At 29.2% G+C, this 72,089-nt stretch overlaps 1 protein-coding gene across 2 annotated transcripts; it reads left to right on the top strand.

The window, feature by feature from the left end:
• The first annotated feature begins 9,760 nt into the window (after nucleotides 1-9,760).
• LOC107450449 (uncharacterized) lies at nucleotides 9,761-29,391 on the top strand. 2 transcript variants are annotated; one of them, XM_016066232.3, is made up of 2 exons: nucleotides 9,761-10,005; nucleotides 25,286-28,943. In XM_016066232.3, exons 1-2 carry the CDS (start codon nucleotides 9,928-9,930, stop codon nucleotides 26,357-26,359), a joined length of 1,152 nt encoding a protein of 383 aa, XP_015921718.1. In that variant the 5' UTR covers nucleotides 9,761-9,927; the 3' UTR covers nucleotides 26,360-28,943. The 2 variants fall into 2 exon arrangements, with proteins under 2 accessions (XP_015921718.1, XP_015921719.1); XM_016066233.4 differs by lacking the exon at nucleotides 9,761-10,005 and adding an exon at nucleotides 20,178-20,333 and having other exon boundaries at nucleotides 25,286-29,391.
• The last annotated feature ends 42,698 nt before the right edge of the window (nucleotides 29,392-72,089 follow it).

The raw sequence follows: 72,089 nt of genomic DNA on the forward strand, positions 1-72,089 counted from the left end.
TGATATTATTTACAGATTGTAGAATATAGCATTGACAATTTTAATTAGTACTTTTACAGGAGAGAGAGTGAAATTTTAAATTCAAGTTAAATTCTGATTTTCTTAAACTGAAATAAATATATTTAGTTTTATTTAGATTTAAATTTAAGTCATTTACGGTAAACCATTTTGAAATTACGCGTAAATCAGATTCAATTTGAAAAATTAGTTGATTTAAATCAGTGCAAGAATACAAAATTACAGAATCAACAGCATATGTTATTATCTTACCAAAAAGTTGGAGTTGACAAAAGTCATTGATGAATATAATAAACAATAAGGGTCCTAGAATAGATCCTAATTTTTATAGTACTATTTTGGAAAAATATATTGTTTAAAACAAAGCTTTTTAAGAAATGTTTTTGTAAGAATAAGTCATCAAGAAGAAAGAAAAAAAAACAGTTAGAATCATGACTTGCCTATTTTATTAATTCCTATCATCCTGTATAACCATTATGCTCAGAAACTAATGAGTTTCTTACTCAAATAAGAGAGAAAAATAGGTTATTCAAGTTAGCATTAGCATAAAAAAATAATATAATTTTTACAGAATGGATGAAAATAAACGTCTAACTATATTTTTGAATAATTATTGGAAAAAAATGTTTATCTTTTTTTTCGAATTTAAATATTCTTAATTTTATAAATAAAATTAATTTAGAAGTGATATTGTAAGTTTTTCGTAAAATAAAAATTTCTAGCAGAGCGTGGTTTCGATCCACGGACCTCTGGGTTATGGGCCCAGCACGCTTCCACTGCGCCACTCTGCTACGACGGAGAAGTGCTGATATATATATTATAAAAAAAGATAATCAAACTTTCTTTTTACAGAGATTAATTTCAAAAGTATGTAATCTATTCTTCATTTTTTCCATTTGCTTAAGCTTTGAATTATAATTTAAAACGATTAAAACTTGTTAATAAGAATATTTTTTTTCCATTCAATATTATGAATACAAATCGACATTAAAACATAGAAAAACCTTAATTTAAAAATATTTTCAGACATGCTCTATTTAAACTCTTTTTTATATAAGTCGATAAATTCTTATCAGTTTTTACAACAGTGGCATCAAAATTGAATTGCAAATTGCATGTTAAGATTCCTTTTTCATATATATATTTTACTTTTAGTAAATATACTTCAATATACATATCATCTGAAATAGGGAAATATATTTCAACTAAAACTGAAATAAGATTTACGTATTCAAAATTATAAGAAATAAAATTATTTCGGTTTGGAAATAGTAAAAACAATAAATAATCAATTTTTAATCGTTTTTTTTTTTCATAGATAGCAATTATTTAATTCGAATATTATTCGAGATTTTGAAGATAAGAATATTCTTTTCACTTGAATCTTAAATAATGATAAATTTAAATAGCAGATTTTTTTCTATTTAAAATTTAATTTCGCATATTTGTTTCACACATGTCATATGTTTATTCATGTGAGTATTCACATGTGCATGTTCTTGTTCACATATTTGTTTTGAAATCAAAATTTAAAAGGATCTCTTAAAATTTGAAAGACACCTTCTGTTTCATAAGTAAAATTTTTTATAAAGTATTATAATGATGATTAAACTATAATAGTACATATAAAAATAAAAGTAAAAAACTTCTAGTGCACATGAAATTCTTGTTGTTTTCTCTTAATGTTTCTATGATTCCGACTTCACTAGATGGCAGCAGCAGACTAACAATATTAAAATTTCGCTGAAATTATGAATAAATGTCTATAATAAAAAGAAATTCTTTGAGATGTTAGAATAAAATATTTCTTTAAAAAGTTTTAATAAGTTTTCAGCTATTTGTTCTACGTCAGATTGCTGATTGAAGAAATACTCAATACTTTTGTAACCAATTCTTAACGTACCACATAAAAAAATTTAATTATACGTTTTCTTAGATAGGGTCATATACACCAAACAGGAATAATATCTTTGTTTGAAAAAAAAATATGAACTCTTTTTTTGATAAATTTATAGTTTAAAAATATACACGTTAATTATTACTATTAATATAGATTTTACTTTTTATATAACAGTACCTTTAGCTTAATACGTTTTTTTTTTTTCTTTTTCTTTTTTACACCGAGAACACAAGATAGTATACTTCTTTTGGACTTTATTATAATTCATTTTAAAAAATTTAATTTCATCATTATTTCATTCAATTCGTTTTTTAAAAGACCTGAACTCAAACTAGTTTATTAAAATCTTCCTCTATTCTCGTTTAATTTTACTTCATTATATTTTAGCAAATAAACTAAACGATTATTTTTTTCTGATACTGAATTTTCGACAAAAAAATAAAATTTATCAAGCTTTTCTTATATTGAAAATATGAACATTTGATGTTAATGAACATTTTTAAAACATATTTTAAGCATTAAATCTATATTTCTTTATGGGCTAATTAGTTTGTTAGTTAATAAATTTACCTTCAAAATTTTTCTGATATTTCAGACAAAGGAACATCTTTAAAAAAAAATTTTTTTTTACCAAAATAATAATAAGAAATTAATTTGCATGCAGGACAAACCACAGAGTTTGCCTTCAACAGTTAACTACAAATTATTCAGCCAAAGATACATCTTTACAAACTGATTTTTATTGTGCTAAAAGTTTAAATGTGGAACTAACCACAGAATTTATTTTCATTTCTCTAATAATCCAGGTAAAGAAACACATTTACTAGCTGATTATTTTTTTTAGTAAAATAGTAATTAATTTTCATGTAATACAAATCATAGAATTCACCTTCAACATTTTACTTTTCTTCTCATAATTCAGACATAGATACATATTTACAAATAGATTTTTTATAAAATAATAATTAATCTGCATATAAGGCAAATGATATAATTCACCTTCAACATTTTATTTTTCTTCTGATGAGTCAGACACTGATACACATTTCTAAACTAAAGTGATTTTTTTTGGCAAGATAATAATTAATGTTCTTGTAGTACTACAAACCATAGAATTTACCTTCAACATTTTTCTGATGATTCAAACACAGATATTTACAAATGTCTTTTTTTCTATGATTAATAGGAATGCTTGAGAAACCGTAAGATATACCTTCAGCATTTTATTTTTCTTCCGATAAGTCAGACACTGATACACATTCTTAAACTAAACTGATTTTTTTGGCGAGATAATAATTTATGTTCATGTAGTACTACAAACCATAGAATTTAACTTCAACATTTTTCTGATGATTCTAACACAGATATTTACAAATGTCTTTTTTTTGTCATTAATAGGAATGCTTGACAAACCGTAAAATATACCTTCAACATTTTTTTTATGATAATTTAGTCAACTGATTTTCATTTCTCATTTTATTTTACTTTTTTTATTTAATTAATTAAAATAATAATTATTTTTAAATCTTGTAATTCTTTGAACATTTTTCTGCATTTAGAAACCGCAATAAACATTGCGGTTTATGACACTCCAACGTCAAGAATTACCATCAAAACATGAAAAACAGTCCAATCCACTTGATAATATCTCATATTTGCATCTCCTTCTTCACACAAGATAAAGTGTATCCAAGAGACTATAAAAAGGGATTATCAGAGTATTTGCCTCCATATAAACAACTATCAAGATAATAAAACTCAACTCTTGAAATAAAATATTAAAATGTTGAGAAATGTTCGAAGGGGATGTTGATAAGATATGAAGTAAGGACGCTCCCTCATGATAAAATTATTTACCTTTGGTACGGGTGAGGAAAGGTTGAAGTGGAAAATTGAATACAATGTTACAGGAAATGTGGAAACTCATCTTGTTTTGTAAACTAATTTTAGAAGTTTTTGATACTTGTAATTGAGAAATATAGGTCGATGTCGTTAAATTTCGTATATCAGCTGATTGTTTCAATGTCAAATTACTCTAAACAGAAACTGTGAGTCACTCTGAGTGAGTTTTCTTTTGGTAATACCTGGGTAATTGTAATGTTTAATAAGTAGAATTTGTTTAGTATTTTAAATTTAGGGTTCGAAATATGGAAAAGTTTTAACTGCTGTAGCAAACGATCTTTAAAGGAAGTAAAGTTAAGAAAATGTATACATAAGCAAACGATTATATATAAACATTAAGCAAACGATTATATATTATATACATTAAGCAAACGATCTCTAAAGTCTTCAAAAGTAAAGTTTTCTGAAAAATTCCGAATTCCAGTTAAAAGTACTTTAATTATTTTTTAATGGGAAAAGAATGTGAATAAAAAAAAATTAGCAGCAATAATTACATGCTAATAAAAAAATTTTTTACTACAAGAATTTTTAATCAATAGTTCTTACTTAAAAGTTCCTAATTACACTACTGCTTCATTCTTTGTAGCCTATAACACTGATTTATAAAATTGAAAAGAACGACTTACAAGCCAAAGAAAGGGCTGTTTAATTTGAAATGCAAATAGCACAAATTACAAAAATAAATAAATATATAAATAAATTTTTAAAAAAAGCGAGAAAAAAAATTAAAAATTCGAATAACGATCTTTACACCCTTTTCAAATTGGAAAACAGGTAGGACACTTTTTAAGATTTATAGAAAAACATCACAACGAAAAAAATTCTACGACGGATCCAGGAATGGATAGTTTCTAGAGACAAGGCTATTAAATTATTAGATTTTCATGTCCGAAACTACTAAAAAAATCTTGTTTCTTATGAAATTCGTTCATAAGAAAAGTTTCATAACCTAAAAAAAAAAAAAAAAAAAAAAAAAGAGATTTTGCTTAGCTTTTGATTTACTTGAACCTAACTTAATTTCTATCCTTTAGCGATATTGTGATTTGTAGGGATTTACAATGAAGAAAGTAAGAAATTTATAAATTTTTATGTTAAAATTGCAAATTAAGTTGTTCACTATTTTCCTCAAGTAACTTAAAAACTAACAATATTCTTGATTAATAATTAAAATATAATGAGGTAGAAAGAAATCATGAAAACGGGAAGGGAAAATTCTAAATTATGAGGGGTAGAGCTTTTATTCTTTTTCATTTACTTTTCACAAATAAACTGACGATGGATATTTATTCTATTTGGCACTATCTTTCGATATATGCAAAATATAAGGCCAAAATAAGGAATTTGAGATATAAAACATGCAGTATTTTAGATTCTCTATAAAAAAAATTTTTTACACAATTATGCAAACATCATTCTGTAGTGAAATTTTTTTTAAAGATATTTAAATAGTAAACAGTTGTAGGTTTTTAGATTTTTTAATAAATAACTTTGTTTTTATGCAATTAACGTTAAATGAAATGTTTAGCGACATCCAAATTACTTTTAATCAAATTTAAACTGCAATAAGATTAGTTTTTCAGAAAACCTAAAAACTTGGAAACGTGTAATTTTTAATTACTTGCTCAAAACCATAAATCGCATCATTTTATTGCTTTAAAGTTTGTCGGAAAAATTCTTAGAAGTTTTAAAAATTATCAAGCGCTATTTCTCCTAATCTAATATAACGAGCCTTTTATTTCTACCTCTTTTGACACGTGTTGCGCTGTCGAATAATATTACATCATCAAAAGTGCCATTAAGTGAAAAAAAAATTTTTTTTTTCAATTTTTCGAATTTTAATATTTTAAAGAATAACATTCTTAATCTCAGATACATTTTTATATAATTTTTATTTGCTTTTTTCTCCTTTTTTTATTTAAATTTTCAATAATCCCACCAATAATGAAAAATATCCATAGAAAAATTCTATGTAAACACGATAAATTTTGTACTTGTATTTCTATAAACAGAATGAAAAAAAAATGAATCTTCGTATCTCCTCTTTCTTTATATTCTTTTCAATAAAAATCTACACAGCATAGGATTATTTCAAACTCATTATTAATTTTTTTTTCTGAAATTATTTTAATGTTTTAAACGCTTTTTATGTTTTTTATTTTTGTTGTTAATTATTTAAAGGTTAGAATGAAACCAAGATCAACGTAAGTTTACATTTTGTTATAAATCTTGAAAATAAAACATAACAACAGAAAGTCATTCTAGACCTTAGACCAGGGTGGCCGAGAGACTAAAATCCCAGTCTATGAAAGCGTAGGTCACTGGTTCGTGCCTTTAAGTCCCTAATGAACTAGTAGAATGCATTGCAAGCAGAACAAGTATAGATGGTTGACCGTGTGAAGTTAAACATAGATGGCGCTAAGGGTTAAAATTTGTGGTAAGACTTCCGGGTTACTGCTTCCGATTGATTTTTTCGCCTAAGCTTGAAAAAGAGCACCATCCAATATTCTTATACTTTAAGTGTTTTCAATCAGAGCGTTCTTTTAATTTAACTTTCAATAAAAAGAAGAAATTCGGAAAACTCCGCTAGCTTGCTAAAGGATGCTACTCAAAAAGTAACGAACGGCGCTATTTCACTCAAAGACACCCAAATTAGGGATAACACTTAAAACATGGCAAACCTAACACTTTATTCATGTTCCGGGAAGATTTCCGTATCGCGATCTGTGGCAGAATAACCACCAAGTCTTGTAAACTTCCGCGCAGTGGCCCGCGAGAAACTAAAAAAAAAACATCACAGTAAGGGACCAACTCGAACGGTAACTCGTAGCCACCCCCGGGCAAACATCTGCATGTTTTTATTTTTTTTATTTTTTTTTTTTTTTAAATTTGCAAGTTTAAAATCTATTTAGCATCTTGGCGATTGTAGTTGGCGAGACAGATCACGATACGGAAATCTCTCTATCCCCTATGTTCTGATATGAATTTTCTTTGTTTTAGGTACACAACCTGTTAGAATTTATAAATTATAGAGAACTCTTATAAATGGTAAAACTACATGTAAATTTAAATTCAAATAAGAATACTAAAATAATTTAGAATATTAGTCCCGCAGTGGACATGTCGTTAAGACACGGTTCCCAGCAGATCATCACTGGCTACGGTCACTGTGCGAGTGGGTGACCACTTGGATCAATCTGTGTAGGGACCGAGGATGGGCGGTAATGGTCCTCGTTAAACCGTTCTACCGTTAAGTGCTCGACTTCGCGGGCAGGTCGTCGGGCTACCGAAGCGGGGGTGCCAACCCCTCTGCAGAGAATCAAAATTGTGATGGCATAACTTCGGTTCATCCTCAGGGATGTTTCCCAGACCGTCGCCAATAGAACATTGAGCAGCTCTTGTGCGACGTAGATGAACTACAACTACAATCTAGAATATTAAGCCTGTTTGCATATCACGCCTTGTAAGCATAACATAAGCGGAGAAATAAACCGAAAATTTTCTGAATTTCTTCTAGTTTTAGGAAGTCTGTTATTGTTTACATTCAGTCAACCATCCATAAGAAGACATCCATGGTCATGACTAGAATCGAACCCGCGAACCTTATGCAAGGATATTTGTTGTAAAGGAACAAAAATCCTTGGCAGCGGAGACCTCTCGAATTAGTTGAAGTATCTCAAAGTATCTTAGTTAAAGTATCTTAGTTTAAATGACTTAGTTGAAGTGGTTGAATTATCTCTCGAAGTTGTTCAAGACACAAACCTGTGACCTTTCAAGTCACAGTTTGGGTCATTGGAGTTGTTGTTGTTGTAGTTCATTTACGTCGCACTAGAGCTGCACAATGGATTATTGGTGACTGTCTGGGAGACATCCCTGAGGATGATCCGAAGACATGCCATCACAATTTTGATCATCTGCAGAGGGGATGGCACCCCCGCTTCGGTAGTCCGGTCCCTACGCAGACTGATCTAAGTGGTCACCCACCCGCACACTGACCGCAGCCAGTAATGCTTGACTTCGGTGATCTGCTGGGAATCGTGTCTTAACGATCAGTACACTGCGGGACTTGGGACATTGGAAGAATTTAATTAATTATTCATCCATGCAATGATAGTGCTTTATTTACGTCGCACTAGAGTTGCACCATATGGGCTGTGGGTGATAATCTGGGAAACATCTCTGAGGATGATCAGAAGACTAGCCATCACAATTTCGACCCTCTGCTGAGAGGATGGTTTCACCGTTTTGGTAGTCCGACAACCTGGGCGCAAAATCGAGTTCTTTACTGCAGATCAGTTTAACGATACCACGCACACTTGGTCACTTCACAGGCTGATCAAAGTGGTCAACCACCCGCTTACTGACCGCTACCAGTGATGCTTGACTCGGTGATCTACTTGGAACCCTCTCTTACAATCAGTCTACTGTGGAACTTTATCATTCAAAAATCTACAGGTATTTGAACTCAAACAGCTTTTGAGTTTTCGACCCATTTAAGAACTTCTAACACAAAGTGCAGGAAGTCATCGCAAACAGTGACTGAAATATACATTCAGGATTGTAACTGGAATTGCACCTGTTACCATGATTCTTCAAAGCATTTAGTGGAAGGACAATGCCTCTTGGCCATAGAGGCAAGATAAGATTGGTAAGAATATCAATTTCTGATGAAAAGTCGCAAGTTCGTGCGTTTCTCGGGAGCTTCAGGGCCAAAACATAAAATTTTTTACGACCTGGTTTTTAAAAAAAATTGACCAGCTCATGATAAAAACCTAATCCTCAAAATTGCTTTTTTTATACCTCAACATTTTTCCACTGTAATATTAGAGATCATGCAAAAATGTTACATACCGTTAAAAAAATATTTAGAAGAGTTTTAAGATGAAGTTGTTTTTCTATTTGGAAGAAACAAATTTCGTCTTTATTTGGTTAATTTAAGATTTTCGTCTTTTTTTTTTTCTTTTTTTTTTTTTTTTTTTTTTGGTTAATTTTTTAAAAAAAATTGAGTTTCCTCAATTATTATTAGAGATTTTATCATATTTGTAATCGTCCATTCCATTTTAAAAAAGGAATTTTTAATGGATGAAATCTAAATGAATCGTAGTATAGGTGTAACAGTAATGGTGTTCCGTAAACACTACCTTCAATGTATAGTTTTAGAAATTTTGTGCGGAAAAAAAAGTTTAAAAAAAATTATTTATTGTTGGTTAAGAATCAATATGTAAGAAAGGAAAAAAAAAAACATTAATAAAAGCTAACTAATAATTAAAAGAGTCAAAATTAAAAGCACCGAAATGAGAAACCAGTTTGATTGCCATAGGAAACAGAGAATGTTAAAGGCTTCTAATCTACACTCCTTCAGCAATCAGACTAGTATTGCTGTATTTAATCCTGAATTTCTCTATAATGTTTCGTCAAATTTTAATAATGCTTTTTTCCCAATGATTAAACATTGATTTTTGATTCCTTATAAATATTCGTATTTCAATACGTTTTCTTCAAGGATTTTAAATGCATAAATAAAGAGCTTTTGGAATGCCATATACTTTTATAAAAGAAGTAATTTAAACAAAGGTTTAAAATTAAATTATTTAAATTTATTTTACTTTTCAATAATTGTATTTATTGATAAAATAACTCTACAATCTCTGAATCTTTCATACATAAAAATGTATCATATACTTCTAATTTCGAAAATGTACTCGAGCTTGTACGATTCTTGTATAGTTATATTGTTCACAAATTGTAAAAATCATAATAACAGCATAATTTTTAATAACACCCAATTATATTAATTGCTAAAAGTAATATTCCGATTCCTTTAAAATAATTTTCTTACATTTTAAATTTTTTTTATCGTTTTCTCTGTTTAAAATATTCATTTGGCGATCATAGGTTAAAATTTGGCATTGTTTGGCATACAATTCCTCCACGTTTATTTTTCTTTCTCGCTGAATTAATTTTACCTAAGTAACCACAAGTTCGACGTTCGCGTAGTAAAGGAAATTTTTACATTTTAGCCTTTAGCTTATTGTTAATGAAAACACGAAAGAAATTTATTTTATTTGGCTTACATTATTTTATTGACGTTCTTTTATTATTGAAATAAAATGACTAACACTGTGGAAATAATGTTTACTCACTGTTCTTGGAAATTGCCGTTTGAGAAAATTCCGCATTTTAAAAAGGTAACTTGTTTCGATTTCATAAAAATACAATTAGTTTTATCAATTATTATATCTGCTTATAAATTCATTTCTCATTTATAATAATTATTCAAATGTTTTGTTTTATAAATTTTTAATTGTAATTTTCGTTTTCATTCCTGTAAATTTCTTAGTTTTTTAATGAGAAGGATCATTCCTACAGCTTTTGTTTCGAAATCAAACGATTTGGAATTATTCATAAAATTAGTTCTGTTTTATATGCACAGTTTATATCAAATCTTTAAGAGCATAATCACCTTTTATTATATAAATACATATTTTGCATAATTGATGCATTGTACTTGTGAATATTTCGTACGTTTTTTGTTGATATTATAAACTTTTGTTTTGAGATTTACCACCTACTTTTATGATAATTGCTTTCGTTTTGTGTTCGTAATTTGTTTTGTCGACTGCAAAATGTTTCAGTTGATATAATGGAATATTTATTTTCGTTATCGTTCGTTTTATTGTTAAGTCATTCGCAATCGGTGGTGAGGAATTTATTGCAAATTGATTTTTTTTTTACCTTACGAAAAAATTTATTATTGTTATTATTAAGTTTTGCTTTCAGACTAGAATACATCAGAATTTGAAAAAAAAAATTGATTTACCTGTAAAATTATCCTAAATTGAAGTGTGCTTTTGTTTTTGGTAAAATTAAAATGTTATAGATATTATTACAGTAACTCTCATTTTTTGTATTTAAAAATATTATCTCAAAACTTAGTTTATCAGTAACTTAATTTTCCCTCAAAAACAGAACTGTAATTTTACAATCAAATGAGAAATCTGTGAAATTGTCAAAAATTAAATTAATTTTGAATTTAAACTGAAACAGAAACTCTTTAAAATTACAAAGATATAGTTATTAAATTTTGGCATTCACACCGATTTAATTATAAATAATTCGAAAAGTTTTGTTTCTGTTATTTTCTTTAATGCCAATTTTAATTTTCGAAAGTGCAAGAAAACTTTTTTTTCGTATTTAATTTTTAAAAAAATATAAATTCAAAGTCTAGTCACATTTACAAATCAAATTATTTCATTCAATCTCTAAAAGTATTTTCCCTTTATTACCGAACATACTACAATATACAATCACAACTTGCAAAGTTGTAATTGTAAAACTCTGAGGAACAATTTTTTTAAAAATAAATTGCTGACGCATGTATTATTTGTGATTTTTTTTTTTTTTTTTTTTTTTTAAATTTTAAAATGTAATGATTTTTCAGTTTAGCTTTCTTTTCTAAAAAATATTTGTTCTGTTTAGGTTTATGCTTTTTAGTGTTTCTTGAAAAAAATGCTTATTAAACTTGAAAATTAATCTTGAAACAAGTATTTAATTTATATTTTTACTACTGATTTGAACATTTATTTATACAACTGTGTTAAATAAACATTACCTTTAATATATCTTCGAATTCTTGCCAAAACTAAAGTGAACAAAATGCTGAACATATTAGGGGCTACTAATTAATATTTAAATGCAAGAAAGAAAAAAAACTTTCTATAAATCTGACCGATTAGTATCATGGAGGGCGGAATTAAAAACATAGCTTTTTACTTGGTAATAATAAAACAAAGGGGTTGAAGGGTAATTATTTAACAGTAAAGCTTTCAAGTTTCAATTTGCAATCCCTCCTCTTCTTTGATTATAAATCATCAGATTTTTAATAGCTTATTTCTATTTTCACCATTTTTAAATATTAATTTGTGATTCTAATGTGTATACATAAATTTGCAACCCCAAAATATGTAAGCATTCTAAAAATATATACAAAGGGCCATCATCACAGGACACAATGAATTAGCTTAACCTATGTCTTACCAAAGCTTCTTGTAAAATAAAATCAATTCTTAAACTTTATTTTAAAGTTTTAAATTAGAAATAGGATTAAATGCTAGTACAATTTACACTACTTGTGCCGAAAAGGCTCAAATTAATCATTATAGGACATCGCTCACACATACACGTGATAGCGAGATTCTCTTTTCACTACCCACGCGTATCATATATATGAAACCAACATCACACGGACATGATCTTAATACGTTTCTCTCGTATTACATCACTCTATAAAACGTATAAACTGAGAGATTCTTTCTCTTTCGCTGGGTTAATTGTAATCGTTAATCTAAATTCGAGTTTATTTATTGATCTAGTTCATTTTTGAATCTAAGTTAAATTCAGAATGCTTGCTTTAAACCATAATTAAAATTCGATTTAATTTACCGTGAGAGCTAAAATTAGTAAATTTCAGCAAGTCCCAAGAGAAATATAAAGGCATAAATTTATTTTCGAAACAGCATTTTTTAAAAAGAATATCGTATGCCACTATCGCAAACTGCAGCTGATCAGTCAACGTACCACAATTTGCTTGCACCCCCGCGTGTTAAAAATGCATGCTACATTGGAAAATAATTTTGACTTTTTCGACATATTTTGCCATCTTCGCCGCGTACATAAGCCGTGGTGGCTCAGGGGATAGAGCGTTAGCTTACCAATGAGGTGAACCGGATTCGAATCCCAGCAATGGCAGGTCAATACAAATTCTGCACCCGGCTAGCACCGACCACAGTGCTGACATAAAAATATCTTTACTGGTTGACGGATCATAGATTAGAGTCCCCTTGCCGCTAGGCTAATCGTAGGAGGTTTTCGTGGTTTTCCTCCCTATGTAACGCAAATACGGATTAGTTGCATCAAAAAGACCTCCACGAAAGCAAATTCCTCCCAATACTTTATACCCTTGTCTTCTAGATTGGGTTCAACATTGCAAGGCTACGGAGTTGAACATTGGCTGTCGTAAACCCAAAAATGGGTCAGCTCTTCAACGTCGGTTATAAAATAAAAACTACCGAAATTGAAGTTTCTGATATTGTGCTTACATTAACTTTTAAGTGGCCCTTTCTCTCCCAATCGACCTCAACTGTCGAAAGGATGGAGACGGGGGGGGGGATTACTCTAAATATACATTCAATCCTTTTAATTTAATTTTCACAATAAAACTAATGATGAATATTTACTTCATTTGTCACTATCATTCGATACATGTAAAATATGAGATCGTAACTCAATCAGAATTTGAGATATAAAGCTTGTAGTACTATAGATTCTCCATGACTTTTTTCTTGCTTTTAAAGTTTTGAGGTAAAATTCGTAGAAGTTCTAAAAATTATCAAGCACTATTTCTCCTAGTAAAATAAAGCAACCCCATTATTCTCTACCTCGTTTGAAAAAAGTATTGTTCTGTCTAATGATACTTTATCATCAAAAGTTAGTTAAATACAAAAAAAAAATATCGAGAAAACACTAATTAAAGATTTGACCTTAAAACTCCGAATTCGGCACCCTTTCATTCAAATAGAGCACATTATACGATCCCTCAATCCCGATGACGTATGAAAAAGAAGGGGGTGAGGAAAGGGGGACAAAAGTGGTCCATCTCGGGAATCACGGAAACAGGAAATGAGTAATACACTTGAGGATTCGTTTTCTGCTACCTGCTGTCAGCATTGATAGTATCTTGTGTAACCAAAATTGGTTATATTTCATAGAAAAAAGAATTATTCGAGGACTGTTTTCGTGTCATCAATAAATATTTAAAGTTCTCTTTTAAATAGAGGTTCAATTCCACTTTCGTTTATATAAAGCTTTAAATTCTAATGTGTGTAAAATAAATAAATAAATAAAAAAGAACTAATGGCATATCGTTATTCAATCAATAATAAAATGAGCAAGTTCTATGACAGGGTGCCAATAAAGCATCCTGGCATAGAACTTGCTAGTATTGCTTCGAATTTTAAAATAAAAACTATCCAGGGGTCTGTTTAGAAGAAATTTGGGTCCGTTAACGGACCCTTCACAAAATATCTTTTCATAAAAATGGACCTTTCACAAAATATTTTAACTTAAAAACGGACCCTTCACAAAATGATTTTTCTTTTAATCGGACCCTTCACAAATTTGTTTATCTTCATTATTATTTTGTTAATCGAATAAACCCTTTCCAGGGCAGAAAACAAGAAAGATGGATGTAAACGAATTAAGTTTTGTCTTCGGCAGACGATTCTTCCATTATTCGTCCGAAATTAATATTCTGCGTTCAGCAGTATAGGCTAAATACCAAATATTTGTATGTTGCATCTCTAATTTAGAAGCAGCAATGGCTGTTTATTTTTGAAAATTTAATTTTTTTTAATTATAATTTTTCAGTGCCGAGCATAATCTTGTATCTGTTTGCAATTTAAAAACTCCTTGAAAAAGTTTTTTTTTTTTTGCAATAACGGACCCTATTTGCACAAATTCATAAAAGCGGACCCTGGTTGAAAGAATGTGAGTAATTTTTTCACAATTTCACGAAAAACGGACCTTTCACAAAATGTCTGGACAGATCCCTGCTATCGTTTGACTGCGATTTGTCGAACGAAACTGTTCATAGTTTCGACGTGCCATCATATTATTGTAATGATTGGTTTTATCAATTTTAAAATACTTCTGTAAGGAAAACTAATACTTATAACATACTACTTATAATTTTCGGAAACTAAAAGACTGTTTCCACTGCACTCGTGAAACTAGCCTGTCATAGAACTTGCTCGTATTGCTTCGAATTTTAAAATAAAAATTATCGTTTGACTGCGATTTGTCGAACAAAACAGTTCATAGTTTCGACGTGCCATCATGTTATTGATTAATGATTGGTTTTATAAATTTTAAAATACTTCTGTAAGGAAGACTGATACTTAATAATATTCGATGTATAATTTTCAGAAACTAAAAGACTGTTTTCACTGAACTCGTCGAACCAGTCTGTCTAAATATCACCAATCAGATTCTTAATTTTCCAATGCATATTTCATATGAATATTTATTCAAATAACAATAAGTAATAATACTATGCAAAATTTTTGCTTACTAATAATAGTTCGTGATGTACCTTGTTCATGTAAAAGTCTTCATATGACTCACATTCACGTAAATGACTCAATGAATCTGAGTCATTCTTATGACCCAGATTCACGCTATTCAATTTAAAACAATCACGAAAAAAATCGCATTTTAAAACATTGATTTCTTGAGTATTAATCGGCCTATTTCGTTCAAAATTTATGTACCATGCAATTAAAAAATGTTCGACTATTTTTAAATAAATCAATAAATATAATTAATACCATTAAAATTATTTTATTGGGTAAAAGTATCTTCTTTAGATAATGATCTCATATTTCGTGGGTTAGGAATTGAAATCTGTCGGGGGAAAAAATTTTCATGCAGCTAAAGCATGTTTAAAATATCGTATAAATACATTACAAATTAATTAGTATATTTTAAAGTTTTGTTTTCGAACAATTAAGATTGAGTCGCAGTAAGCATAAAAATCTGATAATTGAAATCTAAAGTTATTCAAGATGATCACTTTTCTTTTCGCGTCGTACTCCCCCTTAATAGCATTTTCGACCTTGATAACATTGAATGTTTATTAATTGCAATACCATCATTAAATTACAAATATATACTGCTTTAAATAATAATACCATCATTAAATTGATAATATGTACTGCTTTAAAATTAAAATTCTTTATTAGATAGTTCTTCGTAATTTGATTATACTGTCGTAAACCATCAAAAAACAAGATGTAACGACAATAATTTTTAAAATAACAAAATCAACAATGTTAAGACATTTTTGCTGTAAGCATTCCTAACATTTACGACATGGCTATTAGCATATGAAGACCGTAAGAGCGGTTTAGCTTCATTTTTCTCAAAATATGACGATTGGTCGCCATTTGTTGCATATTGCGGATTACTAAGTTTTGACAAATCAATAACGAAGAAAATTTTTATCTCCGAGAGTTATTACACAATGAAGAAGAATCGTACTAGGAAGAAGAAAAAACTATTCCGCGCAAAATAGTTTTTCTCCGAGTCGGCTTTACATGGACATAAATCGCACTTTCCCTGCCGTCTTTACGATATTAAAAAAAAATATTTACAATATTGAAAGTATAATCATTTGTTCCTCCAATTTTGTTGAATTAAGAACTAAACTGAATATGAATCTTTTTTCACACGTATCGTAAACAAATTTTCTGTTCGTTACGCAACGCTGATGTGAATTCTTACTGATATTTATCGTCTGCGAAAAAGACTTTTTTTTTTTTTTTCCTTCCATAAAATGACGAACAACACAATAAGCTGCTTATAGAACAGGACCGGATTTTTTTTTCTTTTACGATTTTGTTTATGTTTATATCGTTTTTGCATTGTTTCATTCAATAATGTACTTCTGTTAACTTTTTTAATATTCGAAATTTGTTTGAAATGTTAAACCGAGAAAAACTTTTTATTAACCATATATCCATAGAACACACAAAATTAACATTAGAACGATATTTCATTAACCATTTGTTTTAATTAATTTCGTGATTGTTTTAAGTTTAAATTGTATGAAAGGCATTTTAATTATAACCTTCTGTAAAAATGTGATGAGACTACATATTTTAGTTCTTTTTTCTTGCAACTGTTTCTCTCTCTGCCCATAAAATACAAGATAAAGTGTCAAAGGTCAAGGGATGGTCATGCTCAAAGGAAAGAATGAAAGCGGAAATGTAAACAGATATAGGGGTGTTAAGGGGCTTTGTGCTTTTGTTTGGTATTTACAACCATTCCTGGGGGGTGCAATTTTCCAGTGATGGTTGGGTTACCATGAAATTTCTAGAAACGAACAAAGGAACACACTTGCCTGCCGTTTAAAATTCTCTTTTTCCATTTGAAACCTTGGTGAAAAGAGTGTCGTCGCCTTTAGCAATGGCATGGCAGCGGAAGTCATTTTAAAACTAAAAATTCTATGAATAGAAATAATTGCAGGGGTCTGTCCAGACATTTTGTGAAAGGTCCTGTTTTTTGTAAAATTGCGAAAAAACTTATCATAATTTGTGAATATAAAATAAGCGTTAAGTCGTATTCTTTCAACCAGGGTCCTGCTTTTGTGCAAATAGGGTCCTGTTATTGCAAAAATTGCTAAAAACCTTTTCCAAGAAGTTTTTAAATTGTAAATAGATACAAGATTCTGCTCAACAATTGCTGCTTCTAAATTAGAAGTGCAACATACAAATATTTGGTATCTAGCCTATACTGCTCAACACCGAATATTCATTTCGGACGAATAATGGAAACAAAATCACTCACATTTTTAATAATTTCAATTTACGTATTTTAAATAACACAACACAACTTAGTAATGTATTGTAATGTATCACTTTTAATGTGCTATGCATTAGGTAAACTTAAATAATTCTTAAATTTCTAATATTTTATTTGAAAAATTGCCAGAAATTAATTTTATAAATAAATATAAATTGATCAATTATTTGTTTACAAAAAAAAATATGATTTAATATTAATTAGAATGCGCACACGATGATTGTAAAAGTAGAAATATTTTCTTAGAATACTACATTTGGAATTAAAACTTAGGGAAACTTAGTTTGTCTCGAACCGTCTTCCTTCTCCCCCCCCCCCCCTCGGGAAGGGTTTATTCGACTAACAAAACAATTATGAAGATTAAACAAATTTGTGAAGGATCCGATTAAAAGATAAATTATTTTGTGAAGGGTCCATTTTTATGAAAAGAACCCGTTAACGGAGCCAAATTTCTTCTTAACAGACCCCTGATAGTAATTTGTATTCGATTAAAATAATCTTAATTATTAAAAAAAAATAAGTAGGATGAAGAATGACTTTTTCTTCTCTATGGTTTTGTAATAAAATTGTTTCATTTTTCTGTTGGAATCTATTGTTATTTAATTAATGACAAAGATATCAACATTAAAATGGAATATTCTAAAATAAGGGAAAAAGGTAAAACTTTATTTCGGTCTTAGTTTTTTGTATTTAACATCATTTGTAATAAAATACCTATAAAAAAATACTCTGATATAATTGATTTAGATTTTCAATCATTAGTCATTCACATTAAAAATTCATGGCCGAGGCTCCTTATCTTGCTTTGTTTATCATTGTAAGTGGTAAAAAAAAAAATCTTAAACACTGAAGCATGTGTTTTGTAACCCTGTTTCGAGAGCTTTCGCGCGCAATTTTCTTTGTTTTTAAAGTAGCCAAATTTGGCGACAATTTAATGATGTCGACACGTAGCAGGAGAACTCTTCGTTCTGATTTCTGTTTCCAAGATATGATTCATATAAGATCAGAAATTGGGTTTCTTATTTTCATTAATTTACTCCACATTTGGATCTTAAATATTGTTTTTAATTCAATTGAAATTTATTTTGGGTTCTTTTAAAATAATCTTGTATTTATTCTCAATTATAACTAGCAGGATTATTGTCAAATTTTTTTATTTTGTGATCTTGATATTCTAAAACGTTTTAGTTAAGAATGAATTGCTGCGAGGGAAGTTAAAATCTGATTTCTTCTCGAAATTGGAAATATCGATCTTTCCTTTAAGAATTTTAATATTTTTCTTTTAAAAAAATCACTAAGTTTGCTTTGCTGCGAATTTTAATACTTGCTAATTTTCTTTTCTGTTACAACCATATGTTCTCAGCAAATAAACAAAAGATTTAAAACGAGAAGATTTTAATCAGAGGAATCAATTTGCACCACTTAGTATATTATGTAAGCCAGGGATGGCAGATTTAGTTTATAACTCCCTGTGATTCTCTTACCATTTATATATAATATCCACTCGGTGCAGTATAGTCGAATCCAACTCTTGTGCCATCAAACTCTACATTCAATCCTTCATATTTAAAAGCACAAGGGATTGACGTGTACAGCAATTTATTAATGAAATACTTTTAGTGCAAAATAAATCGATTTAGTCCGATGTTAGAGCATAAATTTATCTGATATTTGTATGCTCTATCGTTGCCGTTATACCATTGGATTACTTTTAGTTTTGAATCTAACTCAGAAGACAATAGCTAAGTATAATTATAAGTTTTTTTCCCCGCAGAATTTTTCAAGTAAAACTGTAGGTATTTATTTTATACGTCAGGAAGGCTCCTAACTATGCAATAGCTACATAAGCAATGAGGCTGATTTGAGATAAGATTGTCCATAGCTAAATAGCTCTTCGTAACTCCCCACCGGGTAACGTTAAATGAGCAACACTTCTGACATCATCAGTGACGAAGAACGTAATAGTTAAGTGCCAGTCATTAAAAAATAGTAAATCATTCCTGTAATAGTCGCCTGTCAGCTAAGGGGGTAAACAGAGTTTAAGGTTCTATAATTTTGTGACTAGCGGCATAATGGTTCTCCAATGTGATCAGAATCGCGCACTAACCGCATTTACTTCCTAATCAAGCTAGTACTCTTCAATCTAAAGTTAAGTCAGGTAGGCTTCAAGCCACACCCAGTAGTAGAACATCAGTCCTGTACAGTGACTGCTCATTTCTTATAACTGTGTCATGGTGATGCTGTCCATATCATACGTCCCCTAAAATGGTTTAAAACTCCCTCTCATAGTAACATTTTGTCACATTTCTTATTTTGTCCTCTTTTCAGCGAACGTTTAATTTGATATAAAAAAATATACCGCCTGCCTTCGAAAAATGTTCACCCTCCTTCCTTAACAGTCTTATAAAAGGAAAACGTTCGTGGTTAGCCTGACTGCGATGGGTCTCCAATTATGAACCCAACACTGCGAATACTTCATAATAACGCAGTCATTGATGCAAGCCTAAAGCCAATGTCGAATCCGTATCACGCCCTAATAATTTCCTAATTAATAATTTAATTTAAATGTGATTAAATAGTAATTTTCTGAAACTAATAATAAAAAAAACTAGCAATAATCATAAATTTAATACTACTTTTTCTTCATTTTATAAAAATTTCATGCCAATACGGTATTTCCGCAGTCTTGAGACATTTTAATTAATTTCAAGTTTTTAAGAACATTTATTTCAAAAAATAATTTAAGAAATTCATTTATGTTCGATTTCTTACGAATTTCGTAAAACAACAACAGAAAGAGTGTTTTTAAAAGTGAAAACACCGAGATTCTACTCTGACCTAATTTTAGTCTCCTCACTGGCTAAGTCGCCAAATGTGCTAGGTTATTCGGGAGTGTGTCATCTTTTCCCTCTCATTGGATTACCGGCACGGAGACCCCGCCCATTGTTCAGCGTCATGATTCTCAATGTTTTGGTTGAAAAGTTGGTTGTGGGAGAAGAAGCAACAGATTTAGTCTGAGATTCGTTGTTGGTGGTTGTAATATTACGCAATGTCAGCCGCAGTAGCATTTCACCGGGATTACAGAGACATTTACAAGGTAAGTAGATAAGATTCTTTCGTGAAATGTCCTCGAAAAAAGTGGTGTACATTTTGCACAATTCCCAATGTCAATGTTGATAAACAAATCCCTACATCCAAGGCATGCATCATTTAACGAAACAAATTTGCCGGTGTTTATTTAATTGCTATTAAAGGATATATCGCCTGCTAAAATTTTTGATAGTTTGTTATTTTCAAATTATAATTTGCATAATCATACAGAAAAATTCAAACAATATAAAAATTAAAAAGAAACCTTGTTGCTTTTTACGCGCAACATTTTTGTACTCTAGGCCAATGTTGACAAACATCATTTAAAAGCAATCAATGTTGTAATATGTATCATTTAAGATATAACGAAGTTGGTAATGCAGTTTTTCAAGACATGTTTTCCCGCCAATTCTTTCCAATTATTTATTTTATATACCACTAATGTTATTAGTTGCTCCGTTTTATGATTTGTGTGGATTTAAATTATCGATTTTTTTTTCGGTAATAATTTACCTAAGTTATTAATATATTTTGGCATGTATTTTAGCTGTTGTATTTCAATTAGCGAAACTATTTTAGTTCTTAATCCTATTGGCGCACAATTCATTTTGATTTATTTTCGAGGAATAATCACTGTATAGTAATGTTAGCATTTAATTTTACGGCGTAATTAGCTAAAACTTTACGCCGGTTATTTCGAAAATGAACGTTAAGTTAGTTGTATATTATTGTTGATATTCTTACGAATGTTAGAAAATGGAAAACTTCTGTAAAACATTCCTTGACTTTTTAACATGCTAGAAATTGACAAAAATTAAAAAAGCGTGTCGTGATTTTCGTTTTTTTTTCTTCCCCTTTTACATGTTAACTCCGAAACATAAACACTTTCTTTTTAAAACTGCCTATATTCATAGAGATCAATTTTATTTCTAGCTTTCTATCTAAGACAGAAGACTAATAAAATACTTTTCTGTTTATCATTTGATAATTTGAGTCAAAAATTTTGAGTAATTAATAACACTTGTTTAACTTACTGTAATTTCAGATGAGGGATTTTATATATAATATACAGGTAAATTATTACTGTTTCTAATAATCTGATAGAAAAAAAATTTTTGTTCATAAATTTTTATTTTTGAAAAGTACATTAGTGTTTTCATTATGATGCATTTGGCGGGAGAAGTTTCGTTTTTCTCTATCACTGCGTTTTTGAAGTGATTATCCTTATTCTCACTATAGCGTTGCTACTCTGCAGTTTTCTAAGAAAAATATTAATCTTTGTTTAGATGTTGTCGTAATTATCCACCAACATGGTTACTCGTGGATTATATGTAATCTAATGATAGCCATAATTACCGGTAATCATGATTACTATAATCATCTATAATCAAATTCCTTTTCTCAACTTTTAAAGTAAATTAATTATACATTAGTTAAAATTTAACAAATTATCGAAATTCTACCAAAATTACTAATTTTTCAGCATTATTTACGTATGTTATTACTGTAAAATGTTGGTTTTTGTTAGTAAGGTTGAAAGGTTTGTTAATAGTTAGATACAAACTATTTAAATAAGTTTATTGATGCTAATTAATCATAATCATGATAAGTTCAGAAGGTTATTTATGGGAAACCTGTGAAATGTGTAAAAAAATTAAGTTGAATATTATTTTAATAACGAACATCGATCATTTACTTGAACCATTTCCCTGCCACTGTATTAATATAATTGTCAATTTAGTTAATTACAAGTAAATAGTCGCGATAATTGAAAAATGTCGGCCATTTTACGGACATAATCAGCAGTAATTTATTATAGTTGGTGTTGCGTTCACTTTATTATTAACGTAACCAATTTAACTAAGTATTTCGTTTTACCCGTAATTGTTTTTAAAATTTAGTTTGGTCACTTAATAAAGAATAAATAAATGTTTCTATGTTAATTACTAATCATTAAATTTATTGGTTTTTATTTCCGAATTTCAAATATATAAATAAACTTTTGGAAGAAACAATCAGTATGATTGCATACCACAATAAATGATTATTTTCGAATTCTAATTTAATACTTAAACCCATTTAGCTTTGCTTAATGCAAAACGATCAAATTCTAAACCACGTTTATTGAGTTTTAATGGGTAAATGCGGATAATAGCAGACCAGAAATTGAGGCGCTGCCCTTGAAGTTCTGCACTAAATGTCAGAAAAAAAATCAACGATGTCCTCATTGAAAAGGAACTAAGAACAGGTTGTTCCGCTAACCTCTTTTTCAATTGAGACCGATCCGCTGATGCCGGTGGTTTCCCTCTTGGTCGCCGATTTTTCTTTCTATTATTCTTTCTTCCGAAAATCGTTTTCTTTTTTACGTTTTTCTTTAAGAAATGATTGCTAAGAATGCTTTTCTCCGGTTTTCTTAGCAGGGAAAATATATTCCATTGTTTTGTTATTTTAAAGTATTCATCATTTTGAGAAGAAGAAAAAAGCCAGATTGCCTTCTCACTTGTTTACATTCAACTGGTAGTATTTTGTAAATTTTCGATTAACGTTTAAGCAGAATCTAAAAAATACTTTCGTTTTTCAAAAGTTTCTAAGGTTGAAATTGTTAATGTACCCTAATGTTAAGAGAGAATGAAATTGATTGTGCAATTAAAAGCTATGCATTGTTAGTGTTTTAACTCGTGTCATTTTAATATTTATAGAAATCAAAGCATTTTTATTTGTCCTTAGACAAATTTCAGATAAATCGATTTCTAGCTTTTTTTATTAAATCAATATAACTACAAACGTTAATTTACTTCATATTCGCTACCCCCCCCCCCTCCCTCACGCGTTTGAAAACATCGCTAGATCGTTGAAAGAAACCGAATGTAAACGTTGAAAGAAACCGAATGTAAACATTCGTAGGAGAATTGAAATGAGACATCATAATATTTACCAACATAAAATATTGAAGTTTTCAAGTTCTAAATTGCGGAAAATTAGTTTTTCGTTTCCATTAGAAAATTATGACTAACCTTCAAATATCATAATTTTATAAGATCTCGTTTGTCCGCACCTTCAAATATCATAATTTTATAAGATCTCGTTTGTCCGCAACAATGTCTTAATTCAAACAAAATTACCCTGCAAACAGAATTTTTTCTTTCCTATTGTAATAAAACCATTCAATTTTTACTGGGAATTAAGAAAAAATAAATTATGATCTGATAACTCGTTTTGCTGTTTATCTTTAATAAAGAATTCCAATTCATTATTCTAAATGAGGAAATTTATAAACTGATGGCTTATAAACTTTATATTAACAAGTTATTACTAATTTAAAGCTTAATAAAAAGTCAGTTATAAAAATGGGTGTTAATAATAAAATTAGAATTATGTTAGTTCAATCTAATGAGTCATTCTGTTCCATGTTGGCATGTTCAGATCAGAAGTTATGAGTAAAAACGATCGCCAACTTTTAAAATATTGATTTGTTAACGTTCTATTGTTAATAATGATTTACGATTTGATGTAAGGATTCACGATTTTTCATTTTTAAGTTACAGCAACTTTTTTTTACACACTTAATAATAGAATCTTGATTTATTTTTTTAATAATAGAATCTTAGATTTTTTTTTTGTCTTGTACTTACTATTACATGAATTGATTAAACTTTTTTTTTTAAGTTAAATGAAATTATTAAGAAAAGATTTAATTTTTTTGGCTGTTTTGTTTTTACTGTTTATTTAGGAAGGAAATACATTTTTTTCCCATATAGTGCATTATTAAAGAATTTTTATTTTTATTATTTTGAAACATTAATACATTTGTAAACTTACTGTACAATATTAAAGATAATTGACACTGTAATTTTTTATTATAAGTTTAATAATAATTTTTTAGTTTAATCTTTAATGAGTAGGTTTAAAGTAAGACTGGGGAACTGACCTTGGCCTTCAATTTTTATAACAACCTTTACCCATCCTTGTTGACTGAGACTGTAAATTGATTGTTGATTAACTGCTAATTAATGTCAATTGCTTTTTTTTTCCATTTAAAAACTTTTTTTTTTAATGCATTTTATAGCTTTATTTTGATTAACTAAATATATGAATTATATTATATGTTTAAATAGAAAAAAATGTAAAAAGAAAACTTTGTTTTAAAAGAATTGATTTATAACTCTAAAAATTAATTCACAAAACAACAGATTAACAAGATGTTAATTTAATTAGATAATAAGATAATGTCAAATATCTAAATAAATCTTTCCATCTAAAAGAAGTTTTATCTATAGGTAGCTAATGTATAGCAAAAGCTAATATCTGAAGATTTCCATCTTGAGTATTAAGATAATTAAAACTCTCTCTGGTCGAAGCTTGTGTTAATAGAACTCCGAGAGCTGCTGTACAGCTGAATGAGTTTAAATATTTTATTTGAAATATATTTTTAAATTGTGCAAGTTGGGTGTTTGTTCAGAGTGACATATGGAACTTTATTCAACTTAATGTTGATTTAGAATTTATTTTTGATTGAAACCAATTACAATTAAAGAGCACAGTTTTAAAAATAAATTAGTATACTTTTTTTCTGATAATTTTACCTCACAAAAGAGAGTTTTTTTTAATTATAAAAACTTATATTTTATATAGAGTAACCGTTCTATATCTGAATGCACTTTTAAAAAAGTTATCAAGGTTTATTAATTTATAGTAGATTTAATAAATGAATGGTATTTTTTTATTGTGAGGGATGATGTAAGTTGCAACAGTGTCCTTATCATTAGAACTAAATTTTAATGATAAACCTTAATTGTTGCTAAATTAATTCAAATAGCAGAAAACTTGAAGAATTAGTAATTTTTCGATTTCTGTAACTTGAACAGTTGTATCTCTTTTAGCAGCTATTGATTATCTGATATTGACAATTAAAAATCATAAATTGAATGATTTAGTTATTTTTTGTAATTTATTTTATAGGGTTTTTCATCTCAACATGTCACAGAACTGCGCCAGCAGATGTCTGTGTTGGAAAGACAGCTTAATGGACAACTTAATTCGTATGCATCATCTCTCTTGAATCTTCCTTTATCAAGCCAATCCTCTTTGTCAGCTCTAAATGCAAATCTTCCTCTACCAGCTGTTAAGACGAGCACAAAACAGCATCCACCTTTGACAGCGAGCAACAGCGTGGCAAACTGCAATGCAGCTTCTCACTTAAAAGCACTCGTCTCCAGAGAACATCGCAAATTAGATAGGAGTGTGAGCGAGCCAGTTTCCCAACAGACAACAAGACCTGTCCAATCCAATTCAAGCAGATACAAAACAGAACTTTGTCGCCCTTTTGAAGAAAATGGTACTTGCAAATATGGAGACAAATGCCAGTTTGCTCATGGCCAAGGGGAATTAAGAAATCTTACCAGACACCCCAAGTACAAAACTGAATTATGTCGTACGTTTCATAGTACCGGCTTCTGTCCCTACGGCCCAAGGTGCCACTTTATCCACAACAGTGAAGATTCCAAAAAGTGCCTTTTGAATAATTTACAGAGCAGCAACAGCATACCAGTTAATGGACACTCCCCATCTAAACAAGCTAAAGATTATGATATCTGCGCTTTCAGTATCGGTTCTGCTGGAGAGTTGTCCCCAACCAATAGTACCAGCAGTTGTTCTAGTGGATCTCCGCCATCTTCTCTCAATGGTTTCTACCTTGATGATAATCATGCGTACTCAGTACCACAAGTTCCTCAAACAGCTCCCCCAACCTTGAGCAGTGGTGTGTTCTTCCCCCCTGATTACCTGCCCTTAAAACCCTTACCACCTTTGGTGCGAAAGGAAGAGTATTCACCTTCCCAAGAGGAATGCTTGAGTGACGACGTAATATCGTCTATTGACCTGCTAGTGTCTGAACTGGAAATGAACCCTCTTGCTGATGTAAACAGCAATGCTGATTCGTTTTCCAAGCCCTCTCACTCTGTTGCTGTCGATATCAATCGTAATATTATCAGGCTTCCCATTTTCCATTCATTGGCAATCGGAAACTCTCCTTAATCGATGGATCTTTTTGGGTTCAGACTTGTTGTTCCTTTTTATTTTGTTAAGACTGAAGCCGAATTGGCTTGATTTCTTTAGACGCCAGTGTGTAAGGCATAGTCTTGAACTCTACTACCAAATTTACATGCTGGATATGGAGTTTGGACTATTTACAGCTTGGAATTTTTAATGAAACATTTTTAAGCTTTATCAAAATGTATAAATTATTAACCCTTATATATATTTATCCTTTTTTTTTGTATTTAATATTTCTACTTTTTTGTTACGTGTGTGTATATTCCCTTCATGTAATCTTATTTTTAAAAAAGTTAATTTAAAACAAAAAGTTTATATATAAGCTTTGTAGGTTTCTTTGGAGCACTTGTGGGTATGATGTAATGCAAGGGCATTAACTGTTGTATTTATTTTCTCCTGCCCAGGATGGTTGGATTGTAATTTATAATTGCCATTTTTCATCTTGAATCAACAAAAAAATTCATCAATAATCTCAAATTGCTTTCTGTGTACTCTGTAAATTATAATGTGATGTAAAATTTAGGCATATTTTTGTAGTGTTTGTATATTTTTACCATGCAAGTCAGCATTTAATGAAAGTGATTGAAATTTTTAAGATCTTTTTACTTTTTATGTGCTAATTGCTTCATTTACTTAATCTGTTGGTGTCTAATTTGCGTACTCTTTGAAGTAATTTTTTCTACGTGATTAAGCACATATTGTTGTGATAAAATGTGACATATTAAAAACCATTTAATGTGCCTTAACCACCTTTCGTAATCTTTCTATGCTTAACATTTTTGTAAAGCTTGGGGACCAGTTTTTTAATTCTATTTGGATTTTAGGCTTATTTGATGAAATTAGATTAGCATTTTTATTTTTCTCTTATCTTGTATTTATTTAAGCATATGTAAAGTACATCACATGTCACAGCTTTTGTTTATTCTTATTACAAGTTCTCTTTCACTCCCTGTCCTTCTAAAAATATGAGTATTAAGATTTAATTTAAATGGTGCTTTTAGAGTTTATTGTCTGTGTTAAGTATTGCTGTTTTTTTTTAATTTAAAGTTTGATCTGTTAATTTTGTGTTAAGGTATGTTCCCGTGATCTATTAAAATTAATTACTCTTGTTTTATTTAATCCATCTACATCTATTTTTTTTTTCATTGAATTATTAAACTACATATTTTACTAATTTTAGATACATAATAGAAGTTCGTTAGAAAATATGAGTTTAAACTTAAAATAACCATTAGTATCTTAAATTAACTAAAAAAAATTATTTGGTGTTAATTAATATGTATCTATATTTTTTTCTTGCAATGACTCTTAACTTGAGTTTTAAATAACTACTTTAACCAACGAAATATAAAATTTATTCTGAGCCTTAGGGTCAATTTTTTTTAAAAAATGTCTTTTTCTGACTTAAATTTTTTTTTCTTCTCAAATATTAATCTACTTCAGTTGTTTTTTTTTAATGTTGGATACTTGAAAGATATCTAATATTATTTAATTCCTATTATTTTCATATTCGCCAAAATAAAGGGGAAACAATAATAAATCAAATTGTAACCAGTGGTGTAATTCGGAAAAATACAGATGCATGTGTTATGTTTAAAAATTCGCCTCAAATATATATATTAGAAATTCTTTAATAAAAACCATTAATTTTTTATACTGAAATAACTGAAAAAATTTTCTAATTACATTTTTTTTTTCTTAAAAAATATTTATAATTTTAAGTGTTTATTGACACTATATTACTGTCCCAACCACTTTTTTCATAATCAGCTCTGAAATTTTTTTTAGCTTTACTAGTATTTTAGGAGCCAATCAATTAATCATTTAATCTTCATCATAATTGATTACTATAAAAAATGTTTGTAAATACATTTTGGGAACATCCTTGATGTGCTAAGTTTTAGTCATTCTTTATACTTATGTTTTTTGAGTGTATCATATTTATATAATTTATTTATTTAAACTAAACTGTGTGCTAGTAGGCTAAGTGGACAAGTTATCTGCTCACTTTTAATTTTTATATATATATGTAGGCAAACATTTATTAGGTCGGTGTGTAAGTGATTTGCCAAATATGCAGTATTGGTAAGTCTTTATATTAAAGTCAGCTTTGGAGAATTTGCTGTGTTTTTATAATTTAAAATAACTGTCAAATCGCACAATTTAAACCTTACTGCATCTTTGTAATTGTATATGTCTAATGCTGATATGCATATGTTGATATTGTACAGTTAATAATGATCAAAATTAACAGTGAATTTCTCTTTGAATGGTAATTGTATAGTTTAAAGTTGTATAAATGCATAAGTTTTGTTACATTTGGTGCTTTTTGTATGAATAATGTCAATCAAAATTTATTTCTCAATTTTGTTAAATCTATCTGTTTGTTAACAAAAAAAGTTAGTCGTTGGTACAGTCTTCCTATGCCTATGTATAGGTGCTTCCTGAGGATATAGTGAAATCTTAGGTGCAATAAGAAAAATCAGAATTTTATTCTATGCATCAGAAAATTTAAAAAGAAACAATTGAGATTTGTAAATTTTTATTATATTGATGCCATTATGAATAGTATTTTATTGCTGTAAAAAAATTTTAAAAGAAAAATTATATATATTTAAGAAATTTTATTATTTATTTAGAAATATATTGAAGGAAATATTTTTTTTTGTTTTAAAGGTGTTTTGATTTATGTGAGGAATGATTTTTTTTTTTTTTGTGAATCCGAATTTTTTTTTAATTTTATTTAATAACTCCCATGACAAAGGAAGACTGAATGTCTTATTTTTGGAACTGAATGTCTTATTTTTGAAACTGAATGTTTTATCTTATCATTATTTTTATTATCAGGTTAAGAAACAGAAAGCTTGGTTATTAAAATGTTTGTGCCTTAAATGTTATTTTTTATTTATTTTTTTCATCTGAATTGTTGACTGTACATTAGTTAACCATAATTACAAATGGAAGTTATAAGTACATTCCCTATTACAAATAAAGCATTTTTAATCCGGTTGAAAGTTGTTTGTATTTTTTTTCACTATTGTTGCATGCATGTACGAAAATTGTAAGTTCGTTTCACAATATTTTGGGTAAGGAAAATTATCAAGAATTTAATCGAAATAATGTAAATTAAATTGTGATGATAAAAGTAATCTAAATTGTGATGATAAAAGTAAGTATTATAAACGTTGATTGTAAAATATTCTTTTAGCATTTCATTTTGCTATTTATAAGAACATTAAAAAACGTGCATCAGTATATTCTATTTAATCATCCAGAAACATCAAATGTTTCGAAAATTAGTTGATTAAATCGGAACTTAAAAAAAAAAAGTTCTAAAATGAGAAATAAGAACTATATTACAAGTAAGTCAATTCTATCATGTTCTAAGAAAATTTTTAAAAGCGAAAATGGATGTCTGAAAATCTAATGAATAAAACTTCTCATAGGCTTTTTTTTGTTCTTTATGGAGGAATTTAAATTACTTTTAGGAAGGACAAAACATGAATAAATTCTGAAAGAACAGGCTCTACTACAAACGAAACTAAATTAATTCTAAACAGTAGAAAACAGGTTTCTGTTTTGAAAGAGTCTGTCCATTTTTAACCGGAGGGAATGACTGAAAGTGGCAGGATGTGCTTGCTATTCTGTAACACTGATCTACTGAGCAGCCGCGTTGCGGTCATCCGACCTTCAAAATGGAGTGAAGATTGGTTTATCCAATTTACATATCATCTACCAATTTTTTTTCTTCATTTGATTCATTGTTTCTTTATTATTTTATTTGGAGTAGAGAAAACGAAAATAGCACAGTTGGCGAAGTGGCGCCATTTTCTTATTTTTGTCTCAACTTTTCAAGTCGGTTGTCCTCGATAATGAACTTGGAATTAGTTGTAAGTTGCAAAATATTAACCGTGTAATTATTCGCATGAGGAACTAATGTCGTAACTTTTAAAAGAAACGAAATCTTATTTAAATAGAATGAATTTGTATAAGTTTTTATTCTTTTCGTTTGAAATTTATTCGAGAAATGCAAACAAAAAGCGAAATTATAAAGTCGATTGGGTTAGTTACAAATTTGTAATTTTAAAGAAAAAAATTTCCTGTAATTAGGAATTATTTTAAAAGAATTTTCAGAATATAGTAAATTTTTGGAAACACTATTATATACCGAAAAGCTAGTTTATAGAAACCGTGTGATTAGTAAAAAAAGAATAGTTACCAATAATTAATAAAATTTGAAATTTAAAACATTCGATTTTTTAAAGTATAATGAAATTGGGAGAAAAATTCTTATTCGTAGGAATTGGAAAGAAAAGGAATAGGAAATTGCGTTAACTTAAGTAAGTCTAAACAACCTCTAATTACAAAATTTGAATGCAAGTTAGTTATACTTGAATAAAATATAAATTAAACGTATTTAGTTCGTACTTAACTTGTATGACCCTATTTTGCATTTTAATGAGACAATTATAACGTTTTGACAATATATTAAATTAATATAACTACATAAGTTTCGAAAAAAAATAAAATTTTTCTCAACCTTTATAATCGGTACCTAAAAGACGAATGCCACTGTGTTGTTGATATTTGAAGATTCTTTTTAAATTGTTGTAATTTAAATAAAAGCCATAAAGAGATTATTTATGTTTGTGTTTTTAAATTAATCGCGATGAATAAGGCTTTTCTAAATCAAACAAACATTACGAAACAAGTGGAGAAAAAAAACGGTAATTGATGTACTCTGAGCGAGTAATATATTTTTAAATTAATGGATCAAATTCCAATTTCTTTAAGTAACTTATAAAGTTTTTTGTATTAATGATTTAAAAACATCAAAATAAAAGTTTATTTTGAAGAGAAAAAAAAATTTGAATTGCAGTCTTTTCAAAATACTTTTTTTTTTTCATCGGTCATTTTCCCCCTTATAGCTGATTATACAGAATAATTGATAAAGACCAAATATTAAAAGGTATACAAATTTATTACCGAATGTTCGAACGAAAAACCATTTTTCTTTATCTTTAGGAACTGGAATACAATTTTAGATCAATGTTGAATAACTGACAATCCATTTTCAGATTTTACCATAAAATAAAAGAATTTTTATTTCTCCAATTTACCCTTTTGAATTTCGTTTCCATCTCAATCAGAGCAGAAGTCATGGTAATTTAAATAACTAGATTAAAAAATATTCGAAGAAAAAGCATCGGAAGAAAAGAGAACAATTCTTAATCTAATTGTGGTCGAATAATTATTTAATTATGTTAAAATCAGTTTCAACGGTCCGAATCCAATCAAACGTTACTTAAATAGCAGTTAATGAGATGGATGTTTTTTTCCCGGTGATTTTTTTTTTCCATGATTCTTCAAAAAAAAAACATTTACTACAGACTTGACTATTTAATTTTATATCTGAAAACGTATTTTTGAGCTATTCTCTCTATTTTTAAATTAGTTTTAAATTTTATTAATCTCATTTACCATTAATGTTTCTCTTTTATATATATCTATATATATATGCCCAGCGAAGGATTTCAAATTATTAGATTGCAAATTAGCTAAATATCGAAAGTATTTGTAGATTTTCGCAATTCTTTGCCAAATGCAAATCTTAAAAATTTTTTATGATTAATTTTTTTTCATTTTACGGTAGTTTGTTTCAGGCTTATATTATTTGGACCGAATTCTAATTGGTTGTGTGGCGCATCTACCGAAAATTACTGTAATCGAATAAAAAATACAGGTGGAAAAAATCATTCGCCAAAACACAATTTTATTCGCCAAATTTACGATTTTATCGCATTTGGCGAGGTAATTAGCTCTCGCCCTTTATAAATATATATGTCTATGAAATAGACCAGTGGTTCTTAACCTTTTTAAACCGCGACCCAAATTTGAGAAATATGTTCATGTCGCGACCCAAAAAAAAGTCAAAATTAGGCTGAGTAAGCCACAATGACTTCTTCTAGGAGGTGTTGGTATTACTTATTATTTGGTGTATTACTAACTTTTTTGGTTCGACTCAGCGCGACCCAAGAAATATGCTTCGCGACCCAATTTTGGGTCGCGACCCATAGGTTAAGAACCGCTGAAATAGACAACACAATAATTGATCAAAATTGTATTTTTTATTTTAAAAAATTATATTTTTTAATGTTTTTGTCAAATGCGTAGCAATATTTAGCTGGCAGTTATTTAAAAATTAATATTGCCCATAAATTAGCCTATTTATTGGATTCAATATTTACAAACACTATAAAACAAAAAATGAAATATCTAATTAAAAAATTTTTTAAATATAATAATATTTCTTACAAAATTGAGCGTTTTAAATTTAAAAAAAAATAAATAATGATTTTGATTTTTTCCTCCTCCGCACATTTTTTTTTATTGTTTTTAGTTTCAATGTATATATATCATGTTAAAGTATACTATCCATACGTAATGGGCATTTCTTAATAGGTCAGAGCAATAACGTATTCAGCTATTTATGAATTTTACTGATAATTTTCATATACACTAAGTATTCACTACTAATGCAATTTACATTTCTATTTCAATAAATTCAATGCATACTAACTTTTTTCATTAAATTTTAAGACATTAAATTATTTCAAACAATAAATTTCTGGGAAAAACTATCGCCGTTGCGTTCGTTACATTTTATGGATAATCTTTTAATCCACGCGTAGGAAAATCGCATTTTGTAACAAAAATATTTCATAGAAACATAAGAAAAGTACTTATATACACTAAAATTTTGGTCTTCAATTTTCTAAGGCATTTACAGAAAGTTTTTGCAAAAATTCATGTTAATTCCTTTCACCAGATAGAATCATAAATTTACTGTGATTTTTCATACAAACTTAATTATTATCAAGGCTTTAAGTTTAAATCAATGCACTGTGGGCCAAAAGACCATGATCTTTGCCAAAAGTCAAAAATTAAATTTTCAACTAAAATATGTATAGGCAGTTTCAATATAGCCTAAATTAAGTATTCATAATCATTCCAAACATTATAATTTACTTTTTGGACCGACGAGAGTACAATGTAATGAAAAATATGTTAAAAATATATTTTTTAAATGTAACTTTCAAATTTTTATTTCAGAAATATATATAGGAATTTCACCTTACTGTTACATTTTCATCAGAGTAATTAGTCTGAAATTATAGTACTATTTTTCAATTTGTTGGATTAGTTAATACTCTTGACAAACTTATAGTTTATGTCTTATCATTTGACATTTTACAATGTTTGAATGACTTTCGAAACTTAGTTTCAAAAAGTTCCACGAGATCATTAGCTAAATTTTTTTTTGTTGTCTTCTTTGATATTTCTTCTTTCGAAAAAACCTGTCCCATTTTGCCCGTAATGCAAAGGTGAACTAATTATACCGAAAAACCAAAATTTTGTTTGTTTTTTTCGTGTTTTCGCGTTATTTTGTAATTAATTCGCGTTATTTTGTAATATTACTTCGGAAATATAATTTGCTTTTCATTTTTAATATAAAATTACGAAAATTATTGCATTTTCATTGCTATATTTAATTATTTAAACGTGCTATATTATTTTTGTTATTTTTGCTCGCCATATTTCAGCCGCCATTTTTTTTTTTGGTATTTTTATTGTATTTCAACTATGAATTCAATTTACCTGCACATAAAAAAAAAACCCAAATTTTGAAACAAATTTTCTCGAAATACTAATTTTGGCCATGAAACCTTGGATGCTGGCCCACTGTGCAATGTTATAGACTGCCAATACAAAATTAAAATAAAATAAATGAAACCAAACACTTCAAAAATTAATAGTCGATTCTTAATTATTTTTTTTGTAATGAAGTTTCATAAATACCACTTTATTTAGCATTTATTGTTTACGTTTACAGAAACGATTTGCATATGTGATGAGGAACTATTACGAAAAATATACAGCTCTACAATTGAAATAATAAACATTTCCTTTCGCCTAAATCTAATTGTAGGTATAATATTTTTTCCACCCATCCGGATTTAGTAATAAATATTATTCAATAAAAGCTTGAATGCGATTAAGGAAGAAGAGGTAAAAAAAAAAATCGAAAGCTAAAGCTGGAATTGCCTATCCAGGATGCAATGCCAGCCAAAATATTCTACCGCCAAAATCAGCGTAAAGAGAGAAAGCGGCGTGTTTTACAACTCCCGCTACTATATTATAGTAGTCAGCATGAGGTTGTCCTTGTTTATGACTTTGCTCGCCAAAAAGGGCATTTCAAGGCTGCCGCTATTTTGTGACGTCATAAAGTTGACCTTGAATCCTGGAAACACGCGAGTAAGGGAAACATTTTTATTGGTCCAACGAAGCCTAAAATATGCACAATTTTTCTACTGCTTTCTCTTCGTTCTCCTCCGGGCTGTAGTCCGATGAATAGAAAAAAACTTATTTCTTTAAGTTTATTTTATCTTTTCATTTCCAACTTGCATATTTTACAACTTATAAACAATTATATGTTTTCGAAAAAATTCGAGTACTATTTTTGATCCGGTTCAGAATGAAAAACAAGAACTTTCTTTTCACATACAAATTAGACCAGCTTTTATTTTTATCAAAGTAAAATATAAATAACTTATGAAAGCAATCGGTAAGTTAGGAAGGCTTTAAGAAAAAAAAAAATTTTCAGACTTGTTTTTCTTAAAGATGTTCTTTTTCTCATTGCTCATATATTACCTATTATTATTTATACTTTCGGGTTATAAATTATTTTGCTGCTATATCAGTGATAATTTCCGTAAATTTTGATAAACTTGTTTATGGTTTAATTTTGTTGTTCGTTTATTTTGTAATTTATTTATTATATTGCTCATTACTTATAAAATGCAGAATTTTCCTGCTCTTTAACATTTTGACATTACCCGAATGCCTGAAAAAATACAAAAATAAGATCTTTTGTTAATTAAACATTTAATTTGCATTGCGCATTTTTGTTTAGATGAAACACAAAATAAATGATATTTAATTTTATATAAAATCTAAATTGTTAGATATGCACATAAGATTGAATTCGAATGTGTCTTAAAAATTTTTTTTTAACTTAATTTTCATAGAATATGTTAAAAATAATTCATTAAACATTTTAGAATAAATTAATTAAATAAATATTTAAGATTTTTTTAAAAAATATTTTTAAAGTTAAATGTTATTATTTCTAGAAATACAACATGAAGATTACGATAATAATTTGTATTTTTATAAAATATTAAGACATGATAAATATAATATATATATCATTACAGCTCAAAGCGAAAACATATGTATGACAGACGAGGTATTCTATACTTACGTATAAAAAAATATTAATATTTAATAAAGAAATCTTTTTAATTTATTATTTACTAATTTCATGTGACTGTAATTGTTCAAATTTTTAATTTCAACAAAAGAAATAAAATATTTTCTAATACAGGTTAAAATCACTGTTTACTTTTCTCTTTGCTTTAAGATTAAAAATACATAATTAGTCATTTAATTGCGTACTAATGATGAAATTTTCGTGAAATTTAAATGCGAAAAGTGCATAGATTTTTTTCAGAATATAATTTTTAATGACGAAATCCTAAATTTGAGCGAAATAGATTCCATAGAAAACGAAAATAAAAATAAATAAATAAATATTCAAATACTTATTCCTCGCTTGATTCTCACATAAAATGTTTGCAATTTAGAAAAACAAAAAATAAATAAATAAATAATATTATAAAGAAATAAAAAACAAAAAAATAAATAAGACAAATAAATATGTAATCAAAGCTAAAGAAATAAAAGTTAGGCAAAACTGAAAATAATAATACAAAATTACATGAGACAATTGTGATATTATAATTGCAATCACTGGTGGCTATTCTGTGGTCAATTATTTTTTTCGGAAAAGCCTTTATAAACACCATAACATGTCAAGTCATTGGTTGCAAAATCTGCATCAGTGGGATACGGCAGTGCTTCCCGAACTTTTGTGTACCCTTTCTAAATTTTTCGTAATGCTGTGTACCACTGATAAATAAATGGAATTATTTTTTACTATAAAAAACTCCACAAAAGTTTAAAATCACAACTGGCTGTTGACACCACTAATTATTAACTGTTAGCTCTGCAAAAAATAGCCAATAGAAAAATACGTAAACGTAAATTATCAATTATCAAATCTTGAAAATTATCAAATCTTGTAAATTATCAAATCTTGGTTTTTAATTTTTAAATAAAATTTTCGTTAGTTGCAAGATATTTCGCATAAGAACGCGTACCCCAGCTAAACCGTTCCCGTACCCCTGGGGGAACGTGTACCACACTTTGGGAAACACTGGGATACGGAATGCCTGCAAGTGGCGTATAGTGTGGGTATCTCGATCTTAATTGGTTGTTGAAACGGAGCATTTGTTTACGTTAGCAACTGATCTTTCCATTTTATTTTGTGTAAGCCAAGCCCGTCAAGTATCAATTCTCTTAAGCGACACTTTCTATATTCTTTCACAAAGATTTCAATTATTTCAGTACGTAATTCTTACTTAACATAAAGACAGCCACGAAATTATATGGTACATAAACAAATTAATTATGCATCGAAGTTGCCAGGTACACAAAACAAAAATATATAACGGCGACAATAAAATGCATTAACAAATAATAAGTGTAAGCTAAGTAAAAGAAATAGACAAGAAAGAATTATATTTCTGCGAATTCGATGTGCGAAACGGCTTAGTATTTAATTAACTTCACGTTAATTAACATTTTAATTTATTTAGAGAAACTTAGCTCAACTTTAGCACGCCATTTTGCTGGTGAACGATTAGCTGACTTCATAGGTCACGTGTGTGGGTATCGGTGATCTTCTTCTTGAAGTGCAAGTACCCAATTGATGTACGTCCTCTTGTGGTTCGTCCTCTGGATTGGTTTCCAATTCTTTCTAAAATTCTTTTTCTTCTTCAGTATTCATATTTATATTAAAATCGCTATCGAGGCAGTAATTATGTTGTTGTTGTTTCTAATGCCATTTACCAAGCAAGCCTGCTTGGTGAAGCCAAGGGAATTTAAGGCAGAGGGTGCGTTTCTTGTTTTTCAAAAGCCCCATCTATGCCCAAGAATACGACTTCAGTCACACACGTCACAGCCTGTCGTGGACCCATTCATTCATCCACAGATCGTAATTTTGATCTGAATTATCAATCTTCAATACAGTAATCCCAGAGGCATCAATTTGCTATAAGAACTTGGAGGACTTTGTGACCCGAAAAATTTAATGTGCACTACTCGGAGAGTTTTCGGCCGGAGGGGATTGAACTCACGACCGCTTGGACATGGGCCCAATGCCCTACCAACCAGGTCCCCTAGACAGTAATTATGAATAAGATAATACAATTAACATATAACTACTTTAAATTAATAATTTGTAAAAGCATTAAATATGCATCGTGGTGAAATTAAAAAGAACATATAAAAGACATTCAGTTTTATTAATCATAAAATATTAATCATTATAATTCAATAGATTAACATTCTTTAAAAAAGAAACACTTCCTCTCTAAGAAGTTGTTTTCTTTAATATTATTGCTTTCAAATGATAAGTCAAATTCTGCAGAATTTTTATATTACACGTACGCACTCCATAAACGACATTCAGCTTTATTAATCATTGAATATGAATCATTATAATTTAATAAATTAATAATCTTAAAGAAAAACACTTTCTCTCAAAGAAGTTATTTTCTTTATTTTGATTTCAAATGATAAGTCAAATTCTGCAGAATTTTCATATTACACGTACGCACTCCGTAAAAGACATTTAGTTTTATTTATCATTAAATATGAATCATTATAATTTAATAAATTAATAATCTTAAAGAAAAACACTTTCTCTCAAGGAAGTTATTTTCTTTATTGCTTTCAAATGATAAGTCAAATTCTGCAGAATTTTCATATTACACGTACGCACATCATAAAAGACAATCATTTTTGTTAATCATTAAATATGAATCATTATAATTTAATAATCTTAAAGAGAAACACTTTCTCTCAAAGAAGTTATTTTCTTAATTTTGATTTCAAATGATAAGTCAAATTCTGCAGAATTTTCATATTACACGTACGCACTCCGTAAAAGACATTCAGTTTTATTTATTATTAAATATGAATCATTATAATTTAATAAATTAATAATCTTAAAGAAAAACACTTTTTCTCAAAGAGGTCATTTTCTTTATTGCTTTCAAATGATAAGTCAAATTCTGCAGAATTTTCATATTACACGTACGCACATCATAAAAGACAATCATTAAATATGAATCATTATAATTTAATAAATTAATAATCTTAAAGAGAAACACTTTCTCTCAAAGAGGTTATTTTCTTTATTGCTTTCAAATGATAAGTCAAATTCTGCAGAATTTTCATATTACACGTACGCACTCCATAAAAGACATTCAGTTTTATTTTTGTTTTCATTCCTACATTTAGAATCTCCATCATCTGCTATAAAACAAATTTCCACACCTGACTCTTAAAGTCAACTGCTGACGGCAAAGAAATGGTTTCAGCGACCGCGAAATTGATGAAAATACCCCGAAATAAACCATTTTCATCTCCCAGTATCCTTTGTACGTAGTCCCGTTAGAATGATCCCCATTGGTCGATGGAACATGTAACGAAGTTAGTAATGCAAGCAGAAATTTAAACAGGTGTCTTAAGTAAAGTCACTGTACATTGCATGATTCACAACTTTAACATGTTGGCGTAGCCTGATGTTTATTGCCTAGACATTGTTCTTAGAAAAGGGCGTTTAATATAAGCGGAGAAAAAAATTGTTTTATTTTGATGGTAAATGTTTGGCTTGTGATGTGTGTTTTTTTTCAAATTTTAATTAGTAATTTATAGACATATTAATTGGATTTCATTGCTTTTTTCTTTGAACATCTATAGTTATTTTGATAAAACGTATGCATCGTTTTTCTAATATCTATTTTTTTTAAAGAAATTTGGGTGTAACACTATTATGTCTATAACTATAATATTTTTATATTCATGAATTACAGTGCCATTTTTAGAAATAAATACTAATAATAATTTTTTTCAAATCAAACCAAATTTTAAATTTTTTCCCCATTTTTTATCAATCATACTTACAGATGAGCTCATACAGATGAGATGAGAGTTGGTCAAATGTAAAGCGAGCCATTCAGGGCCTGATTATCGCCTTGGCCCAATAGGCATGGGCCTAGAGCCCACAATTTCTGAAGGGCCTCAAAAATTAGTAAAAAGTCTAAGGACAGATAGGCCAGCTTTGAGTTGGTTTAAGTACTAAATAATAAATAATTGCAGCTTACATTAAAAAATAATTCAGCTTATCAGTGACTTATAGCAAAAATCACTGTTTGTGGTCACCAAACTATTTTTATTTTGACAGAACATTGTTTTGTTGTGTTATATTTTGCTTTAATTTATAGATACCTGTAAGTTTTATCTTAGAAATATAATCTTCAATTGTCTGCTTTCAAAATTTCTTAGAATGTTTCTCTTGAATCATGCAGTTCAATACATTCTTTTTTATTGTTAGGACTAATCTTCAGTAATTTATTTCAAAATATTTTGCAAGGGGCCCAGAAAATTTGGTGGGCCTTGGGCCTGAATTTGTCTTGATCGGTCCAGCGATAGCAGCGCCACCGTTCAGGATTCCCCATAAAGGAAAGTGAGGTGCAATGCAATGTATATTACGCATAACTAATTGACTAGTTCACATGAGAGCATTTAAAGTGAATGTCGAGCTAAAATGGACGCGTCTGAAACAAGAACGACGCGAAGTAGTACAAATTTTAATAACAGAAACTGATTACCCCGTTCCTTTACTCATATAGAACAATGTGTTGCATAAATGTAACAAGTCGTAACTGTTGAATTGCCTCTAATAATTTAATCAGTAGGAGCACTGAATTCATAGGAAATCATTTTGTTTGCCTGTCCCTTGGCAGATCCGAAACTGATACCACGTCTTTTTACAAAAATTTTACCATCTGTTCACAGGGTCATTTTGTCTTAAGCAGCGTCCGCCATAAACTACAAACATTTGCTAATAAATGGCCGTATTACGTTCACCATTTCTTATTTAAAGTTATGCAACTACGCGTTGCTTTGTTCTCGACGCATCTATCTTCAGTGCGACTTTACATTCACTTTTAATGCTATCATTCGAACTGGTTAACCAGCCATACGCATTCTGAGGTGCTCTCTTCTTACCTCAAATTTATAACACTATAAGGGGCACCTCAAACAGTACTGCATTTCGGACGCTATAATTTTATTTCTGACGTGCTCACTTTCATTTAGGCAACAATTTTTAAATAGAATGCGATAGAGTGCTATGTAGAAATTGTGATAAAAATGTACAAAACTTAATTGACGGTTATGAACTAATGCTTAAAATTAAGTATAGCAGTAGAATATTACTACGAATACACAATAACACCGTTACAGACTTAAAATATAGCTCCCTTTGTTAGAAAATAAATATTTTTCCATTACGTATCATAAAATTCACTATCAAAAGCCAAACGTTTTTGGTCAATTGTTAAATTAAGAAAAATTGTAAAAGAGGCGTATGGAACTTAATTGATGATAATATTAACACCTTCCTTCTCGCTCCCGTGAAAATGACGGGGTGAGATTTCGCCCGCTATTTCTCGCTCCCGTGATATTGACGGACTGGAGTGTTCAGTAGTAACGCGCCAATAAGAATAAAACTAATTCATTTCTTTTGCCCGGAAAACATTTTATTTCTCATTTTACACACCTGGCAGTATCAGGATATTTTTAAGGTAATTGTAGGCAGTTTATTTTAAACTAGTTGCAGCACTAATCAAATACGTAATACAAATACAAAAGCCAAAAAAATAGGCATTTTTATGACCGTTTTCTTGAAAATTCACCGATCGTTAAGGGGTTAAACTCATATTTGAAATCAAGTGTAACACCCCATTCTAGCATTAATTATAATACCACGATATAGATATAAATTGTAGTGCCATAGTTAAAGAATTAATTTCTTTTTTTTTTTTCTTTTTTAATTTTTCTAAGCATTTTAATTTACATCTTTATAATTGTTTCTATATTACTTTTTAAATTTGTTCCTGCCTTGCCATTGGAAATAATAATAATAATAAAAATCTCAATTTCGATAAAATACCGAATTGAAAATCCAATCGTAAAATTTTTACATTTTCGATCAACTAATTGTTGACGTAATTAAGAAACAAGGTGGAAGAAACAAGCTAAACTTAATTGGCGATAAAATGAAACTAATACTTGAAATTACGTATAACAAAATTATAGTATTAATTATAACGTTTCTATCTATACATAATTATTGTATTAACTATATACATATTACTGTATAGACTATTAGCGTCATTACTAGAAAAATCTATGTTTTTCAATTATTTCAAGAACTTCGAATTCGATGGAATAGAAAATAGACTCAAATTTTTTAATTTTAGATCACTTGTTCAATTGAATAAATAAAAATTGTAAAAAAAAAAGTATAACAAAAACTAATTGATATTTCTAAACCTAATTGATCGCAAATCTCTAAAAACATCTCATTTCATCAATTGAAAAATAAATGCTTAAAAAAATGCTGATTGAAATGTACAGAATTTTAATCTTATTATTTTAAACTAATACTTGATATTACTTAGAGAATGAGTAACAAACCACTCTTCAAGGTTGGATAACAAACAGTTTATTACACAAACATGGCGATGAATATCAAAATCTCTTATCTGAAACTGCGAGTAAAAACCGGCGTTTTTTTTTTTTCGGATAAAATCCAATTTTTAAATTCTTGTCTTTTAAAACGGGTTTTTTTTCTACCTTAATTAATTAATTAAAGCTTTGATAATCGTGTAGGGAATGTAAATTAGTTGTTATTGCTGTTATTCTTGGGATTAAAGGAAATGTTACTTTTAGAATTAGAGGAAAGTTGACAGTTATTTCTAATTTAATTTTACACTGACCTTATTATTTTTAAATCTTGAGACAACCCCATAGCATGAAATATTACGTCAAAAAACATAAAATAATATCTTATAAATCTCAGTTCTTTTAATGTTTAAGTTTGAACCGGTTTAGGGTATTTTTATAGAAGTCCGTTTCAAAGTTTGAACCTGCTTCGAACGTTTTTAATGCGACCCGTAGCTAATTTTTGACTCATTTTAGAACGTTTTGATAGTAGCCTGTTTCTAATTTAACGTTGCTAATTTTTGACTCATTTTAGAATGTTTTGATAGTAGTCTGTTTCTAATTTAACGTTACTAATTTTTGACTCATTTTAGAATGTTTTGATAGTAGTTTGTTTCTAATTTAACGTTACTAATTTTTGACTCATTTTAGAACGTTTTGACAGTAGTCTGTTTCTAATTTAACGTTACTAATTTTTGACTCATTTTAGGATGTTTTGATAGTAGTCTGTTTCTAATTTAACGTTACTAATTTTTGACTCATTTTAGGACGTTTCGATAGTAGTCTGTTTCTAATTTAACGTTAATAATATAGAACTATTTTATAGTTACTTGATACAAAATTTGTACAATTTAAGACATTTTTATTGTAGTACTAAGTTTGAATTAGTAAAGCACTTTTTACCTGTTTTAGAATGTATATAAAAGTCCAATGCATAGTTAGTATAAAAGTCCGTTACAAAGTTGGAACCTTGCTTTGAATGTTTTTACTGCAACCTATTACAAATTGTAATCACTTTAGGACGTTTTTTTAAGCAGTCTTTTACAAAATTTACAAGTGTTTTTTTTTTCTTTCTTATTTTAGGATATTTTCATTTTAGCCCGCTACTAGGTTTAAATTAATTTAGCACCTTTTTATTGCTACTTTTTACAAAATTTGAACCATTTTAGTGTTTTTATAGTAGCCTATTATAAAATTTGAACAACTTTAGACGCTTTTATAGTTACCCGTTACAAAATCAGAGCACATTTTGGTTGTTTTTATTGTAGTGCTTTACAGAGACCTCTGCTTAGAATTTTTTTTCTTCTTTGCAGTTACAAAATTTAAATTTGTTAGATATGTTCGTATAGGACTACAAAATGTACGCAATTTTAAGACGTTTTTACAGTAGTCCGTTACGAAGTTTGAATCAATTAAGAACTTTACCTGTTACAAAGCTACCTGTACCTTTAATAAGTTACTTATTATAAAATTCGAGCAAATTTATAGACGTTTTTAGCGAAGTCTGTTACAAATTTGGAGCCTACCTAGGACCTTTTTATGACAGTCCGTTACAAATTTTGAAACTGTCTAGGACGTTTTTATTTTAGGCAGTTACAAAGTTTAAATCAGTTTAGAAACTTTTTATTGTTGCTCGATTCAAAGTTTGAATCATTTTAGGACATTTTTAAGGAAACCTGTTACAAAATTTGAGCAATTTTAGATAATTTTTATCGTTTAAAAACTCGGAACCTGTGTAACATGTTTTTGTTGCACTCTGTTACTGAGCTCGAATTAGTTAACTCTTTGACGCAGAAATTCTATTTAGAAAAAAATTTTGTACCTTTTTCTTTATTTTGTATTAATTTAGGTCAAAATAAATGGAAAAATATTATATTTAGTACTTTAATGATGTATGGTTATAAAATACAGCATGTAACATAGGTTTCATTTTTCTGGGTGATAGGTAAAATCTTGCTATCTTCCTAACACGATTCAATTCCAAACAATAATTTTCTAATGATCTAATTTAAGAGAAGCAGTTATTCCTCATTGAAATTTTCTTAATCTATAAATTTAAGTATTGATACATTTTTGTATATGAATGAAAAAAAATTTCAAACTACATTTTTTGCATTTTATTTTTTCAATACAAACTAATTCGGATAATTCAATAGTTTTTTTAGAAACTATTATAACTGTTTACAATTAAAAAATCATCATGATCATCAGCATTGGGCACGACAGCCTTTTGTGAGCCTGGGCCTTCCTCAGAAGCTTTTCCCATTCTGCCTTTCTCTCAGCAATTGTTTTCCAGTTCTTAACCTTTAGGATGGCAAAATCCTCATCCACACAGTCTTTCCATCTCTTTTTGGGCCTCCCTCTTGGCCTTTTATTGGAGAGGGTTGCATTAAAGACTCTTAATGCTGTTCATTCAGGGCTCATGCCCGGCCCATCTCATTCTACTTAGTTTAATAGATTTAATGATATCATCACTATTAAAGATCTTATATATTTCAAAATTATATCTTTTTCTCCTGTTGTTGTTATCGAGGATAGCGCCAAAGATGGTACAATTAAAAAATAATAAAATAAATTTTTGCTTGTAATTAAAGCTTCAGAAATAAAATATATAAAACTGACACCAGTGCCCCATCTGCGTCAAAGGGCGTTTTAATAAAGACGCCCTTAAAGACGTTTTAATAATTACCTGTTTAAAAATTTGCGCAATTTTAGGACGTTTTTATAGCATTCCGTAACAAAGTTTGAATTGATTAAGAAGGTTTTTATTGTTACTTGCTACAAAATTTGAATAATTTTTCGACGTTCTTTTGTAATTCATTACAAAATTTGAACCAGTGTGGAACGTTTTCATTTTAGCCAGTTATAAAGTTTGAACTGGTGTAGGTCTCTCTTAACGCAACTCCTAACTAAGCTCGCAATTAACTTTCAACCAAGTCAATTCATTTAATTTCATTTTCAAGCTCATAACTAAGTTTCGACCAGTTAAGAACGTTCTTATTGTAGCCCATCAGAAATATTGTACAGCACAATATTAGAGTTTTTATTTTTTTAATGATAATAGGTAAAAAAATAAGTACTTCAAGCTCTTATTATATAAAGCAAAACAAGAAAAAAAAATGGCTTATCCTTTTTTTCATTTTGATAACTAATTCTCGTGACTTTTTCATCTGTATATCTAAAATTTTTCTCAGGATAATGAACTATTAATTCTAAAATGATAAAAAAATAAATAAATACACTGAATGATAAAGAATACATCTGGTTTTATACATGCTTTCATTTGCATGCTTGTGTTTTTCCCATACACTTTCAGTTTTCATATCTGCATCGAATTGTTGTTCAAATTATTACTCTTATCTCATTTTTTCGAAATATTTATGAGAGAAATTTTCTCAAAAGTTACACGACTTAACAAACCAGGGGCCACGAAGCGGTTCATTTTTTTAAAATTTAAAGTGCTAATAAACACCAGAGATTATAATTCTTAAATTTTGTGAATTTCATGTTTGTATATATTTGTCAATGAAATGTGAAAGAGGCGTGGTGGCTCAGGGGATAGAGCGTTTGCCTTCCAATGAGGTGAACCGGGCTCGAATCCCAGTTGCCGGTCGCAGGATTCCGCTCCCGGTTTGCACTATTCACAGTGTTGACGTAAAATATCCTCAGTGGTAGACGGATCATGGGTTAAAATCCCTTTGCCGTCAGGCTAACCGTATGAGGTTTTCCTCACCATGTAACGCAAATGCTGGTTAGTTCCATCAAAAAGTCCACCATGAAAGCAAATTTTCCCAATACCTGATCCAGGAGTTCCCTTGTCTCCTGGATCGGGTTCAAATTTACAATGCTACGGAGTTGAACATTAGTAGTCGTAAACCCACAATTGGGTCAGCTGTTCAACGACGGTTATAAAATAAAATGAAAAGTGAACCCATTTTTCTCATCAATAACAGTTGAACTTAATTCTCACATCGATGTCTATTAATATTCAACAGATCTAGTTATTGTGTCCGAATTCCTAGCGTAGACCAATTTACTCTATTGTTACAAGTGTTTTGATTCTCAGTTTGAACCTTTTTACTTTACAGGTACCGGATAACAGTGCACTAATGCCTCTTGTAAACTAGTAAAAATTGTTATAATTGATCAAATTTCTGGTCTACTAAAAATAGTGGCCTTTAATTCCTAATATAGATCAGTTTACTGATAAATACGCAAAGTAAACAAATCTAAATTAGTTTACGTAAAGTAAACAAATCTATACTAGGTATAACTGACACAAATTATGTTCTTAGAATGGGCCACTCAATTCTACAGGTACCAGATAACAGTGCTTCAATACCTCTTATAAACAAGCAAAATTTCGTTAATTGATAAAATTCCATTGGTCCACTGTATATACACTGGTGGACAAAATTAAGAGATGGAAGACATTTTCCCAAATATCTCAAAAAATACTGAATATAAATTAAGGAAATTTGGTATGGATATAGCTTATTCCATGATAACAGGGTATGCAAAACAAAAATGAAAGTGCCATTCACTGGCAAGACCTATTGCCAATAAATCCAATGTAGTCTGAACTTAAGGATAAAAGATGACAATAAAAGTGAGGCTTCTACAGTGTGTGTTGCCTCTGGTATGGTGTATGGTCACCCCTGACAGACAGACAGCATGCACAACGAGTGTGCATGCTGTTAATAAGGGAGTTAAGGAGGACTTGTGGAAGACCCCCTCCCCCCATTCTTCCACCAGAGCAATTTTTAACTCCAGAATGGTTCTGGGGGGAGGTTGGCGCATCGCAATAGCTCTGCCAAGAGCATCCCAAGCATGTTCAATAGGATTCAGGTCAGGGGATTTGACTGGCCAATCCATTCGTTGATTATTCTCGCTTTCCAGATACTTATCAACCATGAGAGCCCTATGTGGTCGCGTATTGTCATCCATAAAAATGAACTCAGGGCGAAGAGCACCCCTGAAAAGAAGCACATAGTGCTCTAGGACCTCCTACCTGTACCTCTGGGCATTCACGGAACCATTGTCAAACACATGGAGCGGTTTGCGGGTATCTTGCGAAAATGTTTTCCCTTAATTTTGTCCACCAGTGTATTATATGGTGCTCTCTAATTCCTAGTATCGATCAGTTTGCTCGATTGATGCAAGTGTTTTAATTCTCAGCATGAACCACCTACAAACTCTCTCTACTCTATCTACAGGTACCAGATATCAGTGCTTCAATATCTCTTATAGAACTGTAAAAAGTTTGTTAATTCAGAAAATTCCATTGATCCATTATACATATTATAAAGTTTCTCTCTAATTCCTAGTATCGATCGATTTATTCCACTGTGTGTTACAAGAGTTTTAATTCTCAGAGTAAACCACCCTTCTCTAATGGTACCAGATAAGAGAGCGCTAATACCATTTTTATACCAAAATTGTAATAATTGATAAAATTCCTGGTCTACTGCAAATAGAGTTCTCTAATTTCTAGTATGTAGATTAATTAACTCTACTGATACAAGTGTTTCGATTCTTAGTATGGACCACTTTACAGATAACTGTGCTTCAATGCCTCTTATAGACAAGTAAAAATTTTGTTAATCGAAAAATTTCCACTGGTCTCCTATATAGATTATACGGCGCTCTTTAATTCCTAGTATTGATCGGTTTATTCCACTAATACAAGTGTTTTAATTCTCAGCATGAACCACTCTATAGGTACCAGATAAAAGAGGGATAATACCGTTTTAGACCATTAAAGATTGTTATAATTGATAAAATTCCTGGTCAAAAGTACCAGTTCCCCATTAGAGGAACTAGAAATAAGAGAGTACAAGTAGTACACTCTAATTTCTAGTATATAGATTAGTTTACTTTACTGATACAAGTATTTCAATTATCAGTATGGACCGCTCTATATGTAATAGATAACAGTATTTCAGTTCGCCATATGCTCTACTGAAACCAAGATGGTGCTCAAAATTAACCGTATAAATTATTGATATCTTATTATTGATTTTTGTTGGTTCCTTTTTTAGAAATAACAATTACATTTTCAAAGCTAGTAATTTTTTTGCATAATTTTCTAAGTAGAACAAGCTAAGATTCTTTTCATACACCGTTCGTAATATGTCAGCTCCTTGAAGTATGTCCTTCAGTCGGAAAAACAAAAGATAAATTTATTCCTGTTTTCACTAATTCATGTTATGGTAATCTCTCCCCAATTCCTGAAAGCTGAAAAAACTTAACACTATTTAATATGGAATTAATCACTGACAAACTCAGGCTTCCGGTATCACAAATTAATACATATATATACACTTCCTGATATTACTTCCTTATGTTAATCTAACTTTTGCACAATAGCATTGTAAAGTAATATTTGAGTACATATCTTGAATAAATAAGAAGAATATGTTTACATGGATATCAAGGTCGCGGTTTAGACAAATTCTCTTCTCACGGACTGTTCATTTGTTTCTTCATTAACATAACGGTAAAAAAAAAGAAAGAAAGGTAACGAAAAACGCAGTTAAATGTCCTTGCCAACCGAAGACAAACATTCTTAATTCTTGTCTTCAAGTAAGTAACGTATAACTGAAAACCAAAACAACATCCAGAAATTTATGAATGTCCTTTACCAATGTCCTAGTTTTCCAAAGACGAAATGGTAATGAAATCGGAGATCATCACAGAAAGTCGACTGTAACAAATCAAAATGCTAATGGGATAAAAAAGAAAGCCGGTGATTATTTACCACTAACTGACACTCCCCGACTGATGATGTTGAAGCTGTTTTCGGATTTTAAAGTATACTTAACATTGTCACAAATAAGCGGAGGAACTGGTTATTCTTTAATCGAGAGGAAACGAATTTATCTTCGCCAACTGTTATTAGTGTCGGCGGTTCCTACGATATCTAGTCTAAATGAAACGACTTAATGACTAGCCTGATCTATATAACAATTCAATTTAATTTGAAGAGCTTAAGTGAATGTAAGTTTTAAGGGACATTTATGTGAATTTGAGTAGATAACCTTTAGCGTTTTTACGTTAACATTTAGAGATGAAGATAATGTATTCTCTTCTGCAAGCTTTCAATTGGCGAAATCTATGAAACCTTCGTGCTAAATTCACGGCATCACTTGCCTTTATAATTTGTTGCCAAAAGACAGGTTTTCTAATGTTACTCATCAGGCCGGGATAGCCTGGTCGGTAGGGCGCTGGGCCCATATCCAAGAGGTCGTGGGTTCGATCCTCGCCGGCCGAAGACTCCCCGTGTAGTAAATGGTGACTGATGCACGTTAAATCTGTCGAGTCTCAAAGTCCTCCATGTTCCCACAACAAATAAATACCTCTGGGGGTACTGATCCAGGAGTTTCCTTGTCTTCTGGATTGTTTCAAAATTACAAGGCTACGGAGTTGAACGTAAGTAGTCGTAAACCCATGAAATTGGGTCGGCTGTTCAACGACGGTTATAAAATAAAATGTTACTCATCGGTAGGCCGGGTGGACTGGTTGGTAGGGCTCCCATGTCCAAGAGTTCGTGGTTTCGAAAAATATCCCCACTGGTAAAATATCCCCACTGGTAAACGGATCATGGGTTAGAGTGCCCTTGCCGTCAGGCTAACAGTTGGAAGTTTCTCGTGTTTTTTCTCTCTATGTAACGCAAACGAGGGTTAGTTCCACCAAAAAGTCCTCCGCGAAGGCAAATTTCTCCCAATACTTTATCCATGAGTTCCCTTGTCTTCTGAATTGGATTGAAAAGTACAAGGCTACGGAATTGAACATTAGTAGTAGTAAACCCAAAAAATTGGGTCTGCTGTTTAGGGGCTTAGCCCTCCATTGTTTAACTAAATGGTACTTGCATTTCAACTGAATACTATTTCTGAAAAAGCCAAATTCTTGGACGAAATAGCCGTAAGAAATAGGGTGCTCGTTTCTAAAGTTTTACTACGTAGGTATGGTTCGAATGCTGCTCATGCACGGTCTAAACTACAGGGATGACGTGATCCCCCCCCTTATTCTTCAATGCCCTAAGCTGATTTGAGTCTTACTGATCTCGGGCTAATTCTGGGTGGTAGTCGTAGCTTTCTTCTCCATGTAACACAGTTTTTCTTTTCTAACGATCTCTGTCCAGTTTCACTTTTTCACAAAGATGAATTACGACTTAGGAATTGTCTTGTCATCTGAATTTAATTTCGAACTTACAGGAGTGAGAGTCAACTGCTGCATCTCTGCAAAGAAATAGATAAATAAATAAATAATTTTTTAATAAAAAGTAAATGCTGCATGCTTTAATTAGCTGCAACTGAAGCAAAGTATCATCCTTACAAAAAATTATTTTTTAGCTTAAGTTACGATATTCTTATAACTGAGAAACAAGCCTTGGAAAACATTACAAACGTGAAAAACATAGAAAATTATCTTGCTATAATTTAATATGATTACTATGGTGAAAAAAGGCATATTTCTACTATTGAAAGTGAGTAGAATTATTGTGTTAAACATGTTTGAAGACCAGAGTAGGGGGCGTTTTTTGACCGTGAAAGCCGAAACTGTGAATACGAATTTAAAGATAGTTCATTCGATTGAAATCGTAGAAAACACGTTGTTGTTGTTTCTAATGCCACATGCCACACTAGCAAGCCTGCTTGGTAAAACCGAGCAAATTTAAGGCAAAGGGAGCGTTTCTTGTTTGTTAGTGGCGCCATCTATGTGCCAAGAATTCGTATTCAGCCGCACACGCGTCACACCCGTTCATACATCCATTCATTCATCCCCAGATCGTAATTTTTGACCTGGATCTGAGAACGATCGATCTCCAATCCAGTACCCTCAGAGGTATTGATTTGTTATGGGAACATGGAGGACTTTGCGACTCGACAGATTTAACGGGCATCAGTCATCATTTTACTACATGGGGAGTCCTCGGCCGGCGGGGTTCAAACTCATCAACTTTCGGACATGGGCCCAGAGCCTTATCGACCAGGCTATCCCGGCCATGTAGAAATCATAAGTATCACATGCATTTATTTACAGAGCTCAAAAATTTCAAAACAAAATATACAATTTTTGATGTTGAAAAAAAATGTAAAAAAAATTTAAAAATCGGGTTGAAGAAAAACTGTTCCTCATCATGGCTATCTTCAAAGTGTAGTGTTAATGGAAAACCGATTTACCACGTTATGGATTTATTTATCAATACTTAGCAATCGTCGAAATGCAATAGATCGTGATTTTTCTGCAAAATGGACAGAAATCGTTCTTCTACCTTGGATATTTTACTTATATGCTTGAAAAAAATAAAGAAACTATCATTTGAAAATGAGACTTTTTCCCTTCAAATCTCTTGGCCATTTAACGATCCTTATAAGTTACTTTGTACAATACTGATTTCTTTTTAAGAGCTTAAAACGGATAGATAGTTTGTAACAATGTTTCCAACATCTTTCAACAAGCAAATTAAGAAAGCCCACAGTTTAAAATTATAACTTGGGGCAAAATTATGATCTTAAATTATTTATACCAACTTGGCATAAAGAATTATCTGGGCTTTAGAACTGATAAATAAATTAAATATTTTAAAACGTATTTTATTAAACTTTTTTAAAAATTACCAATTTAAGGAGATTTTTTCACTTAGATGAAAATTATCAATATCAATTTTTGCATGTTTTTTATGAGCTTAGATAATATCTTTTTGAAGTAAATTTTTAAATGTTGAAAAAATAGAGTACAAACGTTTTTTATTTTTAATTTTTTTTTTTTTTTTTTTTTTTTTTTTGCCGTTTTGCGCCATTTTTAAAATTAGGATAGAAGGCGCTCACTTAAGATAGGCTAAACTTGACCTAATCTGTTTAACTAAGTTTCATTGCTATCTCAAAGTTGTTAAATAGCATTCGAAAGCAGCTGTAATTAACACTAGATTGCCTAAGGAAGTCGTTTAGACTGCTTTTAATTTCAATTAGAAAAACAATGAGGTATATAATGACACATTTTCTTAGAATTTTGAACAACATATAATTTTTTTATTGTTAATATTTATTAATAACTTGTTATATAACTGTAAATAATGTACAAAATATTAAAAATTAATTTTAAACAAATTTCTTTACGCATTATTTATTTTTTTACAATCCAGTCATTTTGACTGCTTTTGGGCAATATAGGAATATACTAAGTTTCAGTCGTTCTAGTGTTAAACTAAATTTGAATAAAATAACTGTTTACTTAGGAATTCCCTAAATGGGGAAAAATTATAAAACGTCAAAATAAGCCCCTTATCCTGCACATTTTCTACTCCACTGTTATAGTCATCTAGCAGTGAAAACAAGATAAGGCGGAATCAAATTAAATTTTATGTACGGATTGGTGGTAAAAGATTCAAAAAGGACATGTTGCGCCAAGCAAATGGTTTTTAAAACAAATCAACAAGCTATAGTAAGTTACATACTTTAAAGTTTTAAAAGTGCAAACTTTGAAAATTAGCCTTTAACTTCTAATTTTTAAAGAGAGGTGAGAATGAAATAATCAATTCTATCTATTATATCGATATTTAAAGCCTTTACCCACAAAGTATCTTAATTTATTTTTTCACGTGTATTCAAAAAGATTATTCACAGATTCAAAGATTATTAATATTTAAGGCATATTTAAATATTATATTTGTTTTTTTTTTGTTACAATAATAAACTTTTTTGTAAAAACTTATCAACCAAACTAATAATTTGAAATTTTTATTTTAATTTTAAATTCTACAATAATTTGTATGTCGTTTTAAGAATTCACAGGGAATCACCTGCACAAATTCACCACTTTATTTTTTAAACAAAAATGTTTTTGTTTTTTTTAAACTTTTGTTCATAGACATTTTTTTTTTAAATACAAGAGAGTAAATAGAAGAAGATGCTTTAAGTAAAAACTTACATTTTATATCGTCATGAGAAATCTTTGTTTTCAAGTTTAAGTTAAACTTAAATTTCCAAATTTACGCTTATTATAGAAATTTCGTTTATATGATATATCATACAAAATTAATTCTGATTTACAGCATTTTTGTAAGGAAAAAAAAAAGATTTTAAATTTATTGAAAGACTTTTTTTTTGTTTTTGAGCATAGTTTTTTAGCATAGATTATAAATAAAAGTTTTTCAATTTTAGAATCGTTGTAGTTTCAAGTTTCTATTCTTCATTAAAATAAATAATATCAAGATATTTTTTAGTTACTTATTAAAAGACTTTTTTTTTTCGAGCAAACGATTACAAGGAAAAAATTTTCAATTTTAGAATCGTTTTCTATTGTTCGTAGTTTTAAGTTCTTATTCTTCATTAAAATAAATAATATTAAGATATTTTTTAGTTACTAATTAAAAGACTTTTTTTTTTCGAGCAAATGATTACAAGGAAAAAATTTTCAATTTTAAAATCGTTTTCTATTGTTTGTAGTTTTAAGTTTTTATTCTTCATTAAAATAAATAATATTAAGAAATTTTTTAGTTACTAATTAAAAGACTTTTTCTTTTCGAGCAAACGATTACAAGGAAAAAATTTTCAATTTTAGAATCGTTTTCTATTGTTCTTAGTTTTAAGTTTTTATTCTTCATTAAAATAAATAATATTAAGAAATTTTTTAGTTACTAATTAAAATACTTTTTTTTTCGGGCAAACGATTACAAGGAAAAAATTTTCAATTTTAGAATCGTTTTCTATTGTCTGTAGTTTTAAGCTTTTATTCTTCATTAAAATAAATAATATCAAGATATTTTTTAGTTACTTATCGTAAATAATACACCTGATGTCGTATATATTTTACTTGCAAACATTACCATGTAATAGATGGTGCATAATTTGAAAACTTGTTTTAAACATACTTTTCTCGAATGAAATTAAAAAAAAGAAATTTTAAAATTTACCATAATAAACAAATAGTAAATGTTTCGTACTATTTTTTTTCGAAAAAAAAAGTTTATTTATTGTTACTAAAAATTTATACAATCAGTTTTATGAAATAAATGAGGAGGATAATAATTTGCTATTGTTTAAAATAGAATTTCATGCAACTAAAACCAGAGCAACAGCTTATGCCGAACAAAGCTGATTCATTTTGTTATTTCTAGATATATTTCTTAGGAAATGATTGCCCTAAAGGGAAGGAACAGTTCTCAGAAAACCACAGTTACAGGAATCATCTCATGAGAGAGATTTATTTACCGTGACTAAGACAGTATTTTAATCGATATCGGAACAAGAATAGTTCATGTAGAGTTTCATTGATGTTTCACGTAATTGTTTATTTATCTTTTTATTATTCCATATTCTTTTGATTACATTAGTATTTTTTACTTCGGTTACGAATTGAAATTAATAATTTTTCAATAATTTAAATGAGTTTTTTATTTATTTTGATGCTTAAAATTGCAAATATCGTCAATACTGAGTTTGAATTTTACATAATTCTAGATGACTTTTGGGCAAAACTGGAAATTTCAATCGTTTATGCAAATGATTTTATGATAAACCGCTAAGTCAAATAGTATCAATACTGTGAGCACCAATTTTGAAAAACTTTAAGTAACTTCAGAAAATAATGGAAAGTTTTTTTTTTTTTAAGAAACAGAGATACCTAAAAAATTTGATTCAATGGTTAACTGATAAGTTAAATAACATAAATAGAGTTTTTCGATTTCAGAAAATATGAGAAAATTTTCAAATTTAATTTTTATGGCTTTAAATAAGGTTTGATTTGGTAATAAGCTAATCAGACAAAAAATATTAATACTAGGCTTTGATTTCAGAAAACATAAGACAATTGGGTATAATATAGCCTACGCCACAGATCGTGTTATTCCTACTAAATTTAACTAGTAAACAGCATTTTCTGCGAACCTGATTTCTAGCAACAAGTAAAAGCATCAAACCAAGTGTCTTGCTATAAGTCGCTACTCGCCAGGTTGGAATTGTATTAGTTAGTTCCTTTGGAAATAATTTATATTGTTGTTTCACCGAAGTTTATGAATTTAGTAAGCATATTTAAAACTCAGTTTATTAATTAAAGTAACAGATAAATGTTATTCCTAGTAAGTGGAAGTAGTTGTGCTTTTTTCATATTATACCCAATTTCCAAATTGAGTTTTTCTGAAGAGCTTAGAATAAAGTTTGATTTTATGATAAACAGATCAGTGAAAAAGGGCATTAATAATGAGCTTCGATTTCAGGAAATACAAGGCAATTTTAAAATTAAATTTTTTACAATGTGCTAAAAATAAGGCTTGATTTGATGATAAACTGATCAATCAAAAAGCATTTAATACTGAGCTTCAATTTCAGGAAATATTAGGTAATTTTTCAAACGTCATTTTTCTGGAGTACTTAAAATAAGATTTGATTTGATGATGAACTGATCAGTCAAAGAGTATCAATACAGAGCTTCAATTTCAGGAAATATAGGGCAATTTTCAAATTTAATTTTTTATTGAGTGCTAAAAATTAAGACTTGATTTGATGATCAGTCAAATGCCATAAATAATGAGCTTATTAAAGGTACTTGGCGAAAACTTTTTTTATAATAACCACAAATAAGGTTTGAATGAAAATGTAATGGTTAGTAATGAAAATTATTAGGCTTAAAGTTTATTCTAATCGAAACCAAAATTTATTCTGTGGTATACGATTCCGGGTAGACATAACAAAAAATTTTGGAATCTTTTTATCGAAGACATTTTAACTTTAATGTAACAATATTATTGTCAAGGTCCGAAGCAATCGTGGGAGTTGTTGAACAAAACAGGTAGGAGGTGAAGGCCAATAGTTAATCATAATGTGCGTAACCCAGTAATTTAATGACTACTACTTTGTTTGAAATTAAATTAGTTTTAAAATATTCTTTAAATAACATGTAATTGTTTCAACTACATTTAAAAGAACAAAAAAATTAAAATTTTTGTAAATGTAAAATAATATTAAGTTTTAGAGCAATTTTCACTTGTAAATAACAAAAAATTACATAATTTTTACTAATTACTGTTGACTGTAAACAATTTACCTAATTTTTAAATAACAATTAAAGAATTCCCTACGTATATACAATACATTTAAACTTATTTTATTTCCATCGAAATTTGAAAATATTTTCTTTGTTCTTCAGTATTCTTTAAAATGCAGCACTAAATAGCAAAACTTAGAGAAAGTCACCCAGCATAAACATTTGAGAGAAGAAAAAAAAGCGAAATAATAATAATAATAATAACTTTTTTATTTTCATTTTTAATGCTTCGCGTGAAACAAATCTACCCTTATTTTCAAGAAAAAAATCCTCGCTCTTTCAGATGTCGCAAAACACAGAACATATTTAGAAACTTGGGAAGTTAAAAAAAATCGTTTTATTCTATTTAACGAACTAAAACGACCGCACATACTGCTATAACATCAGTGTACTTTGTAGAAAACCTAAATATTTTTTACTAGCTAGAGTTGCGCAATACATTGTAAAATATCAAAATTTTTTAACATTCACCACAAATCTATTATAATATAATATATTTAAAATACGATAATATAGTAATAGTTCACAATAATGATAAATATCGAATAAAATTTTGCGATAATTATCGGGAACAAGAGGACTTATCCCCTACGATATCATCGCTAATATTGGTATCTATAAACTACGATATTATTGTGATATCAATAGCTATCCCCTACGATATTATGGAAAATATAGATAATAATGGATCATGATATCATCGTGAAGATCGATAATTATTGACTGTAATATTATAAGGAATATAGTTAATTATCAATTAGACTACTATCAATATGATTAATCTTAATGGTTTAAAGAGACACCTTAAATATGATAATAATTAATACAGACGATATTTTAAGTTACTAAATCAGACACAAAACATAATTTCTCTGAATATACATAATTTTTTTTCCAGCAGTTTCGGATTTTTTGATCTCTAAAAATCGGAGGGGGGAAGGGATGTAACCGCAATGTGCAAAATAGGGTCCCGATAGTTTGATAAGGAGTGCGGTCCAAATTTAGATCCTTTAATGTTAATTTCACTTTATACGTATTTGGCTATATCTAGAGAAATTTTTAAACAAATCAAGAAATGTTTGCATACAATTATGAAATTAATTTATCCAAAGATAATTCCATGTGTAACAAAGCAATACCCTGTGGTGCCACCTATGTCCCCACCACCGAGACTCAGTTCAAGTTCGGATATGAAACCCTAAACATGACTTTTCCCCTTTCCCCGAGTTTTCTTAAATATTAATTTCTTTTACTTTTTGTTTAAATGTAATTTATGTTTGTATCTGTGGTTATTAATTAAATTTCTTTATTAAGTGTACTTTTAGTCACTTTTGTCCTAATTTACAATTAATTTGAGCTAGCCGATATTCCTTCACACTACACATGGAGAAAAAAATTTTTAACAAATATTTTTTATTATTTTATTTAATAATGGTCGAAAACATTTTGAGTTGTAAGGTATAAAAATTTTTAAATCATTTTAAAGAATGTAATTTTACACGACAAATTATAAAGTTTGAACGAAATCGGTCGAGAAGTTTGTTGAAATTGATCAGGGTTACTAAATTTTAAAAATGTTGTTACATTTAAAATTTGACTTCTCAGGAACTATTATGAATACTTTAAAACTCTGGGAACAACTTAATTTTTTCGTTTATTATTAAGTTAATTTTATTTAATAACTAAAAAATAATAAACATTTAATAAAATTTATTTTTTACATAGAATTATCTTTCAACAAACGAGATTACGGCTCCCCCCTATATTTTGGGGTCAAAAATTCGAATCCGTCAAAAAAAATAGCCATGTTTATTCAGACGAAGTACGTATTTGTATCTGATTTCGTAACTTAAAACATCGTCTGCACTAATTAATTAGCATATTTGAGGTCTGTTGAACCGTTAAGATTGAGTCATGGAACAAAAAAAATCCAATCATTAGATCAAAAGTTATTCAGAGTGGTCCGTTTTTTTTCTTCTTCTGCACACTGTACATATCTATTACAATAGATACATTTGTAATTCGTACATAACGATATAGTGCTCGAAAGTATCGGCGATTACTCATGTTTCATTATCGATTTATTGGTCACGTTTCCTTTAACATATGTTATCGTGCTTCGCCGTCTATACCCTAAAGAAAGAAAACAATAGTCAATATTTTCAAGTTGATCATAAAATCTGAGTTTTTCGAGTTCTGTGTTTAGTACTCTATTTGCTTCATATAAATTTGATGTTGTTGACTCTACGTGAATCAAATGACCTTTTCTTTCTTTTTTTTTTTCCTTCTTCTTTTTTTTTTTTTTTTCTTTTTTTTTCGTTCTTTTTACATAGATCATCTCTTCCATGTTATGAAAAATTTTAACATCTGCTAAAATTTTGTTTGAAACCATGCATACATTTTTTTTTATTGAATCGCGTACTGCGTTGTAGATTTGAGTTTGAGTTTTTTTCTGTTCAAATTTAATTGATGGCAAAGAGATAAATTAATCAATTTCAAATGCTAAATGAAATAAGAATTTTTAAAAATTCGAGCACTAGATTTCACAATATATTGGATAAAGGTTTAAAATTATCTATCTTTATTGTTTAAAATTATTTTCTTTTATTGGATGAAAAATTAAAAATTTTCTATTGATATTCAATAAATTGAAATGATGTGATACTGCTTAAATAAATTAACTTCAAAAGTCATTGTATGTTTCAAAATATATATTTTGCAAAGGATGAAAATATATATTTTGCAAAGGATGAAAATATAAATATTGCAAAGGGAATATCTCGGCACATTTTGCATGTTTATAGCACAAATGCAAGCTGTACGTTTCCTATTTATAGTTACATTTATCTGTATCTCGCTACTGTCTATTTTAACTATCAAAAGTGTATTAATTTCAGAAATTACTATATTAATATATAGAATAATATTGAAGGCAAATCCATTAAACAATTATTAATTAATACATTTATACATGTTAAATAAATACTAAAAAAAATATCTTAAGTCGAATTCGGGCGTGAAACAAAATATTTTTTGTTAGGTATTCAAAAATTTTGGACGTTTATAATTTTATAGATATAATTTAATTATTGAGTTGTTTGGAAATTAATTTTGCTTTTTCCAAACGGAGGACTTAATTATATTTTTTCGCTGCCAACTTCGCGCTTCATTAATAATAATGTATAATCATTAATAATGTATAATGCATAATCATTAATGTATTTTGACAGTTGATATAGCAAGGCTTGCTTGTGAAAAAGTTTAATTGATTCTAATGAGTAGTTTTTGGTCGGTGTTCTTTCATATATGGAAAGTTAAAAGCAGAACTTAAGGTATACTTTACTTTTTCACTATCGAAAAGGTAAAAATGCTGTTCAAGCAAGAAAATAATCACCCGAGATGCATGGAAAAAATGTACTGACAGTACATCAGTGCCAAAAAAATGTTTTGTAAAATTTTGCTTAAGATGCACGAAGGTGCTCTGGTTCATTTTTAATAAAGACATTTTAAAGGCATTAATTGATACAAAACGGCAAATAAAAACATGTGAGATCGCTGAAAGAATAAATTAATCGAATTCAGCCGTTCATCGTCATTTGAAAAGCCTAAGGTTTAATCTTCAAGTTCGGTACATGGGTATAGTGCGACTTTCAGGAGAACTCCTCCAGATAACAGATTTCGCGTCGTGGCGGTTACTATGGTTACGAGGAAGGTCACTTCGAATAGGGGTATGGGGTGAATAGTTTTGTCTTAATCTTAGCGTAGGTCTTTCCTCCATTTCACCCCCATTTGAAATGAGCTCTCGCTTATTACCATAGCAGCAAATAGCTCAAGACTTTCAGTCTGGAGAAGTTCTCCTCAAAGCCGCACTATACCTCTTGTTCTTACGGAAAGAAATCGTCTGCGATTTGCTTCTCAAACATCAAGAAATTTTTTTGAAGCCTCATCATCAATGGGGTCGAAAAAGTTTGTCTACAAAAAATTATTATTCCGATCTCTACAAAAAGTTTCAGGAGGTAAAACCTTTACTTTCAAAAATCACCTGTCTCAGTTTTTTGCCAGCAAACGAACAAACATTTCACGCGCATAGAATCATGTTTCGGCCAGAAAATGGCAAAAAGTACTGGACCAGAATGGACAGTACATGATTCGATAAAATTATGAAATATGATTATATAAATGATTCGTTATATTTTTCATTATAATAAAAAAAGAAGAAAAGAAACTTAATTACTTTACGAACAACCCAATACTTATAATTTCTTTTAACGTTTTGATTGCCTTTCAACTTCATAAACAAAATTCCTTTCCAATTTATGCATACATTTATATATTTAATTATCAGAACATATTTTCCGAAACTGAAATCACAGGTGATGCTTGTTTATGCAGTGAGTGTAGGAGGCGAACACCTGCTTCTCTCTGTGCACTAGTAAAAAGTATGATGTCACGATATAAATATTTTTCATCGTCATCGTTTCTTCAACTCTTCAAGCACTGCATTTTTTTCCCCACAAAGTCATCAAACTGAGTTACAGGTGTTTTGGGATTTAAATTTCATCACTATGATCTTGTTTCTTTGACACTTGTATATGTTTTTCATTACTCAGCAGCTATCAGTAATTATGCAGGGGCTAAAGCTACACATATCATTTTTGACACTGATTGCCTGATATTGTCACCTTCCTGATTTTTGAATGCCTGCTTTCTAATAAATTACGTTTTTTTTTTTTCTCTTTGTTTTCCACTTTTGATATAAATACGTAGATTTTGTTTGAAAAACATAACGCAATAGATAATAAGATCAATAACATAGCTCAACATAAAATATGGTGCATGTGCGTTTTTTAACAGATTTTAGCACAAATGTGTTGAGTCCTTTGACGCAGAATTTCTATTAAACATGTTTTCATACTTTTTTTCATATTTTTGTGTTAATTTAGGTCAAAACAAGTAAAAAATATTATATTCAGCATTTTAATAATTTATGGTTATGAAATACAGCAGGAAACATAGATGTTTTCTTCTGCGTTAAAGGTAACATCTTCCAACATGGCTGATTCACTTCCAAACATTAATTTTTCGAATTTGCTCTTTAATTTCTTTAATTTACAATATCAATTATTGATAAATTTTTGAATATGAATGGAAAAAAAAATCCAGCTACTCCAATAGACGTAACTCCATATAACTCCAATAGACGAACAAATTTTTTTAGAAACTATTAGACTGTTTTTTTTTACAATTAAAAAATATTAAAATGCATTTTTGCTTATAAGTAGGGAACCGATTATCCGGAACGATCGGGACCATCGCTATTAAGGATAACTGATTTTTCCGGTTTTCTGAATCGCTACAAAAAGCCGTTTTTTTAATGTTAAACCCAACTAAAAAAAATTTTTTTTTTTTAAATAATCTTAAAAAGAAGAAAAAACGATGGAGTAATACACTAATGGTTATTTCCAAAATGATGGTAAGGTAAACATCTTTCAAAAAAGAACAAAAAATCCTAAAATCTTAAGAGGAAAAAAAAAAAAAATTTTTTAAATGGCGGGAAAATTTATCGAATTTCGTTCCGGTTTTTTGGTTTTCCGGTTTTCTGATTTCCGGATAACGGGATCTGTACTGTAATTAGAGCGTCAGAAAAAAATATAGAAGAGAGACACTGTAAACTGATTTTGAGTTATTGTAAAAGTTACCTAGTTAATCATGTAAAACAATAAAATATGCAGGTAAAAATGATAATGCTCTTATTGAAGAAAAATAAAATCTTTTTTCATCTTTAAGACAACAAAAAAGATAATAATATTAATAATTATAATAAAACTTTCAATTATTATTTTGAAAAACATTTCAGTAAGTTATTTAATTAAAAAAAATTAAATTAATAAAAATCCATCCTTTAAATTAATAAAAATCAGTTGAGGGAGTTATGGGCCGGAAATAATAATCAGTAGATTGGTATCGAATCAGTTGATTTGAATCAGTTTATTCAAATAAAAGCCTTTAATCTATTTTGACATCATTGCGAATCATTTAATTGATATCTGTAGATTCGAATCAGTCTATACGAATAAAAAATTTTATTTGATTTTAACATTAATACGAATCAGTTTTTCCATATATGTTGATTCGGATCAGTTTGTAAAAATAAAATCAATCAATTCCTTATAATACTAATTCGAATCATTTAGCATCGTTGCTATATTAAATGTACTGCTATATTAAATGCAGTACTGCTATATTAAATGCAGTACTGCTATATTAAATGCAGTAGAACAGCGGCGTTTAAGCATACAGATAATGTAGCTATCAGAGACAAACTATCTTTCGGGGGCGATAATTAAAACTATTAATACTAATTAAAAATTAATACTAATTAATAACTAATACTAATTAATAGCTAATACTAATTAGTAATTACCGAATTAATAATTAAGGAATTAATTATTAATTGGATAATTAATAAATAAATAAATAATTGATAATTAACAGATAATTAACTGATTAATAATTAAACTATGTACTTTTATGTACTATACATAAAAGTACCTAGTTTAATCGTTAATTTAATTATTAATGCACTTCTTGAATTACAACAAGCTGTAATTCAAGAAGTACTTTGAAGATCTTACCGCACTACTAAACCGTACTATCGTACCGAAAGTACCGTAATGATCGTCTGTTTCTTTTAAGCCCTGTTTTTTGAAGGTTTTTTTGTCATATGAAATTAAACTTTTTAGCGAATAATATGCTATTCTTATAATTGTTCAGAGTTCATAACACTTATTCACGACTGTTAAGTTTCGCCCATCTGTTGCCTGCATCCTCAATAATACTGATTAAAAATGAATTAGTGAACTTTTTAGAGAATAATATGATATTCTTATTACTGTTCCGAGTTCATAACACTTATTCACGACTGTTAAGTTTCGCCCATCTGTTGCCTGCATCCTCAATAATACTGATTAAAAATGAATTAGTGAACTTTTTAGAGAATAATATGATATTTTTACGACAGTTGAGAGTTCGGAACACGTTTTCATGACTGATAGGCTTAGTTTAGTCCATCTCTAGCCATCATCCTTTGTACTGATTGTGAAAATGGCTTATAATGTCAATATGAAGAAAAATTAAAATTTTCAAACAAAACAAAAAAATGAATAACTGAACTTTTTAGTGAATAATACATTATATTTATGACTGTTGTGAGTTCTTAACATTTATTTATGACTGTTAGGTTTAATTTCGTCTATCCTCTGCGCTAATTGTGATAATGGCTGAAAATATTAATATGAACAAAACAATGATCTAAAAATGAATTAATGAACCTTTTAGTGAACAATGTGATATTAAGACATTTTTCCACAAGGTGGAAAAATGTCGTCAAATTGGCAACAACGGAATCGTCAAATTGGCAACATTCTTACAAAGTCTGATAATTTTTTAAACATTTTAAACAGTTGTTCGTTTTAAAGCCTAGTTTAGTTAATTCTTCTAAGCAAGATGAGATTTACATATGCTATAAAATTGAAACTTATACTTCAGGTTTAAAACACATTCAAACTGCGGTTTTCTTTTCTTTGGCGAATGAGCTTTGAAAAACAATTTTAATTCAAATGAAATCATTTGTTTGTAATTTTGAGCTGATTCGAATCACAAATTGTAATTTTAGGCTTCGCTTCAGTTATTTCGAACATTAATTCCAATTACTTAAAAATGAAACTGATTCATTTCTATTCCAATCATTTTTACCAACCTTATTGCAGAGCGGATTTTCCTTCTTCGCAAAAATCACCCCATAAAAGATCATCTTTCTTGCGTAATCGCAATACCAGTGCCATATTTTCCATAAAATAAGTGGTACTTAAACCTTCCATATTGTCATCGTAAATTATATGTATACTCCAACTTCCAGGGGCACCCAAGACTGTTGGAAGGATTCGTTGTGAAATACTGTGTTCCTAAATGTGCCTCCGGAATTAGTTCCAGAACCTATGAAGAGGGTGGTTGAGAGAAAAAAAATGAAAGGGCGACATGGTCATTATGGCCGGAATGCATGGAAGATCATGAAAAGTGTAAAAGAGGCCCTTCATTAGGGGGAAAGACTTTTTAAACAAAAGTAGGACAGTTGAGAGAGTGGCTTCACACCTCTGTCAAAAGAAATAGGTGAGATCGGGAAAGAGGAAAGGCTATATCCGGATCCGGGTACTTTCAGACCATCCTTTAGTGCTGAATAACTTTAGACAAATGCACCTTATTGACCTTTTTAGTTAAGACACATTTGAAGTGCCGCTTAACATTATAGTGTGGTTACTGAAATTCCAACAATTGATGAGTTCGTAAATATATGTTCGTATTCACATAATAGTGTGATTACTAAAATTCCAAAAATTTATGAGTTGGTATATATATGTTTGTATTCACATTATAGTGTGATTACTCAGATTTGAAAAATTGATGAGTTGTTATATATATAAGTTTGTTCTCACATTATAGGGTGGTTACTAAAATTCCAAAAATTGATGAGTTGTTATATATATAAGTTTGTTCTCACATTATAGGGTGGTTACTAAAATTCCAAAAATTGATGAGTTGGTATATTTATATTTGTATTCACATTATAATGCGATTACTAAAATTCCAAAAGTTGATGAGTTGCTAAATATATAAGTTTGTATTTACATTATAGGGTGGTTACTAAAATTCCAAAAATGCACGAGTTGGTTTTGCTGTACAAATTTAGACAAATGCACTTAATTGACCTTTTTATTTAAGGCGTATTTGAAGTGCCGCTTAATATTATAGTGTGGTTACTGAAATTCCAAAAATTGATTAGTTGGTATATATATGTTTGTATTCACATTATAGTGTGATTACTAAGATTTCAAAAATTGATGAGTTGATAAATATATAAGTTTGTATTTACATTATAGTGTGATTACTAAGATTCAAAAAATTGATGAGTTGGTTTTGCAATATTACTTTAGACAAATGCACCTTGTTGACCTTTTTATTTAAGAAGTATTTGAAGAGCCGTTTAACATTTTAGTGTGATTACAAAAATTCTAAAAATGAGTTTAATATAATTATGTTACAAAAATATCTAATACTTGCCTTTTCGAGTAGAACTGAGTATAGCTTAATCAAAAGTGCGGTAATTAAAATTCAAAATTTTTTTTTGAAATTTCATATTTGAATTTAAAAATTGCTATGTTTAATTAGTATTTTACAAAAATATCTAATTTAATCTAATAATTGCTCATTCAAGAAGTAATAGGAATCACTTAACCAAAGACTGCTGTTACTAAAATTCCAAAATGAAATGAGTTGGTTAAAAATAATTCATATTTGAAACTAAAATTACTATGCTACGTAATTAATTATGTCACAAAAATATCTGATAATTGGCTATTCAAGTACTGTTGAGTGTCACTTAGCCAAAGAGTACGCAGCTAAAATTCCGAAAATTGATTTGAAATTTAATATTTGAATTTAAAAATTACTGTATTTAATTAATATTTTACAAAAATATCTAATTTAATTTGATAGTTGCTTGTTAAAAAAACATAAGTTATGCTTAATAAAGAGGTAATCTAAAATTACAAAACCTGATTAAGAGGTACAAAAATAATTTATATTTTAATTTAAAATTATGTTTTATTTGTTATTACATAATATATCTGTTTTTATTATCAAACACATTTTCTTACTTCTTAATCATTTATAATAAAATACGTAATTTATTGTTTAAGAAAATTTGTTTAAAGAAAAAATATTGCTTTGCTTAAAAATATTAACAATAATTAATCAGATATTGGGCAGAAATGTTGATCACATATTACGTAAGTACCTACAATAGGAAGATGATTTGTGATTTGCTTATTTTCAGTAACAAGAGGAAAGAGGGTCATGAGCAATGCTTACGTAATTGATTTTTTTTTTTTCAGTGTAACACGAATAAAAAAAAATTGGAAAATAATTACGCTAGGAAAGCTACTAGTTCTAAATAAAAATGCAACTTGCACAAAGAAATAGTTTGAAAAAATTTTCTCTAAAAGTTTCAACGTTTTATAAAGTGAATTAAAAACGTAAATTTTGCTTTAGGCAAAGCTACTCAATTTATTTGAATTAAATTCTAAAATTCTTAAAATTAGATTACTGTAGTAAAAGTAAATAAAAGTTAAAAGAAAGGGTGGTTATTGTAATTTTCTTACGTAAGCATAGGAGGGGGGTTGAAGTTGGCTAACTTTTGTTGACAAGAGGGAAGGAGCAAACCAAAATCTCACAAAACCCGCTCACTTTATATTTGAATTGCCGCTTGTGGTTACGAACGATAATACCCACATATACCTTCGTATTCGATGATACCTTCGTATTTCCACAACTAGAAGAGCTTCAGCCACGTGTCTTTTTGCAACAAGATGGTGCACCACCTCATTGGGGTACCATCGTTCGTAGTTCTTTGAATGACCATTTTCCAGGAAGATGGATTGGGCGAGGAGGTCCAATTCCTTGACCACCCAGATCACCTGATATAACGCCGCTGTACTTTTTTTCTTTGGGGATTTAAAAAGGACAATGTTTACGGGAGGATCGAGTCGAACATTGATGACCTAAAAGCCAGAATTACAACCGCAATAGCCTCTGTGGATGCCGACATGTTTGCCGCTACCTGGCGTGAAATTGACTATCGACTTGATATTCTCCGTGCGACGACGTGGAAGTTCATTGACAAGGGTCATGAAACTTTCTGAGTCTATCTAACCATTTATGTTATTAATTTCAATCTATCTTCATTATTTTATGAGTTATTAAACATCAAAATGGGTCCGGGACTTTATAAACACCCTGTATTATATCAAAATCCTTTTCGATAAAAATTAAATATCATTCCTACTGTAATTGAACTATATTTACAAAATCAACAGGGTCATCTCCTTTTGAGATCTTGTTCGTGTCCTTCAAGCCCTCATTCATCAACAAAAAAGACAGACAAAAGTCTTCTAGAAGTGCTACTAAATATATCCACAGGATATTGCCCTTCTGTGTTGTCCTAAGATCAATATTGTCGCAATCAAAGGCAACAAAAAACACAAGATTTTTTTTTTTTTTCTTTTTTGATTTACAAGTCTCTTTGTTCCCGGAAGAAGGAATCTATCGCAGGAAATTTCAACCCTTTCCCATCGGAAGCATAAGAACGGAAGAGGCGACGTCTCTTTGGCGAATATGTAAATATAACTTTTGCCTTGATACTTATTTAACATAATGGCAACAAACTTGGTGCGATATTATTGGGTCTGCGCTGTCTTTCTTTTCAAAAGGATATTTATTCATTCTTTAGGATGTGGTTGTTTGGAGAATTGATTTCAATTGATTGACGAATCGTCTGCTTGTTGTTTCGTATCTTGTCCAATGAGTGGCCGTTTCGATGATGTGTTCTGGAATAGTGTTTCTTGTGAATGATTTTTATGCAATGCATTGTTTATTTAAAGAATTTCCATAAGTTTGTTAGTTTGGTGATCGTTAGCATTGGATTGGATAGCGTTTTGAAGCCAATAAAAGAACATGTAAATTTATGTAGATTTTCATGTGGTTATTTTAAGTGCTTGATTCTGATTCTAGAACTATTTTATTAACTGATTCTAGAATGCATTACATTCCTTTTTTTTTTAGTGACTTAGGAAAAACGGATCTTAAAAAAATTTGGAGATATTTCCGTATCGTGATCTGTAGCGCCAACTACAATCGCCAAGATGCCAAATAGATTTTATTTGTAAGTTTTTAAAAAAAAAAAAAAGACATGAAGATGTTTGCCCGGGGGTGGCTACGAGTTATACCTTTCGAGTTGGTCCCTTTCTGTGATGTTTTTTTGTTTTTTTTGTTTCTCGCGGGACACTGCCCGGAAGTTTCCAAGACTTGGCGATTATTCTGCCGCAGATCACGATACGGAAAGTTTCAATTATGCTATTCAAATCATTTTATTTGAAACGTGATTTGAAATCAGGATTTTACATTAAATTAAAGATTTTACTCTGGTATTTTGACGCGATAATTTTCATTGCATAGAACCACTTGAATGCTAATTAGTGGTTTAAAATCAAAAGAATCGGTTTACTTAGTTCTGAGAATTATCGGTAATTATTGTTCGGAAAAACGGTACTTTAAAAAGATTTAACGATGTTATTCAAATCATTTTATTTGAAACGTGATTTGAAATCAGGATTTTACATTAAATTAAAGATTTTACTCTGGTATTTTGATGCGATAATTTTCATTGCATAGAATTACTTGGATGCTAATTAGTGGTTTAAAATCAAAAGAATCGGTTTACTTAGTTCTGAGAATTATCGGTAATTATTGTTCGGAAAAACGGTACTTTAAAAAGATTTAACGATGTTATTCAAATCATTTTATTTGAAACGTGATTTGAAATCAGGATTTTACATTAAATTAAAGATTTTACTCTGGTATTTTGATGCGATAATTTTCATTGCATAGAATTACTTAGATGCTAATTAGCAGTTTAAAATCAAAAGAATTGGTTTACTTAGTTCTACGAATTATCGGTAATTATTGTTCGAAAAAATGGAACTTACTGATTGCTTTTATTTGTAGATAAAAAAAACTAGATTTTGCACAAAAAGTTTAGAGCACACCCTGATATACGCGTAAAACACTATTTTAACTTTGTTTTAAGGATTTACTTTCCATCAAAATAACTATTCATTTCTTCAAATAATGAAAAACAAAAATGCAAAGGAATTTTTTAAAAATAGTAAATTTGTATACGATTTTTTTTATCCATTCGTATGCAGACGCGTTGTTTTCGACAAATTTAAAATCTGACCATTATGTTAAAAAAATGCCATTGTTACTTTTTTCAAACAGGGTGGGAACGGAGCATGTGTTAAATAAAGAGTGTCAAAGATATCGTTTTGAATATAAAAAAATATTCCAATTCAACGAGACGTGAAGAATATGTTCAAGTTATTATTTTTCTGCTTCAGTTGTTGCATCATCTTAGCGACTAGTTACAGTCCGAGAGATAGCGTAACGAAAAATTTTGTTATTTTAATTATTATTTTGATGATATGTACAGATCAAATTTACCCCGGTCACAACACTCTTAGGTTAGAAATTTCAATGTTAAAGGACTAAGAAAAATTCACATTAAAGAAGAATTAGAAAAGTCAAGCTTAAGAACAATTAGAAAATTCAAGTCAAAGAACAATTATTATTTTGATAATATGTACAGATCAAACTTGTCCCAGTCACATCACTCTTAGGATAGAAATTTCCATGTTAAAGAACTAAGAAAAAATTCACGTTAAAAAAGAATTAGAAAAGTCAAGTTAAAGAATTAGAAAACTCAAGCCAAAGAACAATTAGAGAAGTCAATCTAAAGAACATTTAGAAAATTCAAATTAAAGAACAATTATTATTTTGATAATATGTAGAGATTAGACTTGTCCCAGTCGCATCACTCTTAGTGTTAGTGAACTAAGAAAAAATTCACATTAAAAAAGAATTAGAAAAGTCAAGTTAAAGAACAATTAGAGAAGTCAAGCTAAAGAACAATTAGAGAAATCAAGCTAATGAACATTTAGAAAATTCAAATTAAGGAACAATTATTATTTTGATAATATGTACAGATTAAACTTGTCCCAGTCACATTACTCTTAGGTTAGAAAATTTCCATGTTAGTGAACTAAGAAAAAATTCACGTTAAAGAAGAATTAGAAAAGTCAAGCTGAAGAACAATCAGAAAATTCAAGCTGAAGAACATTTAAAAAATTAAAGCTGGAAATAAATAGCACTTTCTCGTTAAAGATCGCGTTGAAGAACAATTAGTTATTTCGTGTGAAGGTATATATAGAAAATTCACCTAAAAAATTCAAGTTAATGAACAATTATAAAATTCATGTTCAGGAACAAACCGAAAATTCACGTTAAACAAAATAAAAAATTCACGTAGATTCAAGAAGATTTAGAAAAGTCAATCTAAAGAAGAACAAGAAAAGTCAAGCTAAAGACCTATTAGAAAAGTTACGCTAAAGAACAATTAGAAAAATCAAAGCTAAAGATCAATTAGAAAAGTCAAACTAAAGAAGAATTAGAAAAGTCAAGCGTAAGAACAATTAGAAAAGTCAAGCTAAGGAACGATTAGAAAAGTCTAGCTGAAGGACGATTAGAAAATTCAAGCTAGAAACAAATAACTCTTTCATAATAAAGATCGCGTTAAAGAACAATTTGAAAATTCGTGTTAAGGAACAAATAGAAAATTTACTATAAAAAAATAAAAAAATTCATGCTGAACAACAATAATAAAATTCATGTTAAAAAATAAATCGTAACTCCACGTTATTAAAAATAAATTCAAAATTATTCAGAAAATTTATGTTAAAAATAGATCATTCAATAACTCGGAAAAAAAATAACTATTCTATAGCTCTAAAACTTTATTTTCGTCTATCGTCAAGAAATAAATGCAAAAATATTAAAAAAGTTTTAAAAGGAAAAATCTAAACCGTTTCAAAACTATCCCAAATTATGTAATGATAGTTCATAATCAAAATTTTTCAAAAAAATGCTGAGGAATTTAAAAACAAAAATAAACCTAACCTAAAATCCAAGAAAGCGCAGACGACTGGTTACACAAAATCAATAAAATTACTTTATGGATAAAACTGTTTACTATAGGTAAATCAACCATGTTTAGTAATCGTAAAATCGAACTTAACGTAATTTATAGACCTCGAAAAAATTGAATACTTTTTGACACAATCAAATTCAAATGGCAGTTTTTTACTAGTTAAAATATTGAATGATATTGTTTGTTCTCTAATTATGTCAACAAAAGAGTTTTTAGAACGCAAACTGAACTGGAATGTCAATAAAATTTATGGCTACTTTTTCATTCTATTTAACGACGCATTAAAAGAGAATAATATGTGCATAAATCAGATAAAATCGAATACACATATCAATTTTCATAAAAGTAAGGTACTTATCTTCAATAACGTCATTAGTTTTAATGAATTCGTATTGCTTATGAAATCAGAATGCTGTAGCTTACAAAGGATACTTGTTTCTGGTCAAGTGACACAATAAGTAAGTTTAGAGACATCTAATAAAAATTAAAGTAAAAAAAATGGCGGCGATAAATGTCGTCGACGATCAATATTTTTCTTACGCTTAACGCAGGTGCATCTAAATTTAAAACAACAACGAAAAAGAAAGAAAAGCAGTTATTGAAATAAATTTTATTGGAGAGGAAGACTGGCACATAATTATAATTTTTAAAAAAAATAAAATAAATAAATAGAACGGAAACAAAATGGCGGGTAAGTGAAAAGGCTTAACCTCGTAGAAAATTAGTTCTAAATTGAACCATAATATCAGTTATATTTTAGAATTTACTGAAATAAAATTGGAAAAAAAAAGTGGTTTAGTGCCTTTTAAAAATGTGTTTTCCTGAATTGCTTGAGAAAATCTTGAATATTTTTAGAAATTTAATACGAAATATTCGGCGAATGTGAAAAAAGAAAATGAAAATATTCCGATTTAATTTTATTTATTATTTTACTTTCCAAAAACCTAGCCTCAAGGAAATATTTTTTTCTAATGTTTTGAACGAGGCATTATAATATTAAATCGAAACATAAAAAATAAATAAATGTTCTTTACACGCGCACTTCTTTACACGTGCACAGTATATAAATTTTTATACATTTCTAAAAGTTGTTTATTTTTCAACTTCAGTAGCTTTAATTCACAAATTTATGTAAACCTGAATAAAAATCAGATTTCATATTAGTGGAAGTTGCAGATTATCAATAAACTAATCACTTTTTGCTTTTTATTTATTCCCCCCCCCCTCTTATGATGAATCAAATATTTC

Source organism: Parasteatoda tepidariorum, chromosome 10, assembly GCF_982258835.1.
Source record: "Parasteatoda tepidariorum strain Cologne lab strain chromosome 10, Ptep-v5.0, whole genome shotgun sequence".
In the NCBI taxonomy this organism is placed as follows: domain Eukaryota; kingdom Metazoa; phylum Arthropoda; class Arachnida; order Araneae; family Theridiidae; genus Parasteatoda; species Parasteatoda tepidariorum.

Bases quoted from the DNA above. Each gene is read 5' to 3' on its own strand.
- LOC107450449 (XM_016066232.3), top strand. From the start codon at position 9,928: ATGACTAACACTGTGGAAATAATGTTTACTCACTGTTCTTGGAAATTG. The intron at 10,006-25,285 runs GTAACTTGTTTC...TTTATTTTATAG, and splicing joins AAATTCCGCATTTTAAAAAG to GGTTTTTCATCTCAACATGT.